Source organism: Manacus vitellinus, unplaced genomic scaffold (genome assembly GCF_001715985.3).
Source record: "Manacus vitellinus isolate BGI_N305 unplaced genomic scaffold, ASM171598v3 scaffold_37_pilon, whole genome shotgun sequence".
NCBI lineage: Eukaryota > Metazoa > Chordata > Aves > Passeriformes > Pipridae > Manacus > Manacus vitellinus.
The window spans coordinates 5,380,664-5,441,357 of NW_021940517.1; the positions used below are offsets into that span (position 1 = coordinate 5,380,664).

General features: G+C 38.2%; 1 protein-coding gene across 1 annotated transcript; it reads right to left on the reverse strand.

The window, feature by feature from the left end:
- Positions 1-13,389: 13,389 nt before the first annotated feature.
- Positions 13,390-56,365, reverse strand: GALNT2 (polypeptide N-acetylgalactosaminyltransferase 2). Its single transcript, XM_008923571.3, has 16 exons — positions 56,252-56,365; positions 55,358-55,448; positions 50,291-50,444; positions 45,997-46,095; positions 45,357-45,424; positions 44,388-44,453; positions 41,280-41,401; positions 35,170-35,257; positions 31,359-31,446; positions 30,705-30,808; positions 25,371-25,497; positions 21,288-21,380; positions 21,001-21,084; positions 19,167-19,293; positions 17,571-17,690; positions 13,390-16,275 (listed from the first exon to the last, which is right to left on the reverse strand). Exons 1-16 carry the CDS (start codon positions 56,363-56,365, stop codon positions 16,120-16,122), a joined length of 1,701 nt encoding a protein of 566 aa, XP_008921819.2. The 3' UTR covers positions 13,390-16,119.
- Between the last annotated feature and the right edge of the window lie 4,329 nt (positions 56,366-60,694).

Below are 60,694 nucleotides of genomic sequence, written 5' to 3' on the forward strand. Positions count from 1 at the left end.
CATGTCTGATTTGCTCAGAGTGTTTCTTCATATCATTTTGTGTTTTCCACATGAGGAAATTTAGTTTGCACCTAAGTTGTCCTAAGAAAAAGCCAGATTTTCAGGGAAAACAAAACATCAAAAGAAGCAACCAGCAGCAAACTGCTTGACCTATTTGATATCTCTATGGATCCAGTCCCCAGGAGGGGACTATTTTTCTGAAGTTGCTCAATATCAAAAAAGGTGAGGTCAAGCTGTTCAATACAGCCAAGATCTCAGAAATTGTATCCGTTTGGCCTGGCTCTCCCACCAAGTCCAGGCTGTCTCCTTCCCCCTCCCACTCTCCCCAAGCGAGGGAAAAAAAAACGAACAACAGAAAAAAAAACCTGAAAGAAGTCTGAATGAAACGGGATTATATCAAATATATATATATTACATATATTTACAATTTATATATACAATTTGAATATATTATACACAACAGGGAGCTCCCGAGGGGGAAAAAGGGAGGGGGAAACAGGGATAAAAAGAAACCTAAAACCAAATATCTTCTAAATATACACCTTCAATAAGTACACCTAGCGAATAAGTACAAAAAAATGGATTAATGGGACAGCAGAACTAACTCCCCACGCCTCCCGAATGGAATGGAGATAACGGCAGGTCGGAGCAGGCAGGCTTTGGTCTATACAAGCAAAACTGTCTGCGAGAGGGACCTGTCGTCTTCAGCCACTGGAAGAGCAAAGAGGGCGAAGGCCTCTTATCTGCACCTTTTTATAAGTTGTGTTATGGAAGGAGATGATATGGAATACTTCCTTAGATCTCTGACCCCGTTGCTAAGGAAGGCCTAAAAAATCCAAAAAACCAACCCACTACAGAAATCTTTTCAACATGTAAGTAACTGCATTGACAACCCTTAATATGCTGGTCTGAAAGACAGTCTGGACTTTTCATACAATCAGCTTCTTCAACAAACAGGCTCCTTTTCTCCTTTTCTCTGGATTTTTTGCACTACAACAGTGCCTGATGAGAAACCCACGAGTTTCTGCTGTGAGATATCACATCCAAGATCAAGAAGTGATGAAACCACAGTGCTTGCCTTCAGCACAGAGTGAAGGCTTGCTCATCCCAAATGAGTGCAGGGGCTGGAAACATAGATGTGCATAATCAGGGTGATGGGTTGGCATGAACATGCCCTGGGGGGGCTGTCAGGGCTCCCTAGGATGTGAACAGCCACACACAGCACAGCACCTGCACGGCAGGTGTCTCCACACATCACTCCATAGACACACACAGCAGGAGGGACCTGAGGACATGATTACAAACCCCTGCAGTGAGATCAGCCACACATCAGTCGGGATGTTCAGCTGTGCCATAAACCAAATGAGAATTTCTCTGAGTTCCCTGTCATGGTTGGAGTTGCCCCCAGCAGCACAGCGCTTTGCTCCCTGGATGTGCCCATGACCAGAGCTAATGCTGTGTGTAATCAGGCCAGAGGATCAGAGTTGCAATAAGCAATGTGAATCACCTTTAACACACTAACTGAATAAAAGAAGGAATTAAATTGTGAAATTATGAAATCCAGGATCTGATTGACACAGAGACACACGCACACAGACGCATAACCTCAACGCTGTCATTGAAAACATTGCCAATCCATTCAGATCAGGCCATGGCCTGCAGTAATTCAATCTCTCATGAAATTATTCTCAAGAGAATTTACAATTAATAATTCCAACAACGTGGTCTTTCTTAATTAAGCCAACCTTAACATTTCCTTTTGCAGTGTTTTCTAATATCCTGTTCCACTTATCCCTCCATCCCTAGAGAAAACCAAAGAGAAAAAAAATGCCGTGTTGCAGACACTGCAGAGAAGGACATCCCCAGCTGTTACTAAGTCAAAGCAGAGGCTCTCTTAAGGCACCTTCACTCGAGCCTTGAAAAAGCACTTTACATGCAGTAATGAATGGCATCTCATCAGACCCCTGCAAAGCAAAGCCATCTCCACTCTCTGAAGGGATTGTCTCCATTCTTCAGTTTCCTTAGATTACAGCAAAGCCACAGTTTTGCTTTTAGTAATAAGAGTTTAAGAAATCAAAATGCAAAAGGTGATGAGAATTGAGGGGCCAGAAACCTCTCTCTGATGTTTGCACTTCCCCAGGTGAGGGATTGGGCAGGATCCTTCAGGAACACTTGCACCAGAGATACTGGCATGGGATTCATGAATTTTACCAGGGATTTTTTGTAGAATATGTTTACTGTTACAGCTTTTACCTGAGAACCTGCAGTCCTTCCTTCATACAAGAAGCAAGAGTAGCAGCAAAGTAGGTTTTTGGACTCATGGGAATTGGCAATCCACAAACTTGGATGGGAGTCACCTCCCTTGAGCAGAGAGGCTCACCTCCTGCAGTGCACTCCTTGTCCCACACTGGCCTGGAGGTGGCTGGTACCAACTGTGATGTGAACACACTGAGGTGCAACAAGCCAAAATATGCCCTTTTTTTTTTAACTTCCATGAATCAGGGCTGGATTGCAACCTCACCCTGAGATTAGCTCAGTTGCTTAAAACTTGGTGCTAATAGTGCCAGCGTCAAAGGTTCAATCCCTGTATGGGCCATTCACTTAACAGTTAGACTCGATGATCCTTGTGGGTCCCTTCCAACTCAGAGTATTCTGTGACTCTGTAAAAGAAGGGTTAGATGCTCCTTCTGCAAGATTCAGACTCCCCAGGAATGATAAAGCAGGATTTAAGATGGCAGCATTGTATCGCACACTTTAGGGAAATGGCAAAGCAAACTTCTTCAATCTCTCCTGAACAGACACAAAATTTAAAAATAGCCAAAGACAACGATGCCAAATAGTAATCCCCAAAAATGGAAAGTTATGAAGGAAAGTGGAGGAGAGGAAAGATTTATTTGCTGTGAATAAGATTAGCATCTGCAGGCAGACACACTGGAATAAATTGCAAATCACCCTCAGGAATTGGAAAAGTTCATTGCCTACCAATCTATCTGTATCTCAAAGCCTTTTAACATTGAAACACAGGAATTACTGTACATAGCCATCTCAAACATTTGGGCTGAAAAAGCTGGTCTCTAGACATAAGCAACTGTATCTCCACACAGCCACAGAAGAGAGTCCCCATCCAACACTCACAAATTAAAATGTAGTTCTATACCTGTCAGTGTCCCTTCAGTGTGTGTGTGCTGTTCTTCTTCACGTTGACTCTCCAATTCATCTTTTTTTCAGTCTTCTCCATTATTGTGCCCAACAACCCTGTGCCCAACTATCACCTGGCACAGAGCTACTTCTGAGATCGGATGGAAGAGACACATCTCACCAAGTAGCTTAGCATAACATCAGCATAGCATTTTTGTGTTCAAATAATCACCTGGTTTTTTGCTCCTATTCCATGATTAATATCAAGCATGTAGAGCACTGCTGTGTTCAGAAAAGCAATTTCAAAAGTGCCATGGCAGAGTTTCACAGTTTGTCTTTTCAGACACCAGATAATGTCAGGTATTTACTAAACTGAACACGGATGATTACCCACAGTTTGCAGCCAGACTGAGCAATCAGTGGTATTAAATACTGCATGTCAAGTTTAATAAACTTACTAAAATAGGAGAAATACTTGCACTTTTAATGAAGAAAACCTGCTACTTCAGCCAGGGGCTTGGTCTATGTGATCCTGGACTAGAGAAGCTCTGAAGTATCTGAAAGATCTGAAAGATACTTCAGTAGGACTCAGACCAGCTGCTAAATATCTGTAGCCCTTACAGGGGTCTTGGCTAGTGCAATAAACTGACTAAATAGATAATTATATGTAGATAATTATTATAGATAATCATCCATATCCATTCTCTTGCCTGGGATGACAGCAGCCAATTTCAAGGTATGGTGTACTAAAGTGATTTTAGAAGCTGCTTTTACATTGAATAAAATACATCTGCCTGCCCCCCGGCCTGGGGTGGATACACACACACCAAGCACAGACAAGCACTCAGGTGGACTCAGTGTGTGCCAGCAAGAGCTGTCTATTGCTCATGTGATAAGCAAAAGAAATTCAGGAACTTTTTCCCAGTGGCCACCACATATGATCTGTTTCTCATGATTTGTCCTATAATGTCCCCACCAAATTGCAATGGAAACATCTATAGAGTGGTGGTTCAGCAGGCCAGTGGTAAATCACATATCATGAACAGCTTGCAAAGCACTAGGATGGAATGCTTTGATTGCTTTGCAGTGCACTGATTGCTTCCCCAAAGAGCAGCATGCAGCAGGGATGACCAGGCACCCACTGAGCAAGGGAGACCAGGTGCCAAACAAAACTGGGCTGCAAGGGAGCTGCCCTGCTACAGCCCAAACCCTGGTGGTGCTGGAAATCCTGTCCTATGCTATGTAGGTGGGGACCCAGCCTCACACCTGTGCATCACGTTTAACTACCAGAGATATGCCAGATCAGCCAGACCGTACTCTTCTCCCCATGTGCTTTCCCTACCTGTTGTCTCCTTGGTTTTATGTCCACTGGGCCCAACCAGCTCTGCTTTCGTGCTGCAAATAACCAAATAGCTTTCATGCTACTCAAGAGGGAGAAAACTGGAGCAGAAAAGACAAAAAGAAAGAACTTCCTCTTACTGTTTCTTTTCAAACAACGAGGAGCTATTTATAACATGGTTAGGTTCATTGTTGCGCGACAGCATTGCCCTTTCCCAGCTGACAGAGCCTCTCTAGCAATGACAGCCTCGCAGTAGCCTGCAGGATTTTATTGCCTGAGGTAGCTTAACCCAGTTTCTCATGTGGATAATGAAAATCAGCAGTGGATGAGATTTAATGTGGCTGCTGTTCTCCAGGATCCTATGCAAAGGTTGAAGCAGCCAGGAACACATGAGCATCTCTATCTCCTTAGGACAGATTTACTTGAAAATGGGTGGTTGCAAAGCTCTCTTCCCTCATTGAAAACAAAGCATAACACCTTATCCAGAGTCTGGGGGATTTACAATTAAGTTCAAAAGTTGCCCTTCCCTCCTGTCAGCACCTCAGGACTGTGCGATAGAGGCAGTCAGCAGAGAGCAAACTGCTCCCTAGACAGGTGACCTAAATCCTGCTTTGCCCAATGATGCTGCAGGGCACTGAGGGGGTGTGTGTGCTGCCTCCCCTCCCCATCAGTTAGGTGCTCTGGGATGCTTTCTCCCCCAGGCAGGCCATCCTCTCAATTTGGAGTAATGCAACTGTTCCACAGTCCCCAGGGCTGAGGAGAAGTCTGCCCCAGAGAGGGACAGCCTGCAGAGGCACTGGTAACATGCCCAGTGTCACACATGCCAGGCCCATATCCACATGGGTCATGTCCACACAGTATGGCTGAAGGGCCCAACTCTGCCCTTCTCGTTGCTCTCTACAGTGCCAGGAAAGGGACCTGGAGGTTCTGGTGGATGTCAAGTTGAATATGAGTCAGCAGTACCCTGGCAGCCGGGAGGGCCAACTGTGTCCTGGGGTGTATCAGGCAAAGCATCACCAGCCAGTCGAGGGAGGGGATTGTCCCTCTCTGCTCTGCACTGGTGTGGCCTCACCTTGAATATTGTGTGCAGTTTTGGGTGCCACAGTCTAAGAAAGATACTAAGCTCTTAGAAAGCGTCCAAAGGAAGGCAACAGAGATGGTGAAGGGCTTTGAGAGGAAGCCGTATGAGGAATGGCTGAGGTCACTTGGTCTGTTTGGCCTGAAGAAGAAGAGACTGAGGGGAGACCTCATCACAGTTTACAACTTCCTCGTGAGGGGAAGAGGAGGGGCAGACATTGATCTCTTCTCTGTGGTGACCAGTGACAGGACCCAAGGGAATGACCTGAAGTTGTGTCAGAGGAGGTTTAGATTGGATATTAAAGAAACATTCTTCACCCAGAGGGTGGTTGGGCACTGAAACAGGCTCTCCAGGGATGTGGTCACAGCACCAAGACTGACAGAGTTCAAGAAGTGTTTGGATGATACCTTCAGGCACATGGTGTGACTCTTGGGGATGGTCCTGGGCAGGGCTAAGGGTTGGACTCAGTGATTCTTATGGGTTCCTTCCAAGTCAGCATATTCTGTTATTCTGAGTGTCCAAAGAAGTGGCAAGTACAGCAAATCTGTAGGTCTCTGAGCTGCTCAGAGCACTGGGGAGAAGATGGAGCAGGAGTGTTTTAGGAAAAGGTGATAAAGCATCACTATTGTGAGATGTTTTAGACCTTTGGCACCTTCACACAGGCCTTGAGTTTCATGGGATGCTCCTTGGATGGACCCGAGCCTCCCAAGTCAAGCTATGGCCAAAGAACTTTGCTGTAACATTGCAGCAGTGGTTGGAAAAAGATGCAGGAGTTGTGTTTGGCACGGCTGCCAAAAGTTAATTAAAACAACAAAAACAAACTGAGGAGAGGGCTGTGCATATGACAGAGTTCATCAGTCGAATCAGGTAGAGCTTGTGCTTATTACATGCGTCAGACCAAACTCCCTGCAGCGAGCTTCCTCTACCTTACCACCTCCTCAGGGCTAATTTAAGAGCTGTTCTTTGCAGCCCATAATAATAGTGAGAAAGAAAATCAAATTCTGTTCTGCCACAAAGAAGAAACTGGAACAAGGGAACTGGCAGGAAACTTGTCTTGCTGCCATCTCTGGCTTTCCTAAAGAAACTTGTGCTCCAGGGCACCCAGTCACAGAAAACAGAGCTGCCAACAGAATGCACAACTCCAATTCTCCCCACAAGGGAAGCCAAGTTCATGTGCTGGGAAAGGAAATGGCATTTCCCACAGATAAAAAAGCAGGGGGGTGGTATTTATAGGTGAATACAGAAATAACCATACCATCCAGACAAGCATTTTCTCTGGGATTACCTTATGCTCAGACAGCCTCTTTTGTACGTACAACCCCACCCAAATCATTCCTGCAAGGGGCAGGTAAACCTCCCCTGCCCTAAAAAGTGACCCATGACAAACCAGAAAGCATCATCACACTAACAGAGCTCTTCACACATTACACCCCCAGCTCAACAACACACGCAATACACATTTGGGGCTACTCTTGCTCCAGCCTGTGTGGGCACAGGGAGAAAGGCTGATGTGAGTGCCATCTCCAAAGCAAATATTCAGGCAAAGCCAGAATAGAGCAAGCAGGCTAAAAGGGATTTGGGCCCACCCTTTGTGTCCCCCATGAAACAATCTTTTATTTGGCCAGATCTAAATAAGCAAGTGCTTTTCTTTATTTTTAATTTTTCTGGAAAGCCATTTGATAGTGCTCACTACAAGGGTATCGCTCACTTCTGCCAGGCTAAGCTCTGCTCCATGCAGGTTGGTCATGTCTTCAGCTTCATGCCAGAAAATGTTTTAATCCATACAAAATGGATCACAGAAATACAGTAGTACTGGCATTGCCAAAACAATGGGGTTAGTTCCCACTAATCCCACAGTGCAGGGGTTCTTGGGGCAAAAGCCATTTGCCCTTTTTGTCATAACGTGTCTAGAAATGGAGCCCAGGGTACCCCATCTCAAACCAAGACCCCCCTTGTGCCAGGTGAAGATATTCAGAAGTTCATATAAGCCATTCTCCAGGCACTGCTAACAAAGGTCGAAATTTAGATGCAGCATGAAGATCTTTACATCCAGGCTAATTGCAAATCCCATGGCATGCTTTCAGAACTCTATAGAACTTGTTTTCTTCAGAAGCTCTCAAAGACCATCCTTAGGGACTTGTACAATGAAGAGACACCAGAATGTCAGATGCCATCTTCTACCTAAGAGGCTATTGAGAATGCGAATACTTATGGATTTATATCTGTAGCAGTTTTGAATAGGAATAAAATTCTTAAAATGGTGTATGGAATTTGATCCCCTATTCACAACAAAATACAAAATTATTTTCCTAATCTTTTCTAGACTCATTTTTTTTCCATATTTACTCTTTCTATGTGAAAGCCTGAAATCTAAAACCTTTCTGCAGCCATTTTCCATTATAACATAAAAATCAAACAGAAACCTTTTCACATTTTATGCAAGAGGTTAAAGGACACCTCTTTGTAAGTAAGTTGTAGCAAGAAAGGCAATTTGAAATGAGAGCTGGAGATGGGATTCTCCGCCTAGCATATTAAATACCAGCTGCTTGGTCATTACTTACTGTTGCTTACGTAGCCTGCTGTCCTCCAAGGTGCTCCGTGCATCCATGTGTTTGTTCAGCCTCCAGTATGAGCTACTCAGCACACTTCAGCTGGAAACAGTTAGCCAGCATGGGCCAGAGGATGAGATAACCCCTTAACCAATTGCCTAAGGAAAAACCACAGGAATGGGATTAAGACCAAGTAGTATTTCCTCCACCTGCCCTTCAAGCTCCTATCAATCTCTGACTTAGAGACTTCCTCTGGTGCATGTTTACATATTTGCATGTTTTACAGTCCTGTTTTCCACTGAAAGGGCTGTTACATCCATGGCATAATTCTCAACAATATGAAGTCCTTTTGTCCTTCAATCTCATACCTGAAAACATCTTTTTTCACCTTCTCATTCGCTATTTGCTAAGGGCAGCCGTGCGTTAACTCCCTATCCATATACTCCTTTCTGTTCATGATCTAACCTCTTCTTGTCAGTCAGCATGCCTTTCCAGCTCAAATCAGATGTAGCAAGACATTTCCTGCTACTTGCTGATAAAGAATTTCAAATTAACAGGGAAAGGAAGTGGGCCATGGCATCCACTCTGTGCCACTTGGCTCATAGTTGAGCTATGTCTGCCTCCCTTATTCCATTTTCCCTGTCTTTCAAGATTTACCAGTACGCTGTGCAAATACTTTGATATATTCCAGGACATAATCTTGCTCTGAAAAACAGGAATCACAACAGCGATTCTCATATGGACAACAAATTTTTGGGATGTTCCCTGAGCAAACTGACAGAACCTCAAGAGCATGAGTTCAGAACGGCAGCCTGCAAGCACTGCTTGGGGACACCTATCAGTGTTTTCTTTATTGATTTAATCCAGAAAAAAACCCCACCTATAGGCCCAGCATTGATTTACCTTGCCTTGTTGGAAGCCAAGGAAGATGTACCCCTCCTCAGGATCATTGACTCAGAGCACTGCCTGGCTGTCGTCAGAAAGCCCCAAGTACAGTGTGAGGGACAAGCATCAGCAGGAATCTTGCACAATTAACAACCATAAGGGCCTCAACCTATTTTTACTGGGTTTGAGAGGAGGACCATACCTCATACCTCACCATCCCTCCATCTGCCTTGAGGACAGAGCTCAGGGAACAGCTGTAGCAATGCATGGTCTGAAAAGCCTGCTTCTCACCCAGTTTAAAAGGCTCAGTCTGTAAGGGGAAAAGTAAAGAAATAACAATCATATTCCAGAAGCTCTGATTCTATGAAGAATATTTTAAGGAATCAAACATAATTAGCAGACAAAATGGCTGGGAGCTGAAGCTAGACATTCAGCCTGGAACCAATTATTCATGAAAGCAAAGGTATATTGGAAGAGCTAACAAAAGAATTAGATCAGCTGAAGAGTAAGATTTCCTAATTCTCAAATTCATCTGTTTCTCAAGATTTTAAATTCCTAAATTTTATTTTTAAAAACTGAATGCCCTAAAAACTTCTTAAAATTGTATCCAGGATATAAAAGCTGAGGACTTGTCACAGATATCGCTGTTGAAGATGTTACAGCTTATGCTGTAGAGTACAGGAGAGTTAGATCTCATTTTACCTTAAACTATGAATTTACTGACTTTGAAATACATTCGAAGCTGCACTTCTGCAGCTGCTTCTCCACATCCTCTCAACTTTGCATCTCTTTCTCTTCCACTTCACTTTTTCCCCCATCTTTTCTACCTAGACATAAAGATAAGAGTATGTGTGTCATTTTCTTTTGTATCTCCTGCCATGACAGAAGCCCTGACCCTCACCAGTGACCCAAAGATGCAACCCTCTCTCAACTCATTCAACAGCGAAAAGCAAAAGAAACATCTTCATACAATTCTGAAACCAGCTGGCAGAGAGCGTAACACTAGTATGGTGTGCTCCATACCTCACAAACGACATGTAAGGTAGAGCATTTTCTTTCTCCAGATTGTCTAAACAAAAGCATTAAATCCCTTTCTAGTAGGAAACTCTCTATTCAACATCAGCTCGATGTTGAAACAAAGACCTTCATGCAACTTAAAACCTTTTAGTCTCTCTTGCCCCATTTCTCCTCTCTTGACAGTATAGGTGTTGCTGGCTTTAGACTCAGATATCAGCAGTGAGGCTGTTCTGGTATAAGTAATAATAATAACTATTATTCTTATTAAAGGCATCTCAACAGGAAAGCAAACTAGAACATCCCTCAGCTCAGGTTCTGTCATGACAACATAAGGCTTGATTTTATAGTCGAGTTAAGCCAAGCTCAAAGAGCTTTCAGCTACTGAAAGTAACACTTTCCATGTTGTTTTTTGTTGGGCTTTTTTTGCCAGCCTTCCTTATGACCCCCACTGCCTCACCACAAGGCATTCCTAATGCTCCCTTACATGCTGCTAGCTCACAGATGAGCACGTGCAGTGACAAAACTGTACCCAAAATCTCACAGTGACAAGTAGGGAGTAGCAATCACCTGAAGAGATGTTATATCCTATTGCTCCACAGAATGGACAAACGGCTTTTACATTCCACTTATGCTACGGGGAAGGGACATTGAACATCTTCCCCCCTCAGCTACTTCTGGTTATGACACCCTGCCACTTTGTGCCAACTCCAGCTCTCTTCAAAAAGGTCACCTCGACTCTCCAAGACTGACATTTTTTTTCTGTCTACCTTGGCCTGCTGCTTTATTCACTTAATCGTCTCTTGGATTTGGCACAAACACTAGACCAAGGGAGGAGGCAGGATCAGCGTTCCTTTCCCTCTCAGCAGCAACGGATAGTCTGGCTCAGCTGAGCACATAGCTGCCACCTAGGAATCTACCTCACGTTCTCCTCAAAAATAACCTGTTGGACAGGAAGAAAGGTGGCATAAAAGAAAACTCTTTTGCACAAATGGTGCTCACCACACTACCAGAGCACAACAGACTCTTGGTAGTGATTCTCTAACCCTCTTTTTACCAGATTACCAAAGGTGTTGTTCAATTAATATAGGTTTGGCAGAAAGCATAGCTATTTGCTACTTCCAGATCCTTTTTAACTAACTAAAAAAAAAAAAAAACTCAAAAAATCCTTGGATTAAAAACATCTGCTGGGTAGAAATAGGACCTTGAAATCCAACAGGTTCATCTTCCTGCATACAGAGCAACAACATGCTGCTCTGCTGCAAGAAATCAAATCAAATTAAAAGAGTATTTTGCACCCATTCAGACAACCTCTTGGAGAGCTCTACAGAGAGAACATCTGTGGACTGACTTTATTCACAATTTTTAAGCTTGATTACTAGCAGATCTTAAAATAGCTACTGGATGCTAAGCTGTAAATAAAATGTGCACTCTAACAGAAGATGCAACCCTGACATTTGTGCTCATCCTGTAATCATGGCTTATTATCCCAGACTTTTTTCAGTGGCTTCTATTCATTTGAAATCATTCTGTAAAGGAACAAGCCTCTTGCTAGAGCGTTCTGTAATGAGCTATTGCTATGAAATTATTCGTTGTGTTTCACGCATGAATGAGGACACAAGTGATGCACACATGCTTCTCAGGGCCATAGAAATTTTAGAGAGAATCTACATTTAAAATAAATATAAGTAAGGCAAAGTAGATGGTGGTATTCATATACAAAAATTAAACAAAATAACTGAGGTTATGACTGTAACACCCCAGAAAGGAACTGAACAATGCTCTACAGAATCCACTTCAAACAAGACAACAGTCCTTACCTCAAGCAGATCACAGTCTTTTAATATCTCCCAATATTCACTTTCCTTTTCAAACACACAGAGGCATCTTCCTGAAAATTCAGGATTTAAAATATGGGGGTTTTAATCCACAAAGAGCAAAGATTAAACATGCCCTTAAAAAGGGGGTATAAACACATCTGCTTTTATGCACAGTGACAAGCAAGCAGAGTAAACCCATGCAGAAAACCGGCTAAGAAAAGCATGACCTGAAATTCCAGGAAACAAATGGGGAAAATTTTTTTCACGTAAATTTACTTGGGTAAAAAGGAAACAATGGAGGTTTGGTCAGCAGTAATGCAAAATTTGCTGGATGGTTCATTCAGTCCTGCTACTATACTAAAGTTAACCGAGAACAGCAGGCACAGGAAATATGTAAAACTCTAGGCAGAGACATTAGAGATAGACTTCTACATTTAACATTGGATTAGATTAAAAGCTTCTATTGCCAGAAGCCTGTTGTAATTATCTCTTAGTATCACCTGTCAGCTCCTGAGTGTCAAAGGGCATTTAAGATGGAGAATCCTCATTTGAATTCTCAGATACAATCTGCAGATGCAAAGGTGTTTCTTTTGTTTACTGCAGCTTGACAAGGCCTTTTTATTTTTGCCAACCATAAATATTAAAGACCTATTTCCTTCATTTAATTTACATTGTGAAAGTCACTAACTTCTGCTACACAGAGAGGGTAAGTTTGTACCCAAGACCTCTCCTTTCCCACAGCTTGATAGGTAAAAATCTTCCTGTCAGTACAACTAAAAGAGTGGAAGTGTTTAAATCTTTCCTACAGATGCTTCTGCAGGTTATGCTAGCTGACCATGTCCTTGGGGCCAACTGTAAAGCTAAGTTTGTTAGACCAGGAGCAAAGATCCTAGTCCTGTATGCCACAGAGCGGGAAAGAATGATGTACCCTAAAAACTGACCTGAGGCATCTCTGAGGCTGGACAGATCACACATTTTTTGAGCATCGTACCATTCCCATCCCCTTTAGCCTGCAGCCCACCTCTGCCAAGGTGATGCTGAGACTGAGCATCAAGCCCCGGCTGCAGCCCCACTCACTCTTATGGTAGCAGGAGAATCTCGCACTTCCCAGCTGCCCATCATCTCCCGTGGAGGATTTGCTCCCTCCCCAGCTGTGCTGGTGCAGGATCATTTGCAAGGTCTCTAAACTAGATCTGTGGAATCACTGGCACAGTGATTCCTGGTAGCAGAGAGAGGGACAGTGGAAGTCTCAAGAAGATTAGGCCTAAAGGGGCAGGAGGGAGGAGTGCCTTGACAGTATAATTTCAGGTGACTATACAGTTGGCATTAACCCACTATTCAATGTAACAGCTTCTAGAATAAGACAATTACCTCAAAGTTATAATATTACATACAAACAAAATCTCTTTTCACAAATAGATATATACACCCATATATACACACTTCTAGAACAGGAACTTTATGAAGCTACCAAGTGAACTGAAGCATTTGAAAACTACTTGAATGTACAAGTTCCAGCCAGTCTTTTACTGGTTTTACTCAGTTGTATCAACCAGCACACATTTCTCTATAAAGCGTTGTTCTTTATTTAAGTTAAACAAATTTTCAAGGATGGTTTCCATCTATAAAATGAACAAGTACAAGCTCTGTACAGCAGACTTTTCAAACCAACTGAAAAAAACAGTTTTCAAACTATGTTTTGAAAATCTGCAAAATAAACAATATCACCATTCTTGTTCTGAAGACGGTAAGAAAAGTTCTCAGGAGACTCCATCGCAATTTCCTTCAAGGACTCTTAATTTATCTTTCAAATGGGTGAACTTCTTCAACATTGAAAGCCCCTAAAAATCACAGTAAGTAACTTTGGCACACTGTCATGTAAACATAACAAAAGGATACCTCTTCTTGTCCGTTCTCTCAAAGAAAAGCGACACACAGCTCCTATATTAAAACCCCTATGAGCAGCACCCATGGGGAACTGAAAAAATACTGAAAAAATATTCCTACTTTATGATTGCTGTTGTCATTAAAGACTAAAGAGATGAAATATGGATTTCTTTTTTTTTTTAAACTAGCAATTCTGATTGAGAGATAAGAGGCAGGTCAATATTCAGAGTTGCAAATGCTCATGTCAGTTAGTGCTACCCTTACTTTGATCAAAGTTGCAAATGGAAATACCTCCATGGTTGAAGCTGAGTCGCTGGGCTGGTGTTTTTCCCTTTTAAATTCTATTTTTAAAAACCTGAAACAATTGACTTGCTACTGAGCCCATATTTCAGCATTTGTATTTCCAAATCATGAAGGAATCTATTGCTATGTTTATGAAACATCTTCAAGTTCTCAGCTAGGTTAAAAGGCTACAGGGAGAGACTAAACACTGAAAATAGTTTAACCACTGCCTGGCCTCTAAACAGGCAAGTTTTTGAGAAAGTGGACTGTGAATGATAAGAAAAAAAAGTATTAATTATTCATAAAAAGAGTCAGATGATGGATGGGTAAAACTGGATTTAATGCCTCCATCCAAATCCAAATCCCCATGCAGGTACTTGCAAGTCTTAACTTCAGACACACGAGGTCTCTGTGGGCTCACTGACTGGCAATGTTAAAGCCATGTTGCCCAGAAGAGTACCATCCCTACACCTAATGCACAGATACAGTCAAAGGAAAATGAAAAATCAGGAACTACTCTACTCCCAGGACAAAGAAAGAGGGGGACTGTACCAGCATTCTGCAGTACAGCACATATTCTTCATCTCCTTACAATCAACCATTTCATTTTTACAAGATCATCATCTTTCCAAAACCACTTCCTGGTACTTCATGTCTGCACTAATTTTTGTCAATACTGTCTCACTTATTAGTACTTATTTACTTTGCCTTCTCATTTTAAAAGCTCGTTGAAGCATTTGCTTTTAATAGAAAAGTATATAGTCTATGCAAACATAAGAAAGGACACATCAAAGTTGGGGTTAACTTTGACAGTATTATTTTATAAAAATGACATCAGCTGGACTGAAGCTGCAAAATGCACAAGTTCTATGGTTAAAAACACAAAGGCTATGCAGGTATCCAGGCTGACTCCCAGAGCCAACCCTGAATCCACTCAAAAGCTCCATTTAAAGAAACAAAATGGAAGAAAATTCCCCAGTAGTAGGTCTATAGATTAAGCAAGTGCAATTCAGAGATATTACATAGCTGCTCATCCTTGCAAATTAAAATTCAGATCTTGTGCTGTCATCAGTGATGTAACTTATTTCTACAGCTCAAAAGGGGAGTTTGAGACAAATTTTTCTCATTAGGGCCCAGAATAAAACTGTGCTGAACGAACACCGCTGCATAAAAGATCTGTGCGGTTTATATAATTTTATAACAAAAGAAGAAGTATTTAAAAGACTAAGTACTACAGAAATGATCAACACAAATATCAAGTACAAGTTTAACATTATCCAGAGCACATGTAATGAATTTCCAAGTTGGAATAAACAATCCAAGTGATCATCTGGGCAGAGGCATTGACTTTTTCTGCTGTTTTCTTTTTCCTCCTGAGTTTCATGATCTCTCCAGTAAGGGTGAAGTGTTAAGAAGTAGATCCACTTTGCAAAGCAAAAGCATCCAGTGTTAGCACGGACATCACACCCAGTAGCACAAAATCCGCACCTTCATAAAGTTTCTCTCTCCTAGCACTCCAATCCAATTTCTGGTTATACATATGTCAATCACTGTTGATAATTGCAGGATATAAATCATTGGGAGCTGACAATATATATACTTTCATATATTTATATTTAGAGTCCATCATAGAAAAGTTCATATTCAAATTACCAAGTACACACAGGAGAAAAAAAACAACTTCAAAATGACACTTCTGTTTCTGGAAATAACAAACCATGACTTCTATGCAAATGGAGTTTTCAAATGACCTTCTCCTAGTAATTTTTCCCACCCTCCCTCCCACACCCTGTTCCCCACAGGTGTTTCTTCAGATCCTTTTGTTTATCATACGTCAGTTGTTCCTAGAGTTAATTATCTGCTGTGCAAGTAGTAACTGAAGACAGAAAGGAACCTTGAAGGTTGTAGCACAATTCCTTCTTGGTGCAAAGTAATGCTCAGTGCCATCTTTGCAGTGCTCTGAGTTCCCTGGATCCCTGGTGTCTGCTTCAGCACTCTACTTTCAGATAAAGGTGGAATACTGAGGTATATAAGTTCCATGGAAAGTTTTAAGAAATACATCAGTAATTCAATCAAAACTTTGCCCAATGTTTTTCAGTTGAAACAGCATTTTGCTTGTAAGTCCTTCTACTGCTGCAGATTAAGTGTGAATTTCCACTGTTGTGACAAAGACGGATTGCAGATCTCAACGGTGAGACCACCATTTTTGGCATTTCGGCTGTCTAGACAGAGGTTGCTGCCAACGTGCCTCAGTTTAGAATTGCTTTCAATTTGTTCCCATTTCTGGAAGAGAAAACACAGTTATTGACCTGGAAAGGCAGGAAAAGGAAGAATTCTACATCCTGTCCTTTCAAGTCTTCATAAGCTTCCCTGGCTTGTGCCTGGGAAAGCTGTGAAAACTGCAGTAATAGTAGCAGTTTAGATGATTCTTGAATAAGAGTATGTAAGTTATGGCAAGCCTTGCCAAAACAGCTGTTCATTAAGCTGACACTCTGCAAGACATGCAGAATACACCAAGCCATTCTCCTCTAATTCAGAACTTCTCAAATACCCTGTTACCTGCATGAAACCTTTGGTCTGAAGAAAAAGCTAAAAATCTTAAAATCCATATGCATACCACTACAATACTGAGCATAGAGAAGCATGAAGCAGAATCAATAAAGACAACTTTACAGAAATGCAGAAATTTGTCAGACATCTTTCAGTTATGCAGAAGACAACCAGTCAGTCAATTTGTGCTGTCAAAAGCTCTTTGCCTAACGTGATGTCAAAGGACAGAGTAAATCCCAGAAACAGGATGTTAAAAAACAAGGTTTTTCCTCTTATATTTCTAACATACTGGGCCCTGTAAACCTTATCAAGAAAATCTTGCTTAGTTTCCTGTTCTGAAAAGTGGCAAGAATACTCTTCCCTCATCAAGGACAGAGTTTCAGTTATCTGTGTGCAAAGGGAGATGCAGAAGCAAGGAAGCTGGCAGATGATCAGAACTGATGACTGAGCAGAAGGAGATGAATTGTTACATGACTAGATCAAAAAGACGGTATGACTCTGCAAATGTGATTTTCCTCAGGCGTGGGAAATAGATGAAGTTACAGTACTGCATAAATAAAAAAAATTTAAGGAGTCTAATGCTGTTATAAACAGGTCACCATTGAATAGAAGGAAAGCCAAAGAACACTCTTCTGAGACACAGACTACACAATCTTCAAACTTCATTTAGTAAGACCTTTCAAAAACACACTGTGGAATATAGAATCTATTTCAGAAAACAGACGTGGCAGTTGAAGACTGTTACACATCAGTGCTGTTGGGTGAAACCTTTACATAAGGCCCCTGTTGGGACAGAATCTCTACGTGACAAAAGTGACAAAAGATTATCACTGGTTATGAAAAGAAAAGCTCAACACACAAGCTTATTCCTGCTGCTCTGTCTAGACATCATGCATCCTAACTTTACACACATAAGCAACAGCATGAAGAGTAGAAGCTATAGATGATCACCAGTGCATGTTCTTGCATTCTCATTCCCAGCCCTTGTTTTCCCCACTGTTTGCAGAGTGCAGTCACGATATACTGACCTGTCTGCTGTCATTTTCCCTACAGCCCTGAAGTTTTATTAGTGAACCAGGTGCTCTGTCCACAACAGTAAGGCACAAATCCATGTGTTTCACTGACTTGTCCTTTGTTAAGGCCCATTCCTACAAAAAGGAAGAAAAAAAAGTGTACAAAATTGTGTACATTAACAGATGCACATGCATATACAGCAAAGGTTAAAATCCTAATAAATAGGTAGGTGTGAGCATTAGAATTGTTCATTGCTTCCCACAGAACAGGAGAGGAAAAACGTCCTTTCCAAACATAGTAATTCCAATTGCTTCTGTGTCCCCACGTCAGCTCAGGGCTAAACTGGCTGTCTGCTCCCTCTGCTGGCTTCACACAGCTGCAGCAGGCAGTCACACCTAAATATCTATTTAGGTATAAGTTTATTTATGTGTATATATACATGTGCGTGCGTGTTACACCTTCCCCATATCTTCTTTATATATATGTATATATATTTTAAAAAAGGATGTAATTACATACATAAAACCCCTAAAAGCTTGGTCTGCAGCATCATTGGCCACCTACTCATACACTAAACAAAGCATATGGACCACAGTGAGGAAACAGTAGTTCTTAATACAATAGAGACCACCAGAAAGCAATACACAAGAGGGCTGAACTCAAAGGTAGAGGGAAAATGTTCCTTCCTATCCAAGGCACGAGGTACAAAATAATTTCTGTTAAATGCATTTAAATAGGCAACTCTTAAATGAGCAAAGGAAAGCTGTTCTATATGTAACTGTTGCCCAGCTTATTTGATCTTGGCATCTTCTTACACAGAGCCTGATCTTGCACTGATGTTTAGACTCTCCACATGCCTTTCTCCTTCAAATTTGATCTCCAGCATCCCCATTGGTCGCCATTTGTCTAACTATGCTTTGAGGAAAGAAGCCACTTCATTAAAGCCACACTAATTATCCAAATCATGCTTGTAACTACTTAAAATGGCACAATTAGCTTCTCTCAAACAATTAAAGAGGATTTAGTTGTATAATACAAAATCCTAGATATATGGGGCCAAGCCTGGTTACATTTAAATGTTATTTTGCAAGCAATCAGTGTTTCAGAAATAAATTACATTACTAATCCCATCCCTTTTTTTTTTAAAACTTAGCCCTTCATGATATGAAACAGATACTTTCCTTCAGTGAAAAGAAACTAAGACTAGCTATAATGGAGATAAAATTAAGCAAGTTCCACTATACCAGAGGAGAAGAAAAGTTAGAAAAAATGTATATGCTCAGGGCACAGTCATAGGATAGCTGTAGTAACACTTTGAAAATCAGGACATCTGAGAAAGCCTTCTATACAAGTACAAAATTCCCTGGAATTTTTTTGGCCTCTAGTGTAAAAGTAAATATTAATAGTGACAAAGGAAGGGGATAATGTGATGCACACTGAATGTATCTTTGGGAGAAGCTATTTAGTCAATCTGTTATAACAACTGATCTGCTAATTTGGGATCATCTTCCTATCACCAGTACATAGTAACTGCTTGAGTTAAAAAGCTTAGGTTCACGTTCACTTTTAAGACTTTTATTGTGAAAAACAAAAATTAATGGCATACAGACCTGGTTTCCCCCGGCATTATGACACTCATAAACTCCAACAACACCATCTGCAAAATGGCCCAAAGTGTCAAGGCAATTGGTACCCTGCTGCAAAGCCCCAAAAGCTATATCTTGATGATCAGGTACCCTAAAACAAAACCACAAATATCTGCTTAATTCAGTTGGGTTTTTTTCGTTGGTTTTTAAGTTTTTCTATAAACTCCTTGGTTTTACTCAGAGTACTTTTAAGATGAGACGTTAAGGATCAGTGATGACTATCATCTGGAAATCTCAATCATCTTTTGAAGGGAGGCAATTATCTGATCATGAACTGATCAAGCACAGGTAAACTCGCAAGCTTAGAACACAGTACAAAAAGACTTGTGCCAGAGAATGAGGATAAACATATGAACTCAGCATAAAAATCAAATTAAAGATGACTTATTATTTAAGGTGACTCAAAGCTTAATGCTATCATTAAGGTCATCAAACCCTTTTGTCTTTTCAGGTAAGGTACCTTGTGGCAGAAATAGGACATTCTACATTTTTCTCAGACTATTTTTTACTGAAATGTTAAAAAAGGGGTTAGGAATTTAAAAAAAAAAAAAGTAATCAAAGTTTTTCTGATATCTATTTTCTAACAGTTACATATAAAATACACTCATAGTATGGAAATACCTAGGTAAGCCCATTCAGCCAAGCACAGTTGTGGGGTAGAGCCCATGAGTTCATGGGCATATCAGAGCCTTTAAAAACTTCAGACTAATATGACTATAATAATTCAATCCAGCAGAATGAGCACATGAGGGATGACACAGAGTAAGATGACATTACACTTCAGCAGTACTTACGGTAGCACATTTTCCAGGAGAGCTTGCAAGACACATTTTTTCTGACAAATTAAACAAAACCAAATATCCTCTGGCACTTTTAAGAGAAAATAAAGGAAAACTTACTTCCTCAGCATCACCCTGGTTTATGAGACTCCTTAGTATGTGTGGTACTGTATATATTTCACTGGAGCTATAATAGCTGGTGCTTTTGCATCATAGCCTATACATCAATCACTAGCAGTTACCTGAATTCACTGAAGTGAAGTGCCATCAGGAAAAAACCACCATGTATTCTTACAAGCTACACACAGTATCTTGCACCATTACACTACTAACTGGTTTATAGACTCAGATCTGACCAACATACTTATTAATGGGCTATTTAACCACAACCTTTGTATCTTTTCAAAAAATGTTTCTCTTCAAGGATTTTTCACTAGTTAGGATGCATTCATGTTAGAGAAACTGTTAGCAATATTATCCCTCACTTCCCTCTTCTCACCCCTACCCAAAAGTCAGTGATTATCCAGTGACAAGAGACTCAGTTTCTTAGAGTCTTAGGCATCTGCCCTTGTCTGCCAACCATACAAGGCCCTCTTGTCTGCTGACTCCTGTTACTTGAACTATACTGAGATTCAGTCTCCTTACTCAACTAGGCATGTGATTAGGTAAAGGCACAAGCTTTAAAGGGATGACAACAGGATACAGAACAGTGTGCTTTTGAGCAAATGGCTTGTGTAAGAGACTAACTTCTAGGTAAGTTGAGTCCTTTGGACACTGTTCTCTAATATATCTGCTACTGCAGCTGCAGTTGCAGTAATTAGAAAAAGAAAGAGCAGCTTACTAGGGAGAAGTTACTCTTAAGGGACAGAACTAACAAAACCAAAAAGCAAATAAGCATGCATGAGGCATTGCATTCACAGAAAAATTAAAAAGCATCCTTCACATCCAAGGAAGGAGAAACCGATAATTTCTGGGGAGGCCAAAAAGAGAACTGCATAGTAGTGTCAGCCAAAACTCACCGTAACTCAGGATAAACATTTTCAAGATACCACTTGAAGGGTTTGCAGCTAAGTCTCTTTCTGAGTTCCATTCGGCTTTGAATACTAGAGGAGAAAAAAAAAAGGTAGTTTTCAAAGTCAGGCTGTTGTCTTCATATATGTTATGGAATACACAGAAAACTCAAGAACAGCTGAATTGTTGAAATAAACTGTAAAGCGACAACACGAGAGCCAGCACTGCTTTCACCTCAGAAGGTGCTGTCTCATGAAGAATAAACAAACAGGGCAAAGAAGCTCTTGTGACTTACTTGCCATAAGGTACATTCCTGGCTGAAGGCACTGCTGCATAATAGAAATTTTTATACTCATCCATCCAGACTTCTGCTGCCCTGCGTGTATTTCTAGGAACAATCATATGAAACACATGGGTTATACTTTTTCGAAGTGCAATTAAATCATGTAATTTATCCTCTGTTTGATTTTAATCCTTCCTAGTACTACATAGTTAGCTGCCTCAAGCCAGGCAGAATAGTCTCTATAAAGGACCCAAGTAATAGAAAACCATTAGAGACTAACGTAACTGAAATAAATGCATTTAGAACAAATTTTATGTCTTTTCCACACTCATCACTGCCTTGGGTTTTCATCCAGAATTTAATACACATCTTGGAGTTCTTTCTGCAAACTTCATGGAATTTTTTACGCTGGTGTTTGATTGGGTTTTTTTTAGTAAGAGTAACTTCACAGAAGCCAAATATAGCAAGTGTTCACCTGGATAAAGCAAGTTAATTGGAAACATAAAAATCCCAACAATTTTTGGCAATATTTAATAATGTCTTTTACCTTTTTGAAAGCAGATACGCTAACATAGGCAAGACATTTTCAGTCTTCATCCTATTCCTACCAGCACAGCATTCAAAGTTCCAAAAAGACATAAGCTACCATGAAGTTTAAAGCTATGAACAAAACAAGTTCAAATCTACAAGTCTGCTGTAGTTGAAGTAAGAGAAGAAAGAATCAAAAAATATTTTTAATTCTTTAAAAGTCGAGAGATTATTGCAATTAATGTGAAAAAACCACTACCCCAAATGCTTTACTTCTAATCATACACATCTCTAACTGAAATTCCTTTATTTATGTAACTCGTGTCTTTAAACCTCCTTTTGGACTGCAAAAGTGCAACGGCTTTTTCCATTCCCTTGATTCCGTGTAAAACTCATTTACTTTTATTGTTCATAATTTTTGCTTAGAAAATTAAGTCTCATTTCACTTGAAATTGCCATGTTCTGAAGTTTATTTTACATTTGGCAGCAAGTTCATCTAAAGCAACTGGAGTAAACTCAGTGAGCCAACAGCTTCTCTAATATGATTTTCCAATTCAAAAGACAAAAGCAGTCAGGATAAAGTGAGGAATCTTGAAGGTTGCCGACAAAGAATAAAAATGATAGGAATAAAAATGTCACAAGAATGATCTGAATAATTTTTTGTTTGAGGACTGATTTTTTTCTTGCAAAGATTCCTTTAGATTTTTGTAAGCAAAATTCCACTCAATTTAGATTAGAAGGTATGTCAGTTTACCTTCACCTGCAGTCTCTCAGACCTGTGTCAGTGTCAACCACTCAGCACCTGCCCCTCTTGCTTGCTCAGCAAGCAGCTTGCCTGCCCACAAGCCAGATTTTGGTGGTTAGAGAGGAACTATTTGGTTTGCCAGGATTTAATGACTCCAAAGGCACTTTCAAGGCCAGAATACATGCCTGCATTATGCTTCCCTACACTCAGGGATGAACAGTTCAGGTTTAGTGTGACATTAATACAGGCACTGTGTAGATGCTGAGAACTGCCTAAACTAGTAAGGCCCCAAAGAAGGCAGGGTGCTGAGGAGCACAGCATAGAGTACACTTAATGCTGAGCCACAGGTAATGAAACCGAGCACCAAGCAATGAGGTAGCTTTGCACAGAGCAGACTGGGGTCTGCAAGACTTACTGGCTTGTTGAAGTGGTGTATTGAAGCAGTGCACACTGGTCTAGCAAATCCTGCCAGACACAAGCTGTATCTGCCCACACCACACAGCCAGGATGTGGTCTCTCCTTTCATGAAACAGGACTCCCAGTCTCTCATCCAGAACTACCAATTTGTTTTGGCTGCCAAAAGGCAGTGCATACTGACTAGCCAGCTAAAAATAGGATGGTTACCCAGAGCAGTCCAGAATAAATTGCATATAGTCAAGGGAGAGATGATAGCATAAGCCAACAAGTCCCAGCTGCAAGACCAGAACAGATTCCACGCACTAAGTTTCTTGGCAGCATGGTCCTACATATATCTGATAATACCTGTATTACAAGGATAGCCCATTACCTTAGGTTTATCATTCTCTTATTGGTATAATTGATTTTAAGGCATTCTGCTTTATAGGTTTGACATCCAAAAAAGCTAAGTGAGGAGGAAACTTTCAAATATACAACCTGTAAACCTTGCTTTTAAGTGATATAAAACTCTTCTAGGTCAATTCAAAAATAATTCCATTGAAACAAAGAATTTTAATGGTATTTTGGAATTTGAGATAGTTGGACAGATAAGGACAAAGGTAATAAACCCCTTTCAGAGAAACACAGAACCGGAAAGGGATCTGGAAAGGGTAAGTACCCAAGACACCAGTTTGCAGGCTTCAGCTGTCCTCACCATTCAAGTACATATGGGATCTCTTTGCAAAGTAATTTTGAACACAAATGACTTAAACTTGTCACAGTAATTGTGAAGACATTTGAGAGATCAAATCAAAATGATGATTTGACTTCACAACAAAATCAAAAAGCTGTAATCCCAATGAATGCAGAATCTTCAACCCATGCCAATACGATGCATTGCTCTACCCTGCGTGCATACAGCCTCACCTTTTTCCTATTTTTCCACTGAGCTATGTTTAAGTATCTATTTACATCACAAGATGGAAAAGCTGCAGGAGTGGGAAAGCTGCACATTATATTTATATATTTATTCACTTTTGTTAACCATGCTCCTTGTTACGACGTCCATTTCAAAACCTCATGAAACTAAACCAGTTTCATCCTCAGCCTGTATGATGCAGTTTAATTGGTAGATCTTTCTACCCTCTCAATGCACATGATAAATGCTGGAACGGAGATGTGATGTATTGAGGATATTTCACTGCTAGCTTTTGTTTTCCCATAAGTACTATTATTAGTTTTTCACTGCAGCATAAAATACAGATCTCAAAGAATAGGGGAGCAGAAAAAAACCCTACTATAACTAGTGGAAGAAAGAGGACAGTGACTTTATTTTAGCAGACTATTGAATTCACTAAAGTCACCTTGATGGTATAATCAGCATGGAAGGGAAGAATGACACCCTAAGGAGATTCCTCAGTCTAAAGTGAATCACAAGTCCAAAAATATCAGGAACATTCTTATAAATTTAAGAACATCTGCACTCTCTGTGTTGCTTCATGTTAAATGGAGTTTGGGTTCCATATCCCTTCAAGGGTAAAGAAACAGTTTTATTTCCAGCTCTTAATCTACAGAATCTTTAGCAGAAACTTGTACTTCTTCACCCCCTGAGCACTAAGCATTCTCTAAACCATTCTCTAAACCAAAACCTACAGTGATTCTTCAGCTATAGTTGATACAGCTTTGATCAAAATATCCACCAGTCACATAATACTTTTATCCACATTAATTAAAAAACACTATGAACATAAATCAGCACTGCTATTTTCACTTTAAAAAAGAGAAACTGAGGAAATAGCTCAGTATTTCAGCTACTGCTGTGCATTGTACCAACAGCAAAATTAACCAGCATAATAATCTAATCCCTTAAAACTGCAGTTTCTTTGGTCTATAGAAAAAGCATCTTCAAACACAGCACCGGAAAGGCAAATGAGAGAGAATGAAGTTGCTAACAGACTGGCACAAATATCAGAATCAGTCTACATAATCATTTGCATCTCACATACTGACCATGCATTAACAAAAAGCAAGCACGTTCATAACTTATTGTATTCTGGCTCTTAATGAACAATGAAACTGTTTCTATAAAATGAAGTTTTATGATACAGTTCTGAAAATAAAGCCTTCTTTAAAACCAAATAAACAGAAAGTGCTCAATAGTGATGGAACGCCAAGCTAAGCATTTCCTTCTTTTACAGATTCTCAGTCTGGGTCCACTAGAAATTTCCCTCTTTCAACTCTGATTCTTCTCCCAATCCATAATAACTACCTCAAAGTCATTAATTTATTTTAATTAATATTTTTCTATGATAGATAATATTGCATATATTTCTAAAGACGAGATCCCTAAAATGAAATTACTGCCACCTGCTGATCATCTGAAGAAATCCAAAACATTGCTATTTTGCTGAAGCCTTAACAGTTACCTTGCAAACACGGTACCACTCCCACCAGGAAACGTGTAAGGATGCTGTTTGCGGAATACATGACCCACTCTGCTGCAAGGGATGATTTCTAGGCTCCCACCACATTGCCAAACTCTGAATGAGATCTCTGAAATAAAAACAGGAATGAAAGACCAACATCATAAACCACTGTAATTTTGTAGCATACTATTTACAGAGAAGGCTTTTAGTGACTATTGCTGAGAAGATCAGTAAGGTAGTTTTCTGATAAATTCTAGGACAAACAAAGGCATACCTGAGCATTTCTTATTCTGCAAGGTCATGAGAAATACTCATATTAACTTGGAAGCAAAACTGTATGTTTTCTCCTATCTGAACTTACCAGAATTCCCCAAATCCATAAACCATGATGTGATTTGCCAGAGTGAGTTAAGTGTATGCATACTATTACTTTGCTCTGCCTGAAGGGTAAACAACAGTAAGTACACTTAACAGATAAATTAGTGATCTAGCTTATAATAAAATTTTTCAGCTGAAGATAGAATAACACAGTGGACAAAAATCAAGGCATAATAAAACAATCTATTGATTCAAGCTCCTAACTTATTATAGTACATAAGCAAACACTCCCAAACATTGGTTGTAGAAGGAGTTACATCAAGTCAATCTTGACTTGAAAATAGACTAAATAAAGACAAAACAATCGTAAATTGAAGGTTATGGACAGTACACTTCTAAGCCAATCCAGTGATCTGAACCAATTAGTGATGACAAGAAGGTCTAGAAATATTTATACACTTTTCTCAACTTTGGCCTTTGATAGTAGAAGTCACCTACTACTGACAGAACGTTTCCTCATTCATTCCAACTAAGGGCAGTAAGAAGGGTGCTTCCAGTAGCACTGTTTCAATTTTGATGATACCCCCTTTAGTCCAGCAGCTGTTGCTTGATAGCCTTAGTTTCAAGCCTCTTCATAATCATTGTCTTACCACAGACTTAAAAAAAATGGTCTGCCCAGAGAAATAAAAATAAATAAATAAATATATAAAAGAGGTGCTGTGATTTCAGCAGTGCAAGTTAACTGCCATTATTCTTGATGATCTCTGCTTGCACAAGGATCATTTCCTATTTGTTTTACTTCAGTGACAAATTCTGATGCGTAGGGGTCAATTAGCCATATTCATGTACCTTAGACAGTCAACATAGTCCAATCTATAGACAAATTATCCTCCAAAATATGAATGACTGTACCGCCCTTGACAATAACTTACAGTCTTGATTTTCCAGTTGAATTTATGTAGGACAACAGGCAAAACTGATTTTTAAAGCAAAGATGACATTCACTCTGTGCATTTTTCAGAGCACTGACTTCAGTATTGCACCTCTTATTTTGAGAATGAAAAAGAATCACAGTAAATGACTGGTTGCTGCTAAAGAAGTTAGAAACATAAAAGTGCTTTTGTTACTACAAGATTAAATTACACATGGATAGAAGACTTTAGGCTTTTCCATATCTAGCTCAAATTTGGTCCCATGTTGCTCAAACAGTGAAAGCAAAAGAGTAATAGCTTTCTTGTACCGTTTTGAAGGACTATTTACGGAGTTCTGCTATAAAGTTCATACAGTTATTAGCCCAATATGAGGGGATACTGCACTCAGTAAGAACAGTCCAGTGAAAGACGACTGAAAGATCTGATCAAAGACAAAGGGTTTTGCATTAGACAAGCAAGTGCAGACTAAATGCTTGAAATAGAGTATCAAACTTATTTAAGTATTAGTAAATACATGCCTCTGAAAGAGATGGACTGAAATCCTAGTTAAAAACAAAGGGCAATGCAGTATGCCTCAAGCTCACTTTTTAAAAAGATTCATCTGAAGGTTTAATCCAAAAAATCACTGTCATCTATTAAATGTATGTAGACATTGAAATAGTATTTTTGTTTTACAAGTAAGTTAGAAATGTTTTGTGTCAATTTTTTTCATTATTCATAACTTCCTTTACTGTGTACAATAATTTCATTAATTCTCCCTCTATAAATTCCCAGAAATGTAAGCCTACACGTGTATATTTTCCAGCACCTTAAATTGGGAAGAATCACAAAAAAAGGTGAAAATTATTACAAATAGCTCTATGGGAAAGGCAGCAAAAGGACTAGCATATAGGGAGAAGCAAACTAATTCTTATTTGCACCAACATGGTTTCTAAAGCCTGCATAGATTTTTAAAGAAAAAAAGAATATACAGCATCTAAAATCCAAAACAACCCCACAATCCCAAGGCCAGACTGAATCAGGCTCTGAGTAACCCGGTCTAGTGGAAGGTGTCCCTGTCCATGGCAGGGGGGTTGAAACTAGATGATTTTCAAGGTCCCTTCCAAACCAAACCATTCTATTATTCTATGAAGCTCCCTGTTATAGGTTAGAAATCCAAAGGGGGGGGAATTTTTCTTCCCCCTGCCCCCAGCTTAGGAAAGACCAAGTTTGAACGGAAAGGGGGGGCGATTAGCTCTACAAAGGACCTAGCTGCTGAGCTGCATTCCTACCGAATGGCCCATCAGAGACTGGGGGGAGGGGGGAGGAGTTTTGGGGAGGAGCTGGTCCTCCTCACAAAGGAGAGGACAGATTGCTGGGTTTTGAACGGAGAAGGGGTTTGTGTGCGTGCATTTGGAGAAAAAAGCCTAGAGGCCAGTCTTTCTGGCTTCTCGTCCTGGTCAGCCCTGACCTCTGGCCTCAGCTTGCTTGCAAGCTGCCTTTGCCTCCAGCCTGAACCTGCTGTGTTTTCATCGGAGAGTTTTGTGCTCACTGGGAGAAAAGGAGGAGCCTTGAAACATCATCATCTGAGAACAACAGTGAGTTCCGTGGGGGTGGACTGTTTTCCCTTCTGCCCTTCTTCCACTGGGGGAAGGGTCCCCGTTTTCTTTTTGGCTTGTCTGCGATCCGAGACCCCCCCAGATCCCCTCCCCAGGTAGTGACCGCCAGAGACCAACAGCACCCCTGCAGGCCAACAGAGAGCACTGCAGGCCCTGCACTTCCAGCGATCCAACAGCACCCTCTGCCAACCGTGATTAGAACCGCGCTAAAGGACAGAGAAGTATTCAGACTTTTCCTTTTGTTTGAAGGGGACTACTGTCTAGGTTTTCTTTTTTGTGTTCTGTTACTGTTCTTGCCAACATACATATATCTTTTAATAAAGGGTTGTTATTTCTTTTTCTCTACACTTCCTCGATTAGAGCCCCCTTAATTTTGGATTTACAATTGCTGAGAGAAAGGAGTTTGGTCTATCTCATAACTCATCCTCTTTAGCAAACATTCCAGTCTCATCAAACTGAGACACTCCCTTAAAGCATCTTCGTCACACTCCAACAGTGGGAGGAGAAATGCTACTATTGTAACAATTTCAGCGGATATAGTTTGTAATTGAAAAGGCAGAAAGAACATGTAAAAAATTCTTTGATATTATATTACACCTCCCTAACAGATTTGTTCTATGTATTATAGTGTGTCGTCAGTAGAGAAGGTAGGGAATGTCTTAATAAGAAAAATTAATAGGAAAATTAATTACAAAATTAATAAGAAAAGCACGGATTTTCAAATTAGACCCAAACCTTCTAATAGTCCACCCAGTTCTCCAGTGTACTCTTATTCTCCTAGGCTTAACAAAAAGCATCATGAAGATGGTAAGAATTAGAGTTTACGATTTGAGACAAGCTGAAATAACCTTGATCCACATTTCATACAGCAAGCATGTGTTATCAGTCACATTTAGCAACAGTCTGAAAATGCACCTATCTTTATGGTAATTTGGCCAATTTAGGCAAAATACTGCAGGCCCATCTTGAAATTTGTCAAATTTAGACTATACTAGCATGTGAACAAAACCTCATATAAAAGCTGCTCTGTACATTCTTGGGCAAAAAGCTAACTTTTGTAAAATGAATAAAATGTGCAGAATTATTTTGCAAGTCCATTTAGCAGTTTATTTGCATGTAATACTGATCCATCGATTCAGAGAGCCTGGAGGCCTGACAAGTGTGCACGTTAAATTTTAAACAGTATCTGGTGTATGTGCCATTTATATCATATGCCATGTGGTTTTTACTTGTCTTCAGTTAGTATGACAGCTAGGAAAAAATCATTAGCTGCCTTCTGCCTGCTTTTCAGGAATCCCTAAGTCTCCATCTCCTTCCTGTGGAGGAAGGGGATCAGAATGCAGCAGGAGCAACATAAACAGCTTTTTGCACCCTTGATTGAGGAGCCATTGCTTGTGCCCTTTCCTGCTATCAAGGCCTCAATTATCAAAGCATAAACGTAGCTGATAAATGTTCAGAAAAAATTCAGTTGCTCAAGTACATGTTTGTAGCTAATCAAATATTTAAGCGCTCTAGTGGCAAGAGTGGTTTTCAGAGTGAATAGGAGCATTGCTGGAGGAAATTTATCCAATGACTTGGCAGGACGTTTAAAAGTGACAAATTATTATACTTATATTAATACGATTTAGCAATTTACAGCCAGAATAGTGAGGAAACAGAAACATGGAATGTAATTGTTCAGAATACCTAAAAGGATTCTTCAAGTACTGCATAGGATGGTCAGAGACAGGTCTGTAGGGATGTCTCTTCCAACCTTAGTGCATTACAGTAGTGTTAAACATTTGGTTACCGTATCTCCATACTTAGTGTGCTGCACACAGCAGAAATTTCCTTGTAGACCAAGCATATGCTTAATGCATATGCAGATTTCAGTAACTCAAAATACTCACGGGTTTTTACAAGTTTGAGGTATTTTAGGATTTTGTAGCTGGCACGTGCAGTAGAGAAGCTTCTATCATTAGAACTTTTCCTAAAACACACTATTTGGAACGTTTGAGATGCATCTCTACTCGGAAAAACTACACTAATGACAAACTGGAAGTCTCGAGAAGTTTTAGAATTCTGCTGCTTCCAAATCCTTTTCTGTTTTCACACAATTATACCAGTCTTAACTAACTTTGTTCAATACTGTAATGCAAATAGCCAAAAAAACCCAAACCTACTAATGCCAGATTTAACCAGCAGGTCAAAGCAGAAGTGGCTAAAGCACAAGTTCTTTCAGGCCCTCCTCCCTCTTGCTTAAACCTCGCTCACTTAAACATCTGAAAATAAGGAATTACAGAAAAAATGCCTTCTCAACCATCATTATCTCCTAGGGCTAAAGCAGCAGCATAAAACTACAAAACTCACTAAGTTTAGATGTCAGGCAATATTCTATAGCAAAGGTTAAGAAACAGAATCAGGAAAACCATGACTCTGTGACAGTATAGGCAATGACAAAACCTGCTCTCTTTCAAGACTGATCAGAAGGTAAACAATATACATACCTAAGTTTTCTCCACCCCAAACATCCATCATCATGTCATACTTTCCTAATTCTTCAAAATAGGATTTGTCCATCACAAATAACCCACCAGCTATCATAGGTGTCCTAAACAAATAAGAAAAATTAAATTAAATACTTACAGAACCATGAACTGGGGGTCACTATTATTTGCGCACCAAGGCTAATATCTCCTTGAAAAAACTGGCAATGCTTTTGAATGCAACTAATTTTGCATCTATCACGTCAAATGTTGTCTGCACTCATTTCTATGGCATATACAGTGCTATTGCCACTTTCTGAGGCAGCTTCAAAATTCCCATTTGGTTCACAAGTTCCTTATGCAAAGGGTGGCAATTTGTGCCAACAATAAAACATTAAAACACCAATGCCGTATTTTTAGTCCTCAAAATATATAAACTTTAAACAAAGTGACATCTACTTTTTCTTAAGGGTAAATAATTTACCAGTGTGTTTTAAACTATTTTTTAAAATACAATTTATTTCTGGGAGACTCACAAGGTTCCATAAATATGAATGAAATTTCAATATTGATGAAAGCTATAGTAAAGATCCTCTTTCAGATTCAGAGATGATGATTTCTAACTATCTTTAGTTGCAAAATTAGTCTAGTTGAGAAGTGGTGGTACAGACATACTTTATGGGAGCAACGGGATTTCCTTGTCGTGCTCTTCTTTGCTCTGGTGTCATGTAATCCCACTTGAATACAAGGTTCCAGTCAAAGCCTTCAAGAAGAAAAATAGGATGTTAAAAAGACTGCGGTCATCATTCAACTTTTAGTAACAATGTTGACTGAAAACATGAGGAATTAAAAATTTAAACTTGTACAAATTTCTGGGTAGAAAACAAACAAGTAGGAGACCAGGTAAATAAGTTGACTGGACAACAAAAAAAGAGTAATCAAATAACTTTGATTACTCTTGTCATCATCTATCACACAAAATAAGAAACCCAGTCAACAAGTGACAAATAGAACATCATATGAAGATCTTCCAATCTTTTTACTGCACAACTGCATTTCCACTCTTAATAAGTGATCACATATTTATGTTTGCACAGCCTTTATGCAGTACTCTTGGTGCTCTATCAGCAAGAGTACTCTATCATGAAGGTCACAAGAAGTTATGTAGGTCCCACTTACCTTCTTAACATTCATTCAACTTCTTACTTTCCCACTGTCTTTTTAAGTGTATCATTTTTTAAACCTAAGGCAAGCGCTAGAGCACCAAAATCTTACTTAGTTTATGCATTAACATAAAAGTGTGTACACACAGCAACAGCTGGTCTGGTCCTGTCATGAGTTAAGCACAGAAGCCCATAAAGGTCACTAGAACAGACATGATCAGTAGGTCACCTATAGCAGTTTCCTACCGAACAATCATTAAATTAACTCCTTTAGGCAATGATACAGAGCTGGTTTAAGACAAACCTCTTATAGGAAACACTTTCATAACAGTTTTTGTGCTGGGTTATGCCCATAAGCATGAACATTTATTAAAAAAAACTGCACAAGGTCCATAGCCCTCTCCCAGTACACCTAGAAAAGCAGCCTTGCAGAGTCTGCCTGCTGCCAAACACATTTAGATCCTGTGAAGTCATATAATGAATGATTTCCAGATTTCTGGTGCACAGATGTCAATACTTTTCTTTCTCCAGCATAAAGATAAAGAAATTATTTTTTGGGGAAGTGGAGAAAAAAAGCTGAAGTAAACAGACAACAATTACAGTCATACAAACTATCTGTCTGCATCTGTAAAGGTGCATACTAATGACTGATGTAGAAAGTTGAAAATAAAGCAGTTTTCATTGTAACTCACAAGATACTTAACACACACAATACAGAAATTATCCTGAACAGTCTTTACAGCATGTATGCCAGCTCTTTCTCTACATGTTTGAGTATTTCATGAAGTGTTGCACTGTAAAAATGAAAGACTGTCTGACTACTTCAAAACTCCAAGTAGCAAAACAGTAAAATGGCTACAACCCACAGTACTGCAAAGCCTCCAGCAAGAAGAGTAAAATGAGTTCCAGTATTTCCATGTGGTTAAAAAGTCACATTTCATCACACATACCCAGCAAAATTACTTGCATCTGGGAGAACTTGAAAATTCTACTGTTCTCCAGCAAAAGCAGAGGGATAGAGTTACCATATATTCCAGTGAACACAAGGGGTCTCTTTTGGAACACAGCACTTTCACAAACTGAACAAGTGTATTAATTCTCTGTCCATTAAAAACTGGTTTTCCGTCTCCATTTTCACAGACTCTGGGAAAAATCTGCTCTCAATGAGATAGTATCAGTAACTCTGTAAAAGGAATATTTTTAAACACAAGTGCATACCCAATATGAAATTCTATCCAGTGTAAACTGCATCACAGGCATACTCTAAATTATTAGATCTCAGTTAACTACAGTTTATTCCAGTAATTACAGTATTTTTCAGTGTGGCATAAATGCCTTGCAAACTCCCTCCCCCCCCCAAAAAAAGTGTAACATGAAATGCATGGATTTAGTATTGGTCAGACTTGGGAATTATTTCAGACATGTCCACTTAAAAAAAAATTGTGTACCATTTGCTAGGTTGCTTGTCTTGGGTGATTAAGTCCTTTCAAAACAGACCAGGCACAAATGCTGTCCCAGCTGTTTCAGCTCTCCATGCTTCAGCCACACAGACACTGTATCTAAGGTTGAAAGCATAGACTGGTTTCCATGTTTAGACTTGGCCTCAGTGAAAGTGTTCTGTGATGCCAAATGCTGTAGTGCCTCTAACATGGCAATCTGTCCTCTGGGAACTGACAAGAAATATATTATTCATATTTCAACTGACCCTCAAATAGCTTGAAAGGTTGGTACGTGCAAAATTTCTATTAATGTTAAAAAAAAACAACCGAGTTTCTCACTCCTCAATCCAGAAAGTACATAGATTTCATTCACTTTAAAAAAAATTAAAACCCTAATCTATTTCTATTGTGTACAAGGAGAGAAAACGAGTACTGAAAAGAAAGAGATGAATGAATTGGGAGACATCGTTTCAAGGATGAAGTGTGAAGAGCAGTAACAAGAGAAACAATCTCTCAATCTTCTCGCACTTCACTTGGGAAGAACTTAAAGAGCATGAACCCAGCAGCAACCTATCTAAGGTTTCAAGGAAAGAATTCCTCCTCCTACTGCAGACAACAGTAAAAGCCACATAATGGTATAGAGATTTCTGTACTCAAAGTTTAATGAATAGACTGGGTAAAGGCCTTAAGGTTTAGTAATGCTGGCACACAGATAATAGCACAGAACTATACATTAGCATACTGTGAATATATGCACCATATAGGTGTCATTTGAAAACATTAATAAGAAGGATATAGAACCTCCCACCTCCAGATCACTGATGAACTTGTAGCATATGCAACATTATGCAAATAATGCTTTTATTTTAGTTAACTGGAACAACACTTCATGGTCAGTTAGAGACCAGAACCTAAAAGAACAGGCTTGAAAATGGCTTTTGGTTTCCTCACTCAAGAAAGTTCATTCAGAAAAAGCTGAAACACTGTGAGAAGAGCACTCTAATTTTTATATCATGGCTCATCTCATATCTTTATGCAGACAGTTCAGTTTCCAGGGTTGTGGGAACAATTATTTACAAATAAAAGAAAAAAAGGGATAAGTGGGTAGAGAACAGCTGTTTTAAATACCAGATTCTTATTAGCAGTGAAAAAAGTTTTAAAAGTCTGTAATAAGCTTAGCATGTAGTTGCCTTTTCCCTCTTTTGAAAAGAAGAGGGAAGGAATTTTTGGTATTTATTTTTATTTAGGGCTTTACAAGTCAACAGTTTATACTAGCTACACATATCAAAACTGTAGTTTTTCTAAACTCAATTTAACAGGGAATTTTTTAATGGCAAAGATATAAACACTAAAAATTTTCATGGTATGTTAGTCTCTTCACAATTACAGATCATGGCTAACAAACACTTATTTCTTTTAAACACATTCCAAAGCTTTCTGCTTATTCAGAAGAGTTGAATTTTTTTACCAAACCAGCATCTTGAAACAAACCTCATAGACACTGCGTTGTTGATGGGCTTCTAAACTAGTGAGCAATTAAAGCCTATCTTATCTAAAATGAGAATGACAAGCTCTGACTATAAGCTTCTTCTGACATTTACACAACCCTACAAGCATTGGAGCGAGTCTTACATAGTCTTACATACTGGTAAAAGGCAGCATAAACTTACAAGAAATAGTATAACAAAGATGAACTGTTTTAAAGCAGAGAACAATAAGGCCAATTAAAATCCAAGGCAAGAAACAAATGACCTACAGAACTTAAAACTAGATCTATGACAGCGAAGAGCGGTATGTTAATTGCCCATTCCACAACTGCAGTGATTATGAGCTTTGATTCTTGATGCTTTTTTTTAAAATCTGTATTCCAGTACAGGTACATACCGCCTTTTAAATCAGCTGACGCCCCCACGTACTGGAAGTTGTCCATATTAATTACATCAATAATGGGAGACACAACTCTGGTCTTGTCCTAAAATAAATATTAGAAAGTAATATTGAAATAATGAAATCAATATATAAAGACTCAGACAGGATGTGATGTTGAACAGTTCAGCAGGATTTAATTAGCATGTCTCCCCCGGCTCTCCCTCTACTTCAGCTTACGGCTCTGAACAGTCACTGCTGTGAACAGCATTGCTCAGCATTGCTTTAGAAAGCAGAAACCATACGATATGACTGGAAATCCTCCTTCTATTCTAGGCTACTTATATTCAAGTAAGCCCCCTCTTCTGACTTGCTCTTGAAGAAGGCAGCAAACTTGTAGTTCTAAAAGGAGTCGAACAAACAGCACTTCTATTCTTACTTTTAAAACCAGCTCAAAGAAAAGAAGCATCCAGGGAATTCATATTTTCCACAGCAAGTCTCCAGCCATGCAGTGTACTATGGTCCTATTATTTCAACCTTTAAGGAAGACTTAGGCCTTTCTGCAAGTCTCAGGTTAATGCCAACCCATTTCACACTAGAAGAATTACACTTCAATACTAGAAACTCAGACAGGAAAGAGAACCTAAAAAGCACCTCAAACTAACAAATGCTCTTAATTTCCAGCAGCCAAGATTCCAGTGGTACAGATAACCGCACTCCTCTGTCCAACCGTGGTCTCGTATACTATTCTGAGCCATGTTAATTTCTTTAGCTGATGTTTTTGCCAAAATAGTTTAAGAACAAAAAATCTTTCCAACAACTCCACATGCATCATCAAGTAGGATCACAAGACCTCAGTACTCTAAAAAAAGACTCATCTAATGTTAGAAATGCAGTATCATGGTTAAGCCATTTTGTCTCCATGGCTTATTGCTTGAAATCAAAACAGAAGTTTTGAGCTGCACAATTTAACATCATTCAGAGAGCAGATAACTTCAGAACAGTGTATCACCAAATCTGTGAATATAAAAAAAATTTTTTTAACAAACTGAAGATATTTTGGTAACCTCTGTTATAGAGAAAGTGTTCTCAAGGTTAAAAAAAAAAATCACCTAAATGTCACAATTTTAAGAATTTTTAAGAACTTATTTTATAAGTACATATTCAAACAACAACATACATATTCTAAACAGTGGTTCAGCAATGTATTTCCCTTGCTAATCAGTATTATACAGATCAGATTGAGCCAAACTAGCATGAGAATAATTTGAGTTCATAAGAAAAGACTTAAAAGCAAATCTTAGTCAAATGCTTTGCTTGGTCCAATAAGGATATTTAACACTCATTTTCTTTTATTGAACCTTAACTATTCAATCTGTGCTGATTTTAATAAACCCTAATTTTATAAATGGCATTTACTAGTTCATTCTGCGTGAGTAAGCAAAAGGTCACAAACTTCTTTATCAGCCAAAAGAAAAATTCAAGCAAACTTAAGAGAATCCAAGCTGAAGACTATGCTGAAAGCTGAAGATACAGTATTCATACCTACATTCCCTTTTAGTATCACCACAGGTATACTACCCAGGCCCAGTATCTGTTTTTATGAAGATGGATTATAACACCTAATCTGGTCTGCTACTAAGTATTAACTAGTTTGGTCTAAAGCAAAGTAGAGACACAAACAAAAAAGGTCAACCTATCCTATTCCTCCATCGATCACATCTTTAGCTCCTGTTCCTATTAGCAGTAGCCTCAAGCCCAAGTTTGCAATGGTAAGAACACAGTATTGGTAACTGTGTTGTACTTGGGAGGCAATTACAATTTACTGCACCCTCACTGCAAAGTACTGCATATATGTACCTTCCTATATCACTGAAGTGCTTCGGGTGTACCCATGCCCTTATTTTAGGCATTCTATATAGAGTGACAGAATTAATAAACTCCTTTAAATAAAGACTGATGAGGCAGAAGATATCCAGCCTATTCAGTTATTCACAAGTACCCATGAGTATAAAGTACAAAAATGAAAGCACCCTTCCTTTCTTTCTTTCTTTCCTTAGCTGAAACTGAGACAGATTATAAATCTATGCCCACCTCTAAAAACAGTTTTTGACAAAAGTTTATGTTTCTCAAATGGTTCTACTTGGCAGGGTTGAACCTGATGGTAAAAGTTGCCCAAGTCATCAGGTGTCACATTAGGCAGAGATTCATTTAGGCTTCAACTTATCTCTGCTGTGCCAAGTAAGCAGAGAGCATATTGTGTCTGTACATTTGGGATTTCCTCAGGCTTTTACTTCTGGTCTGATTAGTTCTATCAATATCAGTGCGACAACACACTAACATTATTTGCTACACCTAACATTATTTAAACAACTCCCAGTTGTTTCTCTGACAGCCAAATACCCAGGTTGTGTGCATTCAGTTCCATATATAATCCTCACATTGTTGATTTGGAACCATGCTGTTCCTTCTATGACTTGAAATTACAGATTTACTCACTAGCAAAGCAGAGAAAAGATTTGCACATTCTTAAGTTGATGCTTCACAGAGCATTATGAAGTTGTTAATGCAGAGACTGGTAAAAAAGAGCTTGCGGGTCTTCAAATTACAGAGAGTTCACTCATTTAAAACACTAAAAAGCAGCTGCTCCTTTTAATCACACCATGGATAAATAAGTACCTTGCTTTAGGATAATTTAACATAGAAATCTTTGGTCTCCTAATGGAAGACACAATTGGAAAACCACATACTTCTTGATGAGGATAATGAAAAGAAATAGCCTGCAAATACTGCAGGTCTCTAGTGCCTGAAAACTTGTAGCAAGCTATTTCATCTTAATATTTCATAAGGAAGTTATGAATGCTCTAGAGACTTAGATTTTATATATTGTTCTCATAAACCATCAAAAATTATCCTCAAGATTCTGCATACATTGCTTCCTCCCCTCTAAAAATTTCAGGACACTTCAAAGATTAAGCTTCACAACACTCTTAAGAGAAAATATAAATATTTTCCTTTTAGCATTATGCCAGTTAAAAGTTGACTCATTCAAAGTCACAAAAATTTGAGATGGGTATGAAAAAGGAAACCATAGCTCATTTCTTAATCTTAGTTATTCCTTCCTTTTAAGATCTTCTTTGTTTAAAAATATCTTCCTGAAAGTGATAAAGGATTTATAGCTATTCTATGAAAACAGATGAGTTCAGTTCTCTACCAGAATCTTTCAATTTATTTTGTTTATATAACTGCTGTATTATTAGAAAAAACCAAAGTGTTTAGAAATCTGAAATGGAAAAAGCCAACTAGACAAGTGTCCATGAAATCACTAATAGTTACAGATGTTTTCAGGATTGTATATATTTATTACTTAGGTTGACATTTTTGAGGAATTAAAGGGTTAACCTCCACAGTCTCATCATTTAATCATACACACACACAAAATCTAGAGGGCATAAAAGGTAGCCTTAGGAAATCAGGCAGAAAACCATTCTCCACAAAGGAGAAAAGAAGATATACCAGCTCCAGGTTACAGAAATATGTGTACACGCGTTGAATGCTAAAATATTCACCTTGCGTGTATGTTGTTTCTGCTTTAAGCATTTGCTCAAACTGCTGAAGAAAAATCCCTAGCAGAGTCAAACCCCTCTAGGAATGCTAAGCAAGCATGGTCCATGAAAAAAAAAATACTCTAACCAGAAAACTATCTTATGGAAGAAAACTGTGGGATAGATCATTCTCCAACTGAGGAGGAAAGCTCAGTGTCTCAGATGTATGTCAGATGCACAGCTTTCTAAAGTGGTTACAGCACATCAGATAAGAGTACTGCAGAACTGACTCAATTCAGACTGTTTCTTGGAAGCTATAAATTTTTATATTGTAACACACGCACAACTAATCTCCCACAGAAAAACTCCAACAGAACTAAATGCCAAGCAGGCAATTCCGGAACAAAAGAAAAAAAAGAAAAAAACACACTTTCCACCAGATATATAACAGATGCAGCAGCGTATCAGAAAACATTCTATTAATGAACAGTAGCCCTGACCTGAAAAAAGTTACCTGTGAGGCCAGATCAGAAAGCAGTTCACATCTACTCAGCTTCTTGTCACTGAGACTATCAAGAAAATGCTGCCAATTAACATCAAGTAACATACTGTCTGCACTGTGAGCAAATAACAAAGAACTATCAAATGCTATATGTAAACATTATCCATGCCTTAAGTATTCGAACAAGCAGAAAGCTTAGAAGCTACTTTATCAATCCCCATACCTGTTGGTTGGCAATCTTTGCAGATGACAGTTAAGTGGAATTCTATATCAATTATTTATTTAACAGTATATCAGCTTTTAAGAATAGAAAAATATATACATATAGCTGAAAACTATTCAATGGCACACATGATTACTGTGTATCATGATAATTGAGAAGAGCAAGTTTTGAAAGATCTAGTGATTCATGTACTACTAAAAAATAGCTGCTGCACAAAGCAAAATACGTTCCAACTTCTCCAACCAAATATACCATATGCAATGCTGGATCTTGACAAAATTGCTGGCAATTTAATAAGAGGTTTTACATTTTGTTATGATGAAAAGATAACACTTTTTTGAATACCTTCTCAGTTTCAGAAAGACAAATGAGTATGTCCTGGAAAAAGTTAGACAAGAGAAACAGGAAAATGACAAAATAGCTGTCTTAGCAAAAGCAGGGTTTTGCTGACCAAAACTACCCTTTCTCTTCTGATTTCTTGAACAGATAGATGCTTCAAACCATTTACACAAAAAGGTCTGAAAACTGTTTTCATATTCTAGAATTCATTAGTGCTTTAGCTGCAAGCATTCTCCACTTCATTTTGAGATATTTAATGCCTTCAAGTTTATTTTCCTGGTTAATAATTAAACAGAAATTCCTCTAACCCTTCTGAGGCAACACTTTAGATGGGTACAAAAACAGAAGGAATTGCTATGTTACTCACACTGAAGGGTTTTGTTGATTTTAGGTACTTTAATAGTGTCCAGGTTTGACCTGATTAAAATTATTTTTACTCCTAAACAGGATTTCAACTGCTGATGTGTCTTGGGCAACTTGCACTATTTCTGGAATACCCAGGAAATATAATGGGCTGAAGCCAATTGTACGAGGTTCAACAAGGCAAGATGCAGGGTTCTGCAACTAGGTCACAACAACCCTGTGCAATGCTACAGGTTTGGGAATGCTGGAAAGCTGCCTGGCTGAAAAGGACCTGGGGCTGCTGGTCAACAGTGTCTGAACATGATCCAGCAGTGTGCCCAGATGGCTAAGAACAGCACCCTGGTCTATATCAGCAATAGTGTGGTCAGCAGGACCAGGGTAAAGGGAAGAATAGGGAGGATAAGAGAAGATCTGGGCATTAACAAAACAGAGTAGCTTAGCAAAACCATTTTGATTAGGAGCATTTTGGAACCAAGCCTCTCCTGGAAGACTAGCTTTCCAGAAAGGGAATGCAATTAAGAAAGAATAAACCCCCTGTTGTCTTGAGTGTTCCTCAGTGCTTTTTGGGATCACGGTCCATTCACTTTCCATTTCAACTGAGTGCCTCCAGAGGAAGTTAACAAGTACAACCAACCTCTAGAGAAAACAGTATACTTTCATTCTCAGTCCCATCAATTGCTTTTCCAGGACATAGACTAAGCACTATTTTCACAGAAGCTGAGAGCCTGTAGTTCCTGTTAATTTCCATGAGAATTTTGGTTTCACAGTTCATCCTCTCTCCTACTATCATACTGAATCTTAATGAGGCATAAAGACTCAGGTAAACTGAATTACACCAAGATGATACCGGTTGAAGAGAACTATACTTCACTCTAAAGATTTTCAGCTTACTGAGGCATTCCCCAAAGAACCAAGGAAGCATATATATGAATGTTTGCAAAGATAATAATAAATATTCAGATTTTATGTTCCTGTGTTCACAGAATTAATGAACAAAAAATATGTTTCAATCACAGAACACCCCAGTCATCTCCATCATCTCCAGTCAGAAAAAGCTTCCTTAGAAAAATGCATAAAATTAATCTAGTATAAACCAGATGGTTTTAAAATTTAAAACCTACTTCTTCAGGAAATTACTTTAAAACTCTTTACTAACCTCAGCTACTCTTTCCAAAAGTGGTTCCAGCCAGTGTTCATTGCACTCACAGTGACTATCCAGGAAGGTCAGTACTTTTGCTTGTGCTGCATCTGCCCCTCTGACACGGGATCGCATCAGGCCTGAGAAGCAAAGATAAAAAGTTTTAAGTACTTCCTGAGGAAAACAATCAACAGCATTGAGGAATTATAGCATTCCAAGTTAGTCATTAGCTAAGTTACACCAACTCAAACAGGACAAACACAAAAGAGCCATTATCAAAACCAGATGTTAGTTAAGAACTCAGTGAAACGACTTCACACCAAACAACCTGCAAGTGTCCAACCTTCTGCACCCTACAAGTTCTGATCTAATTTAAGCAGAAGAATCAAAGTGCCTTTTCAAAACAAGTGATACACAAGTACAAATGGGTCTGCATTACTGTAAATGGTATTGATACTGGTAAATGTCACTCAAGATCGGATCTGAAACAAACATGTCAGACAGTTCTACTATAGAACTGAGGAAAGCACCATCCTCTTCACTTTTTTGCCAACCCTCATCTTAGTTCTTACTACACTCTGTCCATTCTTCTATGAATTTCTTCCAGAAATAACCATGATTCATTAGTTTACATCTGAGAGCCCTACTTCCACCCCTTTCATCTGTCTTTTCTCTGTGCTTATGGCAATTCTCTTGTTTTGTGGTTTGTTTGGGGGTTTTTTGAAAAGATTTCTTTAGGAAGAAACTTCTGGTAAAACCAAAAGGTTCTTCTCTTCTCCTTATCTTAATTACACATATACCCTTACTGATTTACCCTGCTCCTTTCCTTCCTTCGTTCCTTTCTTTCCTTTTAATATTCGTTCATTGGATGACCTCACCGTTCCTTAAAGTTCCTTGCTATATATACACACATAGCAAGCTTCCTATAATTTCTTTGCAAATTTTCTCCCTGCTTTTTTCTACTATTAATAAATGTACTGATTTCATTGTCACTCAAGATCAAACCCAAGTAATTACTTTTTTTTCTCCCCCTTCTTTTTCTTTCTATATTGTTTCTCATCAAATTTGTTCTGGTTTGTTTGGGCATTTTTTGCCCCCTGAAACACTGTAAAGGAGTCAAGCCCATTTCTTACCACTCCCTTTACAAAATAAATACTCAAAATATGACTATGCCAAACAGAATACAAGATGCTTAAGAGGAAAAGTTTGTATGCTCTTACTATTTCTTACTTCAAGTGGGAGCATTTCACTGTTGTAGATATGTGCTGTGTTAAGGCTCTCTGACAGTACTTTTTACACCTTCTCTGTGGCACACTGGTAGCTAACTGTACTTCACTGATTTTATGCTGTTTCCCCAATTCCAGCCTTTGAATCTGTTCTGTTTAGTCTTTCCACACCAAACCTTCCTCAGGCACTCTTGCTATATGTTTTTTTTTTTAATTTTTACATTTCAATTCCTCCTTCCACAGCTTATTATTTATAATTTACATTGTTGTAGAATCTATTGTCTTGCTATAAGTCCACAGAAAACATGCAACAGTGTTTCTAATTTCAGATTTAGTGGTAGAAAAATAGAGGTTACCACTTGGGTCATTGAGTCTTCCACAATCACATTCAAACTTAAAATAAATAGAGCTGAAAAAGTTGCACAGAACATTTATTTTGTAGACTACCACACCCTTCAGAACACATCTGTTCCCATAACAAATTCTGGTCCTACAGATGAGACTAAAAACTACTAACATTTATTTCTGAATGAAAGGCAGTTAATGTCATCCCCTTCACCAACACCATCCCTTTAACTTTCATTTTAAAACACCCTGTTTTCCTCTATTGCTTATACTGCTGTGCCACTCTTAGCAGCCTACACAGTGGTTGATTTTACCAATTTTCTTGAATTTTAATTTGTATGTGCAATATTTAATCTTAGTCTCACAAAAATACAAAGTAAACTAGTACTCTGCCTTCCATCTGCAAACATTTGTTCTTTTCTGACAAAGTAATAGATTTGTCAAATTGTATTTCACTTTCAGATATACTAATGCCTATTTTTAAGTATGAATCTGTGTACGCACTACAAAGTTAATATTTAAAATTACTAAAAACCAAACATCAAAAAGGTGTTCCTTCCTTCTGGTTTTTTTCATTACTACTATCTTCAAGTGCTGTACTGAAAAATGACATTAACTTACTCAGAACCTGACAACCATAGCAAGTCATAAAAGACCTGCATTGCTAACAAGTCTTTGTTCACAAGTATATTCCAAAGAACCCATCAGTTATTGCAATAACGTGAATTATGGGACAACACAGGTTTTGTGCATGTCATTTCCAATACCTGACAATCTAATGATTCCAGCTCCTCCCCAGGCCAGGCTGGCAGTCTAAAAGATACAGTCCTTATAAAAATTAACAAGTATATATCTGCTAAATCAGTCAGCTATTTCAGCTGTCAAATCTCAGTTATTATTTCAAACAGCTGTAGAATAACAGTTGCCTGTATCTAATACATTAAGCTCCAGAGTCAGGAAACTGCTGACTGAAGAGTTCAGTGACATGAGACCATAATTCACAGAGCAACATAGAAGAAAACAAAAATGTAAGACAAATTTGTTACAGGGCACACTGGTTTCAGCAAAACTGGCATACTGGGTCCCAGCCCTCCTGGCTGCTCCAAACCTCTAAAGGCTGCCAAAATAAACTGTTTGTCAGGCTATCCACCAACTAAATCCTTAAAATGATATCTAAAAAGGGAACCAGAGGGCTATTTTTAAGCTGGATCATTTCAAACATAGATACATAGATAGTTTACAGTGAGACCTTGCATACAATGGGAACAGTTTAACTGAGGATTCAGTGCAGGAAGAGAAAGGAAAGGTTGAAGATTAAATGCAAATCCTAAAGGAAGTTTTCACTGTAAAAGCCAACAATGGACAATAGGACACAATAGGACACAACAATAGGACAACAATCAGAATTAATGTTTTTACCTGCATAAATACATTTTTTTTATTCCTTCCACCAGTAGATTTATAAAGTAGAATGTTCCTTTAAAAGACCTGATGAACACTAAAAGCTAAGGAAGCACAGTGGAATTTGTATCTTCCTTCCCCAGATCAAACTTACCTTCTCGGCGGTCATTTCGAAGAACTCGTACTTTTTCAATTTTTCCCAAGAGAGCACCATCCTCAGCTTTAAAAAATAAAATAATAAAAAAAAATAAAAATCAAGTGATAAGAACCCATTTGATATCCAACACTATATACCAAAAGAGGGGTTGTCTTCAAAGAAAAGCAAAGGCTTTGTAGGTAAAAATGTTTGTGGTCATAAATAGTTAAATATAAGATACATGTTTAAAAAAACCAACATATCTCACCAGAAATAAAGAAAAGTTATCAGGTTAAGAAATTATTACTTTCATTATGTTATTTAAAGCTAACTTAATTTTACAGTCTTGAAACATTTTTATTTAACTATATTCTCTTTGTTTATTTTAGGCCACTCCTACATTGCATAGAGAAAAACACTTTTATAGGATTAAATAAACTTTTCTTTTCATATAGGAGAGCTCTCTTTAATCCACATTAAGGAACAAAGATGTATTAAACTAGCTAAAAACTAGTAATGCAAATATAGACATTAGTTTCCTTTAAGAAATGTTACTCAGAGGTCCATTTCTATTGCTCGAGTTTCTATCATGATACTCTAGTACTTATAAAACACTGAATTATTTTAGATTCAATAAGAACTTTTCCAAGATGGAGACCAGCATTCATTTAAAACAGTGCTACAAAAATATTTGTTGCAGGAACCATGGGTTTTAATTTTACTTAAGATAACATACTACGCAAAGGCCCTTTTTAATGGTACACTCTGGTCCTTCAACTAACACGGAGTAATAAAATATACCTGAAGTATTTACAGGAACTCTTCACACTTCCAAAATTACAGATATGGAAGAATTAAGACTTGGTTTTGGATCAGTCCCTGTCAGCTCCTATTCAAGTACCCTATTCTCAACCAAGTCACCTACTGACATCTACAGAAAGTGTTACCAGAATAAGCACTGTAAGTTCGGATGGTAAAAGTACTTACGATCATTACTATAGTCATCCACCAGTATGATTTCCTTAATAAGATGTGATGGACTTTTTTTAAGGACACTGCAACAGAAAAGAAAAAAGCATTCAGTACTAAGCAGTATTAATTTTCCATAATGATGTCATAAAAGGAGTTATTTTGTTAAGCCACAGCAGAACCTAGCCCAGGATGTTATCTTCAACAGCAGCTATTCACTTATTCTTACAGAAAGAGTGAAGAGGTACATGTGTAGAATTTGGGTGTTCCTTCCTCCCCACCACCCCTACCTCCCCCACCTCCACTATTCCAGCCCCCAGAAATCAGAACATTAGATAGACAACGTGTAACATAGAAGTTTTGCAGGTATCTTTGGCTCAAATATCCCTTAAGAATCCATCTATCCTGACTTTGGCTTGAAACAGTCAGTCTCCAAACATCATCTGGTAATTGGTTCCATACTTCAATTCATCTGTAGTTAAGGCAAGCAATTTTGTATAACATCACTATTTCAAAATGTAAGAACTGAAGACTTATCTTTTCCTCTGCAAACAGTTCAGAAGAGCATAACAGGTTGTTACTTTCCTTCCTTATCATAAACCATTTTCTGACACAAATAAACGGCCTTTAGGGAAAAATTAAGCTCTCTTATATATACCTGACAACAGTTCGAAGTAAAGCAGATCTTGCCTCATTATGAAAGGTGATCACCACACTAGTAGCTGGCAAATCTATCCGCCATTGTTTCCGCTGACACCTGAAAGAAATAACACTTTGTCATTTGCACATAATTTTTACATCCTGGGCTTAGCAGACAGCCTTCATTGTGAAGTATTTATCTATTAAATTCATGTACACACTGCCTAGGAAGAATAAAATGCCTTGTTTTCAAGTGAGATTATAATCAACTTGTTTTCTCACACTTTTGGTAGTTGTCTTAGTATACAAAAGACTAAGAAGTCAGTGTCAAATATGGGGAGGTTCAGAAAAGTCACAAGACCATCATCTCTGCAGTATGTCATAAATATCTTTTTTGCAACTGAGTATGAAATCAGAGTGCTTTTTTTACATTAAAAGCATTCAATACATCTAAGGAAATAGGTATATTTTCAAGGAAAATCGACATGTTCACAGGCTACCATATACTTCTTCTTTAGAATGGCATGTGTCCACTTCTCCCTTTTTTACATTTTTAAAGCTTCTGTAGCATCTCACTCATAGATGAAAACAGTTATCTATTCTAATAAGAACTGGTAAGGATCATAACATTCGGAATTTGAAAAACAAAGCTAGCTGTGACAATGCTCAGCCAACTATACACAGAACCACATCCTTCCAAACATAAAGATGATGAAATATTCCATCTAATGTCAACTCATTTTTCATCACCTCTAGAAGCCTGAAATTAATATAATAAGAAAAAATAAGCAAATCCTAAAATAATTCATGCAGGACTACACACACTTAAGATATTTAATCCAATAAAATAAACCTAAAAAAGACACTACTTCCCTTGTATTAGAAAGTAACAGTACCAGAAAACTATGCATACTGAGTTTATGCTGAAAGCATTATAGTCTGACAGGTCATGATACTGATTGCCATTCATGCAGTGACATACACAAGTTATATATTTCTTCCACATTCTTTAATTATTATTAAGGGCAGAGTTTTAACAAGCCTAGTTGCCTTCAGAGGGGATAAACCCAGATAGCGTACACCTGTAGCAAATTCAGCAAGTATTTTTGTACTCTGCGCAGTATTAATCAAACCAGCTTTTCAGGGAAGTTTGCCACCTACACTTCTAAAACGAGACCTCTGCCTGTATAAGAGCCCACTCCACACCTGATTAAACATCTACAATGCACACCATAAACCACACAAACCTTCAGCTTCTTGGAATCCATGAGTGAGCAGCAATGCACTTCTTGCTCGTGCCCACTCTACAAAATCCCAGGAACCTGGAGTGTTTTCAATACAACACACCCATAATGTCACACACATTAGTGCTTGCTGTCAAACAAAACAGTATTCTGCTCCAACGACCTCACTTGCTCTGAATGAAAACAAAGCCCACGCCAATCCTACAATTGCTGTCTCAGATCAGCAAGGTCATGTCTAGCTTTGTGGTGGGTGTACAAAACGGCTTTGTCGCTAGCACCAAGCACTGGAGCAATAAATCACAAATGCCTATATGTTCCTGAAAAATAAAGAATTAAGAGCTTCTCTAATGTGAGCTTTAGGCAATTCATCTAGACAGCTAAAAGACATGCAAATATTATACTCCAAAGCCTATGGTGCCAAAAAAGATATTCTTTTTTTCTGCTAACTTTCAAATTGCTCACAGAGGACAAGGCTACCGTGCATGCAGTTATCACATGAAGCACTTGCATTAGAATAATTAAAAAGTCACATTAAATTTATACTGATATCTTTGCAGAAGAGAGCACTTGAGCCAGAATGCATATTAGAGGGAATTACTCAAGGCAATAGAGCCTCTCAATTTTAAGAAAACTCAAGAGAAGAGCACAACTGCATATTTCTGAAGGAGAAATTAAGACTTTTAGACTTCCGAATAAAACAGGAGGAACATTTCAGTGAGTATTTTTGTTCTCAGCTCTTCAAAAATCCCTTCTTTAACTGACTCAGTATCAGTCCTCCTGCTGTGTCAACAGGGCCACAGTTAAAACTCAGACTGAAGAAACAATGTCATTACTTTTGGCATGGAGATTAGATGTTGTTTTCTCAAGCTGCAGCACTTAAATTTTACATGCAGAATATAAAAATATATTTAGTTAAAATAAAACTTGAACACAAAATTTCAGTCTAGACCCTCAATGTTTAGCATAGGTCATTAAAATCAGTTAAAACATGAGATTTGGACTGGTTCATATAATTAACAATTTTTCCCCGAAACCTCAGCAGTTTGTTTGAAACCACTTTTGGACAAAAATATCTATTTTAACCAGCACAAGAACATTCACTTCAACTGGTACCAAAGACACAGGAAAGTTTGTTTCTTCTTTTCTTAGGAATAAAACTGGAGCGTGAGGTCAGAAGCTTCTAACAGGTGCCAAATGAGAAAGAAAACACAGTTCAGCGCAGCTGAAGTACTTACCAGTAATTCTCAAGAATCATCACAACACATCAGTTAACAGATGTGATCAGAAACCACTGGTCCAAAGGATGCATGGTGGACATTGGTCCACAAAAAACATGGAGTATTTTATCCTTCATCCCTGCTGGGAGACTTTTACACTGGCAGAAGAACCACTCTGTGAGTTTCCTATTACAACTGTGACACTCATTTTTAACTTTCTGGATCTCCAAAATCTACCATGACAGTGAGAGCTCTCAGTTACACATCATAAGCAGACTGCACTGAAAGGAAACCCAGTGGTTTCTCAATGTTGTCGAAAGTAGTAGTTGTGAGCATCAGCTGGAGTGAGAATCTGCATTCCTGCTCAGAGTTCTCTCCGTGTCCTTTCTTATGTTGCATCTGCCTGTTTCTCACTTCTTCCTTTTGCTCAAAATGAAAGCAAGCAGCTTAAGTAAACGAATCAAGTGGTTTCCAGTTTTTTCAGTACTGCTGCCAGGCTTTCACAAAAAGCAAGTGGAAATCTTTGGTCTTGATGCTAGTAAAAGTTTGTATGATGTGAAAAAGACTAAACAATATAGTATTAAGAGATGCATAATTACACACAATTGTTTATTAAATAAATTATATTTAATGCAGAATCCTGATAAACTGCTTCTCAACAGACAATTTCAGCAACTAAATAATATTACTATGTAGTTATTTCAAAGTCAAATAGCCCCTTAGACACATCAGTACAATTAACAGCAAGTTGCTTAAGGAGAAACAATATTTCCTCATCTAGGTCACTTTTCTTAAAGAAAAAGATTGCAGCAGCTCCACGAAAGATTTTAATCTCAACCCAGTTGCCTCCAATTTTGTTGAAAATAACATGCTTCCAAGCATCATGTGATCAGATATTCTTCTTCCTATGGCTATTGCTCTTCTTCTTGCCATCATGCAGTTCCTAAGTATTTCATTTGGCTTTTTCAGCTTCTGCAGTGAAACTTCTTGCCAAAAGAGAAGAAAACTTAATTGCAACATGGCAGGGAACTTATCATGGACAGTTTGCATGAATGATTGCTGCAGTCTGTTTTTTTGTTTGGTTGTTTTTTTCTTTTAAAAGATGATTATTTATAGTCTGATGGGCACTTAAATCTGCTCCATGGTAAAGTCAAAGTAATAATCCCAGTTCAGATACAGCCTTTCCCCAGAAATCTCTCTCTCTCTCTTTCTCCATTGCAGGGTTCTTTTCCAGCTTCATGTTGTGAAAAAACTTAGGCAGGTCAGCATATAATCACAAGACTGATAGTTAAAACAAGCATGGCCATTGTAATATAATTTGTCTCCTATCATCTCTTACATTCTTCTCAAACGACAGCCTTTGTCTGTCAGACACTCCCCAGCACAGAGATTATGAAATATTTAAAAACTTCCAAATTCAGCATATCTGAATCATAAAAGTTTCTAGAAGCTGGTAGCTGAGTTTTGATGTCATGGAAAAGAATACCTGGTCTAAAAAGTTAGAATATATTTCTTGTGGAAAAAAAAAAAAATATACGCTATGAAGAAAATTCAAAAGTCACTTCAGACTTCTCAGTACACCATGGGCAACATTGTTTTCACTGCTTTCACTCCACCAATGCAGACTGAAATGAGGCACCAGTTTGGATATATAATAGACACTGACTGAAGTCATGGGAACAGAAGAACTCAAATAAGATTCCTTGTTCTTTAACCCAAGGATGATGGAGTTTACTGTTCCTGTCTTTTCTAAGGCTGGAAAGCTCCTGTTTCAGAAAAACCACCTGCAGCTCAAAAGCAATAAATACAGAAAGGTTAATCCAAGTCAAACAAGGCTCAGTTTGGCACTTACTGATCATGCCTAGTGTCAGGAACGCTTCGGTCCATTCGCAGTTTGTCACTTTCTACCTGATTGAACTTATTGCGGGCATATGGATCCTGACCAGATCGCACCACAGTGGCACCAACATAGGCATCTTGATCAAAGTCCTGCCACCGAACTTTTCCTACAACAGAAAACCAGGAAAATATCCAGATTAATCTTCACAATTTAAGGAACAGCATTCAGCAACCCAAACGTAATTGAGGAAATGTTTAACTTTGCAACAAAGTAATTAAACTTCAATGCTACTGTTAACTGTGTAACATCAAAAGTCACTTTTGCACATTAAATTCTTCTAGAATATCCTGCAATTTAATACAAAATTGAACAATTGTATAGATCACAGTTTGTACAAGTAATCACTAGACAATGCTTCATCTTGTCCACTTTGTGTTGTTTTTTTTTAACCCCACAATTCCCATTTAAAAAAAACAAACATCCACATATCAACAGGCAGTAAGATGGTAGATGATCTGGCTATAATGTTATCTTAGAAACATTTGTTTTTAAAGACCCAGTCCAGACTTCGAAGACATAATTTAATTTACTGTCTCATTACAGAAGCAAAAACATAGTCAGTAATAATCAAGCCATTTGAGAAACAGGCCTTCTAGAAATACAAGACAGTCTTATTCTCAAAGAACAGCATTTCCTGTAGGCAGAGCACTAGATCACTCTCCACTATGACATAACTGCAATCTCCTTGACATTCAGAATTTATTCAGATTAATCCCTCTTTAACACGGACTGTGTTATTATGTGACTTGTTGTGACACTAACACAGAAAGGCAGATTAACATCCAGTTACCAGGAACAAAATTTCAGGACTCCCACCATTTTCAGGTGTACAACAACAGTATGGTATTTACCAGGTATCTTAAAACTACCAGTTCTTACCTCTACTTAACATTTACTCTTTTTACGATTGACAGACAGACCTATGCCACCTATTAGCAAATTTATACCACACTTAACTCAAAATCAGAGCTCAAGTTCTAATGCAATACAGACATTCTTGATTTAAACACGGATGTGTATGACAATCTCCTGCAAGCAAGTTGTGGTGAACCAGCATGCTATTGGCACAAAAAAAGATACAAAGGAAAAGCTGTCTTTTGTGGTCACTGTTTATTACAGACGGGAGGATTTAATATTCATTGTTTTTATAATCACCATAAAAAGTTTTTGAGGTATTTTTAGTTAAGTGCAGTAAGTAGCAGGTTGCAAAGATGTCACTCCATTCCAGTGCAGCTTTTAGAAAAATATCATAGCTCAGGCATATCCTAAATTAAGTTGATATGCATACAGGGAATACTACTCTACCAGCTATTAACAAGAGTCAAAGGTTGCTCAGATTTTCCACTGTTTGCCTTTGCTTGTCCTCTCAACCAGCACAGCATGAACACCAAGGCAGACAGGCCTCATTTACAGCTGTATTATCACCTTTGTTTCTAATTTATAATAGAGCTTCAATCTGAATAATTTGTTGAATATTTTCTGAAATACAGGACATGTCACGTTGCCACTTTGCTGGCCTAAAGATTTTTAGTGCATTTTACAAAGTATCATGAACACTTGAAATGCATTTATATAAGATTTTCAACTTCCAAACACTCCAACTTTAAATTGGTTTCGAAGCTATGTGCATTTCAGGACTTCCACCCCCAGCTACCTTCCCAGTAACCTCTTCAGTTGCCTTCCATCCACTGGAAAGAGCAGCTAAAACACCAGAGGCCATGAGGGCATTCCATGGGCGATTAGGGTGATGCTGTTGCAAGTGTTCTTCTTAAACAGGTTGTGTCCTTTATGAAATACAACATGCAACATGGGCTGCCCACATGTTTATAAGTGACCATGGTTTGATTTAACTGCTGGAAGCTGAAAGGTTGATTCAAAGCTAACTACACTGTCCAGCCTTACTTTTGCCGAAAGGCTTGCCTTTCTGAATCTATCAACTAAATTTTGAAGTTAGAAGAGGTTTAGCAAACCTTTTCCAATAATAGGTACTATTTCTGTTATATGCTTCCCTAGGTACACAAATCAGAGCACGTTTGATTTAATTTCTTCTGGAGAGTTAGATAGCTCCGTAGTTTCCTGCATTTCAATGACTTTGTCAGGTGGAATGAATATCAGAAAATGCAGCTATATTATTTCAAACTTCAATTAAGTATGTAACTTCAAATTCAAGCAAATATTGAGACCTAACATGACAATAAATTAGTCTTTTAAACAACAGTAAGTGAAATGCAAAGTTTGCTACCAGAGTCAAATAGAGCCAAAAAAAGAAAAAACAAAAACTCAATCACTGAACCAGCTAAGATCCTGGAGCAGGGTATGTTGCAGTACTGAACTTGGTTTTGACAAGAAGTGTTTATTTTACAAACAGTCCTAAGCCTGAAAAGTTGAGTAGAAGCCAGAAAAAGGTGAAATCCAGTGAAGCTGCTTCTTTTTGTCCCAGTTCCCATCAAAGCTTGATATAAATAATTTAAAATGTATCATTTATCATTTTCCAACACTTTAAAACTTGCAAATGCAAAATTAGTCCAGAAAGAATAAAGTAAACTTAAGAAGAAAGGAGACCACTTCGTAGGGCTAAATTTACTGAAAAGCAGTGACCATGGAAGCAGTGAATTTGGCTTCAGAAGACACAAAGGAGGTAATGCTTGGCTCTGACTCAAGCAGAAGGTCCTGTCAACTATGTGCAATAGGAGTCAGATCGATTAAAGATAAGTCAGATAACAGTAAAAGCAGCTAGAAGTGAGAGAAGAGAAAAAAAGCATATCAGATAAATCTGTAAGCACTCAAGCAGCAGGCAACAAAGAGTAGGAATAGATGGATACAAAATCCCCTAAATAGTTTGTATTCCCTCTTATGGACTCAATACAGCTTAAAAGCAGTTGAACACAATATAAATATGATTATTTTGATTTACATGCATTAAGGGGTCCCAGATCTTCAACAACTAACAAAAAAAAAGAGTGTTTGAGTAACTGCTGAAACTCCTGTCAATACAGGCAACCTCTTATGCAGTTTTGCCTTAGTTATCCATGAAGACAATTCAGGGTTGGTCTTTCTAAATACAAGGGCTAAGATCACTATTTTCATATATCAATAATTTTTCAAGGAAAAAAAAAAAAAAGCTTTTGCAGCATATAAAAGTCACCAGGAGACAAAGGATAGATACACTCCAGCAAACAAAAGATAAACTGACAGGTCTAATCTTTATATAAAAAAACATTTTAAAGATAATAAGCATTTCCTTAATTCCAAGAAGTCATGAAAGATGCTACAGTCCATCACGCTGAAACCTAAACTATAGGTTTCCTAAGTTCAGTTGAAAAGCAAGAAAGTTTTGAACCAGAGCCCTCCTAAAATTTGATCGCTTTAAAACAATGCAAACAATGCACAGAAATGTGAATACCAAGCTTCCCTGCCATAATGACTCAAAAGTTTGCCTATATGGATTGAAAACAAAGAAAATAGCAACGGAAGAGTGCATAATTCTCTCTGATGTTTGATTCCAGACTCTCATACTACTTCGCAGTAACAATTCTCCTGCCTGTTACATCCAGCCGTAAGAGACTTCTAATCAACATATGAAATAAAAAAAGCTCTGACCTGCTCTACTTTTACACTTGATCTTACTTCTGGTTTCAACCCTTCCAGCTTCTGATAGCTCTCCCTTTCAGCCTGTGACACTTCCCACTTCTTTTAATAGTCAAACCACCTACTTAGGGCCACTGGGAAAGGAAGGTGTTTGAGGAAAAGTATAGGGTTTGTCTCAGAATACATAAACATCCAAAAAGGGGAAATAAGAAAAACAGTTGGAAGGTGCAAAATTGGTTGACCTAACCCCAGTAACAATATTTGTAGAGAGTTCTGTAAAGCAGAAAAAATACTTGAACAGATCTGCCAGAAACCAAGTTAAATAAGTCAGACTCTTCAGCTTTTTGGGATTTATTTCCCAATACATATACGAAGTAAAGGCTTCACCAAGAAAGTATACATACATAACCAGTCTTGTTTCCCCTCTCCAGACAGCAGCTAAGACAAGGTAGGCCAAAGGATACAGGAAAAAAAAGCCATCAATAGCGAACAGCTTATACTGTACCTGGAGAGTCTATGACTGTAAAACAAAAATCATACCTCACATGTTACTGGGGATGGAAATTCCAGCTGCTTAAAGCAAAGTTTACCTTGGTTAGTTCTTTCTGCAAGACCTCATAGTGTTTCAAATGTTGGGTCAAGATAAATTTGTAAGCAAAACATTAGGATTAATAGAAGAGGAGCAAAACGTCCTGTGAAGCTACCTGATCAGTAGTCGTCCTTCTTGTACAGTAAACTTTTTCAATACTGTAAAATGTTCAGACCCATTTTTCATTTTTCTGTATTCCTTAGTATGTCAATTGCAGCTAATATATTAAATCTCATTGATGTGAAACAGTTAAGCAGCAAAGAAATATTATGGAAGCAGTCATATGAATGAAGATTCCTTAACACTTAACTTTCTAGCTCACCCTCAAGGTATAAGGATTTCACTCAAATAGAAAAAAAATCATGTTGTTCTCTTATTTGCCAGCATATGACAAGTATGAGAAAAATAAGGTACACCATCAGCAGAGTCAGGAAAATCTGCCACAACAAAAACTAGAAAAAAACTGAAGTATGAACCTTGGCTGAATCTTCAGTCAAAACAACAGTCCCACAGTGACTTGCCTGTTGCCTGTCAGCATTATCCATTGAGAGATATGGACTACTTTCATATCGGGGGCTTTTACAGTACCTCAAAACTATTGTAGGACAATACAAATGTACTAGCAAAGAACCACACTCTCTAAGGCTTTAAACCCAAAGGAGCAGTGAAGCAGGTAAGATTTAAGGAAGTTGAAGCTGTAAGAAGTACATGTTGCTAAAACAATCCCAGCACTTCCAAACTACAAAGAATTATTAGAATCAGAACAACTGCTGTGTTTCATGGCTTTCCATGATAAATGTTTTATGGCTATGGATCTTTTGTAACAAATGTTACTGCAATACCTGGAGGTAGCGTCTCCACACTCTGTGCTTTGTCCTCCCCATCACTGCCACGCACTTCTTTCCTTTTGGGATCGATATCATTTGGGTCCTCCTGAAAAAAAGTACATAATCTTTAAAACAGTATTCTTATTTAATTTTGTGTTTTCAAAGCAAACAGTAATAACTAAGTTTTGTGGATTTTAAACTCAGAGTGGTTCAAGAGAGGTCGAATTTTAAGAGAAAGTAATCAATAACATTCAAATGAGCTACACAGGCAAAAAGATTAAACAAAACCTGAAGAAAGCCCTATTTTAACAAGAAACAGCCTAAATAGGAAAGTTATCTGAAAAGAGCAGTCAGGTTATCTAGCAGCTATATCCAGAATGGCAGTCTTGCTATTGGAAAGAGACTTCTGAAGTATTTTTATGTGTTCATTTCAGAGGAATTTATTCTAGGCTTCACAGGCAACTCTGCTGTCTCTGTGATTCCAAGGATATTGATGATAACCATTTAGAAAGGGGGAAAAAAACCCCAATTTCATCTACCTCCAAAAAAACCAACCACACTTTTGTATGGTGGTTACCACAAAAATACAAAATTCAAAGCTGGAATTATCCCATTATGCATTTGGAAGAAGTCAAGAAGAGGATAATTCTTTTTTTTAAATTTTTTTTAGCAACTGTATGTCGATTTTGCACACTACACTTAGCCAACTGATTTAAGTACCATCAGCTTCTGTTGTTCTTGCACACTTGCCAAAGGAAATTCAGTTTCCTTTTCTACATCTGAAGGAGTCCCATTTATAATATCAGTTATATTTGCACAACCCTGATGAAGACAAGATCATTACTACATCATGGAAGAAGATACAATACTATGCTTATACTAATCAATAAGTGCACCTAAAAACATTACCAGGCCCTGAAGCCAAGCAGTGCAGAACAGTTCATATCTCTTATAGGAATCTGCCAGAATCTCCAGAACAGGGTGGTGGTGTACAAACTTCATACCATAAACTGTCTCTGCCATCCCAGCTCCTAAGCCACATCTGTGAATTCTTTGGTAGAACAGTAAGTAGTCAGAACAGGCCAAGCTTACGTTGGGGAAATTTCAACCACAAATTATACCATTTCAGCATGCCCCCAGGCATCTCTGAATTTTCCAATGTAAATTCAGCTTAAGCATCTACACTAAGTAGGCATTAGGTATTTGGAAATATGTTGAAAAAAGGCAACAGACCTCCAAAACACTGAAATGAAAAACTAAATACCAATGCTTTTTTCCCAGAGAAATACAGCTATCTAAACACTAAATCAGTTAAAAATTGAGTGCTACCCATGCATGCTTTTCATAGAATCATGTATAGGTGATACCAGAGAGAAGGAATTTTGTCCAGGTTCTTACACTACATTTCACCATGTTGGTACATGCTTTGGGCCACTGGTCCTTGAGGAGGCCAATACCTTTGCTTAAAGAAAGAATTAAAACAAAAATAACAAGAAAAACCCCACCAACACAAAAACACACTCTCAAAACAGTTCTGTAATCATGAGAGTACAAGAGGGAGATTTCGTGAACAAAAAAAGAAAAGGCTAATGCATTTTTCTATATTACAATACTATTACTTTAAAATATTATTTTCTTGACATACTAAAAAAGCTGGCAACATCAGGCTATAACTTGGTATGTAAATGCACCTGGACAACTAATTTGAGCCTATTAAAAAATAAAAAGGAAGCTGACCAACTAGCAGAGACACTGACCAAACATTAGATGCACATGTAACATCACTAGAATAATACATTTGTGGTCACTGTTCATGCAGTTATTTTCTTAGGCCAGGACACACATATGTCAACAAGAAAATAAGTACACACCAGCTATAATGCACATGTTGCAGTGATGGGGCATACATTACTTTTATACATCACGTCACTGCTTCCTGCTAATTCCTGATTCAGTACTAGATGACATGCAAAGAAACAAAATCGCAACCTTTTGACTCCATTCAGTGGGAAATATTAGAACAGTATTTTACTAATATTTTAGACATAACAAATAAATGTACATTAAATATAATGTTTAAATTCAATTATCTAAATACCTTTGCTACTCCAAAAGCTCAGAAGTTAAGGTAATGTGCATTTACTTAAAAATTTGTTAAAACATTCCTTGCAGCAATAACCACAATTCATTAATGGTAAATTGAACAAACTGAGGGTGGAGTGGATGATTTTTCAGGCTGATTAATCACTGAAGTGCAACAACTTTTTCTTTCAGGATACATTAAACTCTCAATGCCTCAGAAAGCCTACATCTGCTTACAAACCTTGCTATTACCACTCACTTTTCTTTTCCTGCTCAACTCACCCACTCCATTAAGACGACTGTAGACTGAATCTGAGATATATCAAAGATGTAACATTAATTTCCAGTTTTGAGAACTAGACTCAAAAAAATTGTTTCAGGAAGTGACTAGTGACATATTTGCAGCTGCTCTGACTGATGCAGGGAAAGAATGAGGTGATTCAAATTCAAAGCAGGATTCAAACATTTTATAGCATTTCTACACATCTACGACAAGACACAGTCATATTCCACAAGAAATTTAAGAGTAGTCAATTTGAGTTTAGAAAGCTGTAATTATACACAGATGTACATTACTGGATAATTTCATTACCATTGCTTAGATCTTCCAGACGTTCTAGTTTGGGTGTAATTTTTTTGCATTGAATACTATATTCCTTACAAGCATTGCTAAGCAATTAGCATTTTGTCAATTGTTATTTCATTTGGCACCAAAACCAATTTTAAACCGTTCCAAGTCCCTAGGTATTCCTTCTATATAAAAAAACACTTAAAACCAGTGCTGTTTTTCCTATCTCTGTCTCACAATATTTTTTTATCTTTTAATTATAGTTTCAAGTATCACGGATTTGACATTTAACTGCTACGTAGTAGATCTAATTATAGCACAGATTTCAATCCTACACTGGCTTCCTATCAACAAGAGAACAATTTATCAACATGAAACATCCTTAGATATATTAAAATATCACACAGACCTTATAAGCAGCAAATCAACACAGATCTCTGCAAAGTTCTTGTGGTTGGAAACATCTTAAGTGTGTCTTCAATAGCAGACATTCCTCTCACAGACAACCCAGATGCTGAACACCATGCAATATTTGGGCACGGGAGATGGCTGGGAGGTATGTGCTACCTGGACAGGTGGACATTCAGAATAATTGATAAATGTGTCTTCATGGGACAAAACACACACTAAGGTTTAATATCTGTTTCAGGACTTGTTTTTAAGATATTGGCCAAGGGCAACTGCAGACAGATTTACTTCTACTGGTGATTTTCTAACAGCAAAGTGAGTAGTGGCAGCATTTTCAAAGAGCATCATTTGAGCCAGCTGGCCTAATACTAGGCTGCATTCAGCAGTACAGATCAGTCAAATCAGTAGATGATTTTGAAATAGCACTCTTGCTGCAAGATGACATTCCTCCCAGTACTTCATATACTTCTGTTCTGATCTTGTACTTGGGACCAGACACACAGAAGCACTCTGATGTTGTGTAGAGCAGCCAGCTACAATTCAGACCTCTAAACCAAGCATGAAGGTTCCTACAAAACTTAGCTATCTAAAAGGACTCAAAGCTGAGTAGAGTCAGACAGCTGACCAAGCCACTGACACAGAAAAGTCCAGACTTCTTTACTACTGCTTAGTATCTCCCTCTGTACTTAATATGTGCCCTTTTCCCCCACCCCAATTCAGTTTACCATCTTTTAATTAGCTATCACATTAGCTAAGCAAGCTCTGAAGCACCAGTTCCTTCTAACTCAAGAGAAGCTTCAGCACAGTCCAGCGTGTTGTCACTTGCTTTCTGATTCAACACTCACTGCCACCTTCCAAGAGATCTTCAGAAACACAACTCCAAGTCTCTCTTGCTGCAGTAAATGAATTCAGCTTTCCTATGTGCCAGGTAAGCACTGTAGTAATTTAATGTAATTACATTATGGGGCAGCTGTTTCTTCCCTTGTCAGCAAAAACGTTTTGTACAAAACGGAGATAAAGTATCCTCTGAAAATGCCTGGAATGCCACATCTTACAGAAAAGACAAGCAGGAAATGTCCCATTAATAAATGCTGACTTCCTTTAACTGTCAACTTGCTTGGCATGACTAAAGCAGACATTTCTAAGCACACCAAGAAGTGAAGCATAAATAAATCAAAAAAAAAACCTGAAAATTCGTATACTTTGCGATATTTGATTACCACTGTTAAGCATAATGTCTGAAATGATTACAGCAAAGATGATTTCATTTTCATTCTTACTTCTTTACCCAGTGTATGTAAATTGCTGTCAAGTATATTCCTTTCATCTGTAAGTATTCAAAACAAAAATAGAAGCTTCCAGCAGGGGGAAACAGAGGTACACACCCCTCCCATGCATACAAGAAGGCAATTTTAAATTCTCAAAAAAACTAGGGAAAAGTAATCAAGATTATACTTTGATGGCTCCATGTACAGGAAATGTGTTTAGATATACTCTCAGTGAATACATTTGAAACATTTTGAAAATGCCAACTACTATAAGCTGTAGTCTCCAGAAAAACTTAAATTAGTTAGTACCCAACCTTCTCTGTAATTTTTACCTTTACTTAGGGTAAAGTACATATTTTGGAGTTTTCATGCACTACTTGAAGTACTAAAACAACTATAAAATGTGACATTTTCTAAACCTAGAATGGATTAAACAAAAATAATGCTTTATCTGAAGTTTCTGAAAAACAAGTATACATATTCTCTGAGGAAGATCTGATCTAGCTTTGCAGCAGCAGACTTATTTGTACAGCAATTGGAATCAACTGGAACTTCTGGTTCAACTTACTTTCTGGGCACAATGAACATATTCAACTGAGAAGAACCAAGGAGCAACAGAAATCCCAGTGTAGGGCTGGCAGGGCTATTAAAGCAGTAAGCTTTCAAGTATAGGTAAGCTGTCAAATATGAAGATTTGCATAAAATATATGAAAATTAAATAAATGAAAATTTGAAGATAACCTAAAAGTAACAACATGACTTACCATCCGAAGACCCACATTGGTAAAATATATACTGCATTAATTGATTAGCCTGCAAATGCTATACAGTTTTAGACTGTATTTCAGTATTTCACAAAAAATAGTATTTTTTCTGTAAGGACCTGTCATCATATATGTGATCCTCATGGCTGGGCTTCGCGAACGAAGATTTGGGGAGGGCTCTACCCACATTTGTCACAAGTGTGTTGGTGGCTAAAAAGGCCAATACGAGACAGGCATGTCCGGCTGCAAAAGGCACAGCAGA

Excerpts from the sequence above, each read along its gene's own strand:
- GALNT2 (XM_008923571.3), bottom strand. The coding sequence starts at position 56,365 with ATGGCAGAGACAGTTTATGGTATGAAGTTTGTACACCACCACCCTGTT. Across the intron at positions 44,454-45,356 it reads GGATGACTATAGTAATGATC|CTGAGGATGGTGCTCTCTTG; the intron begins GTAAGTACTTTT and ends TATTTTTTAAAG. Across the intron at positions 19,294-21,000 it reads AATGTTTATCCTGAGTTACG|GGTACCTGATCATCAAGATA; the intron begins GTGAGTTTTGGC and ends GTTTTGTTTTAG.